Genomic DNA, 71,109 nt, shown 5'->3' with positions numbered 1-71,109 from the left:
AGCCCCTCAATCTATGGCAGCCCCTCATTCCAAGGCAGCCCCTCAAACTAATGCAGGCCCTCAAACGAAGGCAGCCCCTTAAACTAAGCCAGCCCCTCAAACTAATGCAGCCACTCAATCAAAGGCAGCCCCTCTAACTAAGCCAACACCTCAAACTAAGGCATCCCCGCAAACGAAGGCAGACTCTCAAACTAATGCAGCCACTCAATCAAAGGCAGCCATTCAAACTAAGCCAACCACTCAAACTAAGGTAGCACCTCAAACTAAGGCAGCCCCTCAAAGTACTGCAGCCCCTCAAACAAATGCAGCCCCTCAATCTAAGGCAGCCCCTCAAACTAAGGCAGCCCCTCAAACTAAGGCAGCCCCTCAAACTAATGCAGCCCCTCAAACCAAGGCAGCCGCTCAATCTAAGGCAGACGCTCAAACTATGGCAGCCGCTCAAACTAAGGCATCCGCTCAAACGAAGGCAGCCCCTCAAACTCAGGCAGCCTCTCAAATTAAGGCAGCCGCTCAAAGTAAGGCAGCCCCTCAAACTAAGACAGCCGCTCAAACTAATGCAGCCCCTCAAACTTAGGCAGCCCCTCAAACTATGGCAGCACCTCAAACTAATGCAGCCCCTCAAACCAATGCAGTCCCTCAAACTAATGCAGCCCCTCAATCTAAGGCAGCCCCTCAAAATAATGCAGCCACTCAATCAAAGGCAGCCCCTCTAACTAAGCCAACACCTCAAACTAAGGCATCCCCGCAAACGAAGGCAGACTCTCAAACTAATGCAGCCACTCAATCAAAGGCAGCCATTCAAACTAAGCCAACCACTCAAACTAAGGTAGCACCTCAAACTAAGGCAGCCCCTCAAAGTACTGCAGCCCCTCAAACAAATGCAGCCCCTCAATCTAAGGCAGCCCCTCAAACTAAGGCAGCCCCTCAAACTAAGGCAGCCCCTCAAACTAATGCAGCCCATCAAACCAAGGCAGCCGCTCAATCTAAGGCAGACGCTCAAACTATGGCAGCCGCTCAAACTAAGGCATCCGCTCAAACGAAGGCAGCCCCTCAAACTCAGGCAGCCTCTCAAATTAAGGCAGCCGCTCAAAGTAAGGCAGCCCCTCAAACTAAGACAGCCGCTCAAACTAATGCAGCCCCTCAAACTTAGGCAGCCCCTCAAACTATGGCAGCACCTCAAACTAATGCAGCCCCTCAAACCAATGCAGTCCCTCAAACTAATGCAGCCCCTCAATCTAAGGCAGCCCCTCAAAATAATGCAGCCACTCAATCAAAGGCAGACTCTCAAACTAATGCAGCCACTCAATCAAATGCAGCCCCTCAAACTAAGCGAACCCCTCAAACTAAGGCAGCCCATCAAACTAAGGCAGACTCTCAAACTAATGCTGCCCTTTAAAGTAAAGCAGCCCCACAAATTAAGGGAGCGCCTCAACCAAAGGCAACCCCTCAAATTAATGCAGCCGCTCAAACCAAGGGAGTCCCTCAAACTCAGGCAGCCTCTCAAAGTAAGGCAGACCCTCAAACTAAGGCAGCCGCTCAAACTAAGGCAGACTCTCAAACTAAGGCAGCCGCTCAAATTAAGGCAGCCGCTCAAATTAAGGCAGCCCCTCAAACTAAGGCAGACTCTCAAACTAAGCCAACCTCTCAAACTATGTCAGCCGCTCAATCTAAGGCTGCCCCTCAAACTAAGGTAGGCCCTCAAACTGAGGCATCCGCTCAAACTAATGCAGCCGCTCAATCTAAGGCAGTCCCTCAACTAAGGCAGCCGCTCAAACTAAAGAAGCGAATCAAACTAATGCAGCCCCTCAAATTAAGTCAGCCCCTCAAACTGATGCAACCACTCAATCAAAGGCAGACTCTCAAACTAATGCAGCCACTCAGTCAAAGGCAGCCCGTCAAACTAAGCCTACCCCTCAAACTAATGCAGCCGCTCAAACTAAGGCAGCCCCTCAAACTCAGGCATACTCTCAAACTAAGGCAGCCCCTAAAACTAAGGCAGACTGTCAAACCACGGCAGCCTCTCAAAGTAAAGCAGACCCTCAAACTAAGGGAGCGCCTCAACCAAAGGCAGCCCCTCAAACTAATGCAGCCGCTCAAATTAAAGTAGCCCCTCAAACTCAGGCAGCCTCTCAACCAAAGGCAGCCCATCAAACTAATGCAGCCGCTGAAACTAAGGCAGCCACTCAAACTAATGCAGACACTCAAACTAAGGCACCCCCTCAAACTAAGGCAGACTCTCAAACTAAGGCACCCCCTCAAACTAATGCAGACCCTCAATCTAAGGCACCCCCTCAAACGAATGCAGCCCCTCAATCTATGGCAGCCCCTCATTCCAAGGCAGCCCCTCAAACTAATGCAGCCCCTCAAACGAAGGCAGCCCCTTAAACTAAGCCAGCCCCTCAGACTAATGCAGCCACTCAATCAAAGGCAGCCCCTCTAACTAAGCCAACACCTCAAACTAAGGCATCCCCGCAAACGAAGGCAGACTCTCAAACTAATGCAGCCACTCAATCAAAGGCAGCCCCTCAAACTAAGCCAACCACTCAAACTAAGGTAGCACCTCAAACTAAGGCAGCCCCTCAAAGTACTGCAGCCCGTCAAACAAATGCAGCCCCTCAATCTAAGGCAGACCCTTAAACTAAGGCAGCCCCTCAAACTAATGCAGCCCCTCAATCTAAGGCAGCCGCTCAATCTAAGGCAGCCGCTCAAACTATGGCAGCCGCTCAAACTAAGGCATCCGCTCAAACTCAGGCAGCCCCTCAAACTTAGGCAGCCGCTCAAACTCAGGCAGGCCCTCAAACTGAGACAGCCGCTCAAACTAATGCAGCCCCTCAGTCTAAGGCAGCCCCTCAAACTCAGGTAGCCTCTCAAATTAAGGCAGCCGCTCAAACTAAGGCAGCCCCTCAAACTAAGACAGCCGCTCAAACTAATGCAGCCTCTCAAACTAAGGCAGCCGCTCAACTAAGGCAGCCGCTCAAACTAAAGCAGCCCATCAAACTAATGCAGCCCCTCAATCTAAGGCAGCCCCTCAAACTATGGCAGCACCTCAAACTAATGCAGCCCCTCAAACTAATGCAGTCCCTCAAACTAATGCAGCCCCTCAATCTAAGGCAGCCCCTTAAAATAATGCAGCCACTCAATCAAAGGCAGACTCTCAAACTAATGCAGCCACTCAATCAAATGCAGCCCCTCAAACTAAGCGAACCCCTCAAACTAAGGCAGCCCATCAAACTAAGGCAGACTCTCAAACTAATGCTGCCCTTTAAAGTAAAGCAGCCCCACAAACTAAGGGAGCGCCTCAACCAAAGGAAACCCCTCAAATTAATGCAGCCGCTCAAACTAAGGCAGTCCCTCAAACTCAGGCAGCCTCTCAAAGTAAGGCAGACCCTCAAACTAAGGCAGCCGCTCAAACTAAGGCAGACTCTCAAACTAAGGCAGCCGCTCAAATTAAGGCAGCCCGTCAAACTAAGGCAGACTCAAACTGAGCCAACCTCTAAAACTAAGTCAGCCGCTCAATCTAAGGCTGCCCCTCAAACTAAGGTAGCCCCTCAAACTGAGGCATCCGCTCAAACTAATGCAGCCCCTCAATCTAAGGCAGTCCCTCAACTAGGGCAGCCGCTCAAACTAAAGAAGCCCATCAAACTAATGCAGCCCCTCAAACTGATGCAACCACTCAATCAAAGGCAGTCTCTCAAACTAATGCAGCCACTCAATCAAAGGCAGCCCCTCAAACTAATGCAGCCCCTCAAACGAAGGCAGCCCCTTAAACTAAGCCAGCCGCTCAAACTAATGCAGCCACTCAATCAAAGGCAGCCCCTCTAACTAAGCCAACACCTCAAACTAAGGCATCCCCGCAAACGAAGGCAGACTCTCAAACTAATGCAGCCACTCAATCAAAGGCAGCCCCTCAAACTAAGCCAACCACTCAAACTAAGGTAGCACCTCAAACTAAGGCAGCCCCTCAAAGTACTGCAGCCCCTCAAACAAATGCAGCCCCTCAATCTAAGGCAGCCCCTTAAACTAAGGCAGCCCCTCAAACTAATGCAGCCCCTCAAACCAAGGCAGCCGCTCAATCTAAGGCAGCCGCTCAAACTATGGCAGCCGCTCAAACTAAGGCATCCGCTCAAACTCAGGCAGCCCCTCAAACTTAGGCAGCCGCTCAAACTCAGGCAGGCCCTCAAACTGAGACAGCCGCTCAAACTAATGCAGCCCCTCAGTCTAAGGCAGCCCCTCAAACTCAGGCAGCCTCTCAAATTAAGGCAGCCGCTCAAACTAAGGCAGCCCCTCAAACTAAGACAGCCGCTCAAACTAATGCAGCCTCTCAAACTAAGGCAGCCGCTCAACTAAGGCAGCCGCTCAAACTAAAGCAGCCCATCAAACTAATGCAGCCCCTCAATCTAAGGCAGCCCCTCAAACTATGGCAGCACCTCAAACTAATGCAGCCCCTCAAACTAATGCAGTCCCTCAAACTAATGCAGCCCCTCAATCTAAGGCAGGCCCTCAAACTAATGCAGCCACTCAATCAAAGGCAGACTCTCAAACTAATGCAGCCACTCAATCAAATGCAGCCCCTCAAACTAAGCGAACCCCTCAAACTAAGGCAGCCCATCAAACTAAGGCAGACTCTCAAACTAATGCTGCCCTTTAAAGTAAAGCAGCCCCACAAACTAAGGGAGCGCCTCAACCAAAGGAAACCCCTCAAATTAATGCAGCCGCTCAAACTAAGGCAGTCCCTCAAACTCAGGCAGCCTCTCAAAGTAAGGCAGACCCTCAAGCTATGGCAGCCGCTCAAACTAAGGCAGACTCTCAAACTAAGGCAGCCGCTCAAATTAAGGCAGCCCCTCAAACTAAGGCAGACTCAAACTAAGCCAACCTCTAAAACTAAGTCAGCCGCTCAATCTAAGGCTGCCCCTCAAACTAAGGTAGCCCCTCAAACTGAGGCATCCGCTCAAACTAATGCAGCCCCTCAATCTACCGCAGTCCCTCAACTAGGGCAGCCGTTCAAACTAAAGAAGCCCATCAAACTAATGCAGCCCCTCAAACGAAGTCAGCCCCTCAAACTGATGCAACCACTCAATCAAAGGCAGTCTCTCAAACTAATGCAGCCACTCAATCAAAGGCAGCCCCTCAAACTAAGCCTACCCCTCAAACTAATGCAGCCGCTCAAACTAAGGCAGCCCCTCAAACTCAGGCATACTCTCAAACTAAGGCAGCCCCTAAAACTAAGGCAGACTGTCAAACCACGGCAGCCTCTCAAAGTAAAGCAGACCCTCAAACTAAGGGAGCGCATCAACCACAGGCAGCCTCTCAAACTAAGGCAGCCGCTCAAACTAAAGCAGCCTGTCAAACGAAGGCAGCCTCTCAAAGTAAGGCAGACCCTCAAACGATGGCAGCCGCTCAAACTAAGGCAGACACTCAAACAAAGGCAGAACCTCAAACTAATGCAGCCCCTCAATCTAAGGAAGCCTCTCAAACTAAGGCAGCCCCTCCAACTAATGCAGCCCCTCAATCTAAGGCAGCCCCTCAAACAAATGCAGCCCCTCCAACTAAGTCAGCCCCTCAAACTAAGTCCGCCCCTCAAACTAATGCAGCCACTCAATCAAAGGCAGACCCTCAAACTAATGCAGCCGCTCAAACTAAGGGAGCGCCTCAACCAAAGTCAGCCCCTCAAACTAATGCAGCCGCTCAAATTAAGGCAGCCCCTTAAACTAAGGCAGCCCCTCAAACTAATGCAGCCTCTCAAACTAAGGCACGCCCTCAAACTAATTGTGCCCCTCAATCTAAGGCAGCCCCTCAAACTAAGACAGTCGCTCAAACTAATGCAGCCCCTCAAACTAAGGCAGCCGCTCAAATTAAGGCAGCCCCTCAAACTATGGCAGACTGTCAAACGAAGGCAGCCCCTCAAACTTAGGCAGCCTCTCAAACTAAGGCTGCCCCTTAAACTAATGCAGCCCCTCAAACTAATGCAGAACTCTATCTAAGGCAGCCCCTCAAAATAAGGCAGCCCCTCAAACTAATGCAGCCCCTCAAACTAATGCAGCCCCTCAACCTAATGCAGCCCCTCAATCTAAGGCAGCCCTTCAAACTAATGCACCCACTCAAACTAATGCAGACCCTCAAACTAATGCAGCCCCTCAAACTAATGCAGCCCCTCAAACTAAGGCAGCCCCTCAAACTAATGCAGCCACTCAATCAAAGGCAGGCTCTCAAACTAATGCAGCCACTCAATCAAAAGCAGCCCCTCAAACTAAGCCAACCCCTCAAACTAAGGCAGCCCCTCAAACTAAGGCAGACCCTCAAACTGACGCTGCCCCTTAAAGTAAGGCAGCCCTACAAACTAAGGGAGCGCCTCAACCAAAGACAGCCCCTCAAACTAATGCAGCCGCTCAAACTAAGGCAGCCCCTCAAACTCAGGCAGCCTCTCAAACTAAGGCAGCCGCTGAAACTAAGGCAGCCTGTCAAACTAAGGCAGCCGCTCAAACTAAGGCAGACTCTCAAACTAAGGCAACCCCTCAAACTAAGGCAGCCACTCAAACTAAGGCAGACTCTCAAAATAAGGCAGCCTCTCAAACTAAGTCAGCCGCTCAATCTGAGGCAGCCCCTCAAACTAAGGCAGCCGCTCAAACTAATGCAGCCCCTCAAACTAAGGCAGCCCCTCAAACTAAGGCAGCCCCTCAAACTAATGCAGCCCCTCAATCTAAGGCAGCCCATCAAACAAATGCAGCCCCTCAAACAAATGCAGCCCCTCAAACTACGTCAGCCCCTCAAACTAAGTCAGCCCCTCAAACTAAGTCAGCCCCTCAATTAAAGGCAGACTCTCAAACTAATGCAGCCGCTCAAACTAAGCCAGCCCCTCAAACTCAGGCAGCCTCTCAAACTAACGCAGCCGCTGAAACTAGGCAGCCTGTCAAAGTAAGGCAGACCCTCAAACTAAGGGAGCGCCTCAACCAAAGGCAGCCCCTCAAACTCATGCAGCCGCTCAAATTAAGGCAGCCCCTCAAGCTAAGGCAGCCTCAAAAAGTAAGGCAGACCCTCAAACTAAGGCAGCCGCACAATCTAAGGCAGACTCTCAAACTAAGGCAGACTCTCAAACTAAGGGAGCGCCTCAACCAAAGGCAGCCCCTCAAACTAATGCAGCCGCTCAAATTAAGGCAGCCCCTCAAACTAAGGAAGCCTCTAAAAGTAAGGCAGACCCTCAAACTAAGGCAGCCGCTCAAAATAAGGAAGACTCTCAAACTAAGGCAGCCCCTCAAACTAAGGCAGCCGCTCAAACTAATGCACACTCTCAAACTGAGGCAGCCGCTCAAACTAAGCCAGACGCTCAAACTAAGGCAGCCTCTCAAATTAAGGCAGCCGCTCAAACTAAGGCAGCCCCTCAATCTAAGGCAGCCCCTCAAACTAATGCAGCCACTCAATCAAAGGCAGACTCTCAAACTAATGCAGCCACTCAATCAAAAGCAGCCCCTCAAACTAAGCCAACCCCTCAAACTGAGGCAGCCCCTCAAACTAAGGCAGACTCTCAAACTGACGCTGCCCCTTAAAGTAAGGCAGCACTCCAAACTAAGGGAGCGCCTCAACCAAAGGCAGCCCCTCAAACTAATGCAGCCGCTCAAACTAAGGCAGCCCCTCAAACTCAGGCAGCCTCTCAAACTAAGGCAGCCTCTCAAACTAAGGCAGCCTGTCAAACTAAGGCAGCCTCTCAAACTAAGGCAGACTCTCAAACTAAGGCAACCCCTCAAACTAAGGCAGCCACTCAAACTAAGGCAGACTCTCAAACTAAGGCAGCCTCTCAAACTAAGTCAGCCGCTCAATCTGAGGCAGCCCCTCAAACTACGTCAGCCCCTCAAACTAAGTCAGCCCCTCAAACTAAGTCAGCCCCTCAATTAAAGGCAGACTCTCAAACTAATGCAGCCGCTCAAACTAAGCCAGCCCCTCAAACTCAGGCAGCCTCTCAAACTAACGCAGCCGCTGAAACTAAGGCAGCCTGTCAAAGTAAGGCAGACCCTCAAACTAAGGGAGCGCCTCAACCAAAGGCAGCCCCTCAAGCTCATGCAGCCGCTCAAATTAAGGCAGCCCCTCAAGCTAAGGCAGCCTCAAAAAGTAAGGCAGACCCTCAAACTAAGGCAGCCGCACAAACTAAGGCAGACTCTCAAACTAAGGCAGACTCTCAAACTAAGGGAGCGCCTCAACCAAAGGCAGCCCCTCAAACTAATGCAGCCGCTCAAATTAAGGCAGCCCCTCAAACTAAGGAAGCCTCTAAAAGTAAGGCAGACCCTCAAACTAAGGCAGCCGCTCAAAATAAGGAAGACTCTCAAACTAAGGCAGCCCCTCAAACTAAGGCAGCCGCTCAAACTAATGCACACTCTCAAACTGAGGCAGCCGCTCAAACTAAGCCAGACGCTCAAACTAAGGCTGCCTCTCAAATTAAGGCAGCCGCTCAAACTAAGGCAGCCCCTCAATCTAAGGCAGCCCCTCAACCTAATGCAGCCCCTCAATCTAAGGCAGCCCCTCAATCTAAGGCAGCCCCTCAATCTAAGGCAGCCCCTCAAACTAATGCAGCCACTCAATCAAAGGCAGACTCTCAAACTAATGCAGCCACTCAATCAAAAGCAACCCCTCAAACTAAGCCAACCCCTCAAACTAAGGCAGCCCCTCAAACTAAGGCAGACTCTCAAACTGACGCTGCCCCTTAAAGTAAGGCAGCCCTACAAACTAAGGGAGCGCCTCAACCAAAGGCAGCCCCTCAAACTAATGCAGCCGCTCAAACTAAGGCAGCCCCTCAAACTCAGGCAGCCTCCCAAACTTAGGCAGCCGCTGAAACTAAGGCAGCCTGTCAAACTAAGGCAGCCGCTCAAACTAAGGCAGACTCTCAAACTAAGGCAAACCCTCAAACTAAGGCAGCCACTCAAACTAAGGCAGACTCTCAAACTAAGGCAGCCTCTCAAACTAAGTCAGCCGCTCAATCTGAGGCAGCCCCGCAAACTAAGGCAGCCCCTCAAACTAAGGCAGCCGCTCAAACTAATGCAGCCCCTCAATCTAAGGCAGCCCCTCAAACTAAGGCAGCCCCTCAAACTAATGCAACCCCTCAATCTAAGGCAGCCCATCAAACAAATGCAGCCCCTCAAACTACGTCAGCCCCTCAAACTAAGTCAGCCCCTCAAACTAATGCAGCCACTCAATCAAAGGCAGACTCTCAAACTAATGCAGCCGCTCAAACTAAGGCAGCCCCTCAAACTCATGCAGCCTCTCAAACTAACGCAGCCGCTGAAACTAAGGCAGCCTGTCAAAGTAAGCCAGACCCTCAAACTAAGGGAGCGCCTCAACCAAAGGCAGCCCCTCAAACTAATGCAGCCGCTCAAATTAAGGCAGCCCCTCAAGCTAAGGCAGCCTCAAAAAGTAAGGCAGACCCTCAAACTAAGGCAGCCGCTCAAACTAAGGCAGACTCTCAAACTAAGGCAGACTCTCAAACTAAGGGAGCGCCTCAACCAAAGGCAGCCCCTCAACCTAATGCAGCCGCTCAAATTAAGGCAGCCCCTCAAACTAAGGAATCCTCTAAAAGTAAGGCAGACCCTCAAACTAAGGCAGACCCTCAAACTAAGGCAGCCGCTCAAACTAAGGAAGACTCTCAAACTAAGGCAGCCCCTCAAACTAAGGCAGCCCCTCAAACTAAGGCAGCCGCTCAAACTAAGGAAGACTCTCAAACTAAGGCAGCCCCTCAAACTAAGGCAGCCGCTCAAACTATTGCACACTCTCAAACTGAGGCAGCCGCTCAAACTAAGCCAGACGCTCAAACTAAGGCAGCCTCACAAATTAAGGCAGCCGCTCCAACTAAGGCAGCCCCTCAAAGTAAGGCAGCCTCTCAAACTAAGGCACTCCCTCAAACTAATGCAGCCCCTCAATCTAAGGCAGCCCCTCATTCTAAGGCAGCCCCTCAAACTAATGCAGCCCCTCAAACTAAGGCAGCCCCTCTAACTAAGCCAACCCCTCAAACTAAGGCATCCCCTCAAACTAAGGCAGACTCTCAAACTAATGCAGCCACTCAATCTAAGGCAGACCCTCAAACTAAGCTAACCCCTCAAGCTAAGGCAGCCCCTCAAACTGAGGCAGCACCTCAAAATAATGCAGCAACTGAAACTAATGCAGACCCTCAATCTAATGCAGCCCCTCAAACTAATGCAGCCACTCAATCAAAGCAGACTCTCAAACTAATGCAGCGCCTCAACCAAAGGCAGCCCCTCAAACTAATGCAGCCGCTCAAATTAAGGCAGCCCCTCAAACTAAGGCAGCCTCTAAAAGTAAGGCAGACCCTCAAACTAAGGCAGCCGCTCAAACTAAGGCAGACTCTCAAACTAAGGCAGCCCCTCAAACTAAGCTAACCTCTCAAACTAAGGCAGCCCCTCAAACCGAGGCAGCCACTCAAAATAATGCAGCGTCTCAAAATAATGCAGACCCTCAATCGAATGCAGCCCCTCAAACCAATGCAGCCTCTCAATCAAAGGCAGACTCTCAAACTAATGCAGCGCCTCAACCAAAGGCAGCCCCTCAAACTAATGCAGCCGCTCAAATTAAGGCAGCCCCTCAAACTAAGGCAGCCTCTAAAAGTAAGGCAGACCCTCAAACTAAGGCAGCCGCTCAAACTAAGGCAGACTCTCAAACTCAGGCAGCCCCTCAAACTAAGGCAGCCGCTCAAACTAATGCAGACTCTCAAACTAAGGCAGCCGCTCAAACTAAGGCAGCCCCTCAACCTAATGCAGCCCCTCAACCTAATGCAGCCCCTCAATCTGAGGCAGCCCCTCAAACTAATGCAACCCCTCAAACTAATGCAGCCCCTCAATCTAAGGCAGCCCCTCAAACTAATGCAGCCACTCAATCAAAGGCAGACTCTCAAACTAATGCGGCCACTCAATCAAAAGCAGCCCCTCAAACTAAGCCAACCCCTCAAACTAAGGCAGCCCCTCAAATTAAGGGAGACTCAAACTGACGCTGCCCCTTAAAGTAAGGCAGCCCTACAAACTAAGGGAGCGCCTCAACCGAAGGCAGCACCTCAAGCTAATGCAGCCGCTCAAACTAAGGCAGCCCCTCAAACTCAGGCAGCCTCTCAAACTAAGGCAGCCTGTCAAACTAAGGCAGCCTGTCAAACTAAGGCAGCCGCTCAAACTAAGGCAGACTCTCAAACTAAGGCAACCCCTCAAACTAAGGCAACCCCTCAAACTAAGGCAGCCACTCAAACTAAGGCAGACTCTCAAACGAAGGCAGCCTCTCAAACTAATGCAGCCCCTCAATCTAAGGCAGCCCCTCAAACTAAGGCAGCCCCTCAAACTAATGCAGCCGCTCAATCTGAGGCAGCCCATCAAACTAAGGCAGCCCCTCAAACTAAGGCAGCCGCTCAAACTAATGCAGCCCCTCAATCTAAGGCAGCCCCTCAAACTAAGGCAGCCCCTCAAACTAATGCAGCCGCTCAAACTAATGCAGCCCCTCAAACTCAGGCAGCCTCTCAAACTAACGCAGCCGCTGAAACTGAGGCAGCCTGTCAAAGTAAGGCAGACCCTCAAACAAAGGGAGCGCCTCAACCAAAGGCAGCCCCTCAAACTAATGCAGCCGCTCAAATTAAGGCAGCCCCTCAAGCTAAGGCAGCCTCAAAAAGTAAGGCAGACCCTCAAACTAAGGCAGCCGCTCAAACTAAGGCAGACTCTCAAACTGAGGCAGACTCTCAAACTAAGGGAGCGCCACAACCAAAGGCAGCCCCTCAAACTAATGCAGCCGCTCAAATTAAGGCAGCCCCTCAAACAAAGGAAGCCTCTAAACGTAAGGCAGACCCTCAAACTAAGGCAGCCGCTCAAACTAAGGAAGACTCTCAAACTAAGGCAGCCCCTCAAACTCAGGCAGCCGCTCAAACTAATGCACACTCTCAAACTGAGGCAGCCGCTCAAACTAAGCCAGACGCTCAAACTAAGGCAGCCTCTCAAATTAAGGCAGCTGCTCAAACTAAGGCAGCCCCTCAAAGTAAGGCAGCCTCTCAAACTAAGGCACTCCCTCAAACTAATGCAACCCCTCAATCTAAGGCAGCCCCTCATTCTAATGCAACCCCTCAAACTAATGCAGCCCCTCAAACTAAGGCAGCCCCGCTAACTAAGCCAACCCCTCAAACTAAGGCATCCCCTCAAACTAAGGCAGACTCTCAAACTAATGCAGCCACTCAATCTAAGGCAGCCCCTCAAACTAAGCTAACCCCTCAAACTGAGGCAGCCCCTCAAACTGAGGCAGCCCCTCAAAATAATGCAGACCCTCAAACTAATGCAGACCCTCAATCCAATGCAGCCCCTTAAACTAATGCAGCCACTCAATCAAAGGCAGACTCTCAAACTAATGCAGCGCCTCAACCAAAGGCAGCCCCTCAAACTAATGCAGCCGCTCAAATTAAGGCAGCCCCTCAAATTAAGGCAGCCTCTAAAAGTAAGGCAGACCCTCAAACTAAGGCAGCCGCTCAAACTAAGGCAGACTCTCAAACTAAGGCAGCCCCTCAAACTAAGGCAGCCGCTCAAACTAATGCAGACTCTCAAACTAAGGCAGCCGCTCAAACTAAGGCAGCCGCTCAAACTCAGGCAACCTCTCAAATTAGGGCAGCCGATCAAACTAAGGCAGCCGCTCAAACTAATGCAGCCCCTCAATCTGAGGCAGCCCCTCAAACTAAAGCAGCCCCTCAAACTAAGGCAGCCCCACAAACTAATGCAGCCCCTCAATCTAAGGCAGCCCATCAAACAAATGCAGCCCCTCAAACTAAGTCAGCCCCTCAAACTAAGTCAGCCCCTCAAACTAATGCAGCCACTCAATCAAAGGCAGACTCTCAAACTAATGCAGCCGCTCAAACTAAGGCAGCCCCTCAAACTCAGGCAGCCTATCAAACTAACGCAGCCGCTCAAACTAAGGCAGCCGCTCAAACTAAGGCAGCCGCTCAAACTAATGCACACTCTCAAACTGAGGCAGCCGCTCAAACTAAGGCAGCCGCTCAAACTAAGGCAGCCTCTCAAATTAAGGCAGCCGCTCAAACTAAGGCAGCCCCTCAAAGTAAGGCAGCCTCTCAAACTAAGGCACTCCCTCAAACTAATGCAGCCCCTCAATCTAAGGCAGCCCCTCATTCTCATGCAACCCCTCAAACTAATGCAGCCCCTCAAACTAAGGCAGCCCCTCAAACTTAGCCAACCCCTCAAACTAAGGCATCCCCTCAAACTAAGGCATCCCCTCAAACTAAAGCAGACTCTCAAACTAATGCAGCCACTCAATCTAAGGCAGACCCTCAAACTAAGCTAACCCCTCAAACTAAGGCAGCCCCTCAAACTGAGGCAGCCCCTCAAAATAATGCAGCCCCTCAAACTAATGCAGACCCTCAATCGAATGCAGCCCCTCAAACTAATGCAGCCTCTCAATCAAAGGCAGACTCTCAAACTAATGCAGCGCCTCAACCAAAGGCAGCCCCTCAAACTAATGCAGCCGCTCAAATTAAGGCAGCCCCTCAAACTATGGCAGCCTCTAAAAGTAAGGCAGACCCTCAAACTAAGGCAGCCGCTCAAACTAAGGCAGACTCTCAAACTAAGGCAGCCCCTCAAACTAAGGCAGCCGCTCAAACTAATGCAGACTCTCAAACTAAGGCAGCCGCTCAAACTAATGCAGCCCCTCAACCTAATGCAGCCCCTCAACCTAATGCAGCCACTCAATCTAAGGCAGCCTCTCAAACTAATGCACCCACTCAAACTAATGCAGCCCCTCAAACTAATGCAGCCCCTCAATCTAAGGCAGCCCCTCAAACTAATGCAGCCACTCAATCAAAGGCAGACTCTCAAACTAATGCAGCCACTCAATCAAAAGCAGCCCCTCAAACTAAGCCAACCCCTCAAACTAAGGCAGCCCCTCAAACTAAGGCTGACTCTCAAACTGACGCTGCCCCTTAAAGTAAGGCAGCCCTACAAACTAAGGGAGCGCCTCAACCAAAGGCAGCCCCTCAAACTAATGCAGCCGCTCAAACTAAGGCAGCCCCTCAAACTCAGGCAGCCCCTCAAACTAAGGCAGCCTGTCAAACTAAGGCAGCCTGTCAAACTAAGGCAGACTCTCAAACTAAGGCAACCCCTCAAACTAAGGCAGCATCTCAAACTAAGTCAGCCGCTCAATCTGAGGCAGCCCCTCAAACTAAGGCAGCCCCTCAAACTAAGGCAGCCCCTCAAACAAATGCAGCCCCTCAATCTAAGGCAGCCCCTCAAACTAAGGCAGCACCTCAAACTAAGGCAGCCCCTCAAACTAATGCAGCCCCTCAATCTAAGGCAGCCCATCAAACTAATGCAGCCGCTCAAACTAAGGCAGCCCCTCAAACTCAGGCAGCCTCTCAAACTAACGCAGCCGCTGAAACTAAGGCAGCCTGTCAAAGTAAGGCAGACCCTCAAACTAAGGGAGCGCCTCAACCAAAGGCAGCCCCTCAAACTAATGCAGCCGCTCAAATTAAGGCAGCCCCTCAAGCTAAGGCAGCCTCAAAAAGTAAGGCAGACCCTCAAACTAAGGCAGCCGCTCAAACTAAGGCAGACTCTCAAACTGAGGCAGACTCTCAAACTAAGGGAGCGCCTCAACCAAAGGCAGCCCCTCAAACTAATGCAGCCGCTCAAATTAAGGCAGCCCCTCAAACTAAGGAAGCCTCTATAAGTAAGGCAGACCCTCAAACTAAGGCAGCCGCTCAAACTAAGGAAGACTCTCAAACTAAGGCAGCCCCTCAAACTAAGGCAGCCGCTCAAACTAATGCACACTCTCAAACTGAGGCAGCCGCTCAAACTAAGGCAGCCGCTCAAACTAAGGCAGCCTCTCAAATTAAGGCAGCCGCTCAAACTAAGGCAGCCCCTCAAAGTAAGGCAGCCTCTCAAACTAAGGCACTCCCTCAAACTAATGCAGCCCCTCAATCTAAGGCAGCCCCTCATTCTCATGCAACCCCTCAAACTAATGCAGCCCCTCAAACTAAGGCAGCCCCTCAAACTTAGCCAACCCCTCAAACTAAGGCATCCCCTCAAACTAAGGCATCCCCTCAAATTAAGGCAGACTCTCAAACTAATGCAGCCACTCAATCTAAGGCAGCCCCTCAAACTAAGCTAACCCCTCAAACTAAGGCAGCCCCTCAAACTGAGGCAGCCCCTCAAAATAATGCAGACCCTCAAACTAATGCAGACCCTCAATCTAATGCAGCACCTCAAACTAATGCAGCGCCTCAACCAAAGGCAGCCCCTCAAACTAATGTAGCCGCTCAAATTAAGGCAGCCCCTCAAAATAAGGCAGCCTCTAAAAGTAAGTCAGACCCTCAAACTAAGGCAGCCGCTCAAACTAAGGCAGACTCTCAAACTAAGGCAGCCCCTCAAACTAAGGCAGCCGCTCAAACTAATGCAGACTCTCAAACTAAGGCAGCCGCTCAAACTAAGGCAGCCGCTCAAACTAAGGCAGCCGCTCAAACTCAGGCAGCCTCTCAAATTAAGGCAGCCGCTCAAACTAAGGCAGCCGCTCAAACTAATGCAGACCCTCAATCTGAGGCAGCCCCTCAAACTAAGGCAGCCCCTCAAACTCAGGCAGCCTCTCAATCAAAGGCAGACTCTCAAACTAATGCAGCCACTCAATCAAAGACAGACTCTCAAACTAATGCAGCGCCTCAACCAAGGGCAGCCCCTCAAACTAATGCAGCCGCTCAAATTAAGGCAGCCCCTCAAACTAAGGCAGCCTCTAAAAGTAAGGCAGACCCTCAAACTAAGGCAGCCGCTCAAACTAAGGCAGAATCTCAAACTAAGGCAGCCCCTCAAACTAAGGCAGCCCGTCAAACTAAGGCAGCCCCTCAAACTAATGCAGCCCCTCAATCTAAGGCAGCCCCTCAAACTAATGCAGACACTCAAACTAAGGCAGCCGCTCAAACGAAGGACGCCGCTCAAACGAAGGACGCCGCTCAAACTCAGGCAGCCGCTCAAACTAAGGCAGCCGCTCAAACTAAGGCAGCCGCTCAAACTAATGCAGCCCCTCAATCTGAGGCAGACCCTCAAACTAAGGCAGCCCCTCAAACTAAGGCAGCCCCTCAAACTAATGCAGCCCCTCAATCTAAGGCAGCCCATCAAACAAATGCAGCCCCTCAAACTACGTCAGCCCCTCAAACTAAGTCAGCCCCTCAAACTAATGCAGCCACTCAATCAAAGGCAGACTCTCAAACTAATGCAGCCGCTCAAACTAAGGCAGCCCCGCAAACTCAGGCAGCCTCTCAAACTAACGCAGCCGCTCAAACTAAGGCAGCCTGTCAAAGTAAAGCAGACCATCAAACTAAGGGAGCGCCTCAACCAAAGGCGGCCCCTCAAACTAATGCAGCCGCTCAAATTAAGGCAGTCCCTCAAACTAAGGCAGCCTCAAAAAGTAAGGCAGACCCTCAAACTAAGGCAGCCGCTCAAACTAAGGCAGACTCTCAATCTAAGGCAGACTCTCAAACTAAGGGAGCGCCTCAACCAAAGGCAGCCCCTCAAACTAATGCAGCCGCTCAAATTAAGGCAGCCCCTCAAACTAAGGAAGCCTCTAAAAGTAAGGCAGACCCTCAAACTAAGGCAGCCGCTCAAACTAAGGAAGACTCTCAAACTAAGGCAGCCCCTCAAACTAAGGCAGCCCCTCAAACTAATGCACACTCTCAAACTGAGGCAGCCGCTCAAACTAAGCCAGCCGCTCAATCTAAGGCAGCCTCTCAAATTAAGGCAGCCGCTCAAACTAAGGCAGCCCTTCAAAGTAAGGCAGCCTCTCAAACTAAGGCACTCCCTCAAACTAATGCAGCCCCTCAATCTAAGGCAGCCCCTCATTCTAATGCAACCCCTCATTCTAATGCAACCCCTCAAACTAATGCAGCCCCTCAAACTAAGGCAGCCCCTCTAACTTAGCCAACCCCTCAAACTAATGCAGCCACTCGATCAAAGGCAGACTCTCAAACTAATGCAGCGCCTCAACCAAAGGCAGCCCCTCAAACTAATGCAGCCGCTCAAATTAAGGCAGCCCCTCAAACTAAGGCAGCCTCTAAAAGTAAGGCAGACCCTCAAACTAAGGCAGCCGCTCAAACAAAGGCAGACTCTCAAACTAAGGCAGCCCCTCAAACTAAGGCAGCCGCTCAAACTAATGCAGACTCTCAAACTAAGGCAGCCGCTCAAACTAAGGCAGCCGCTCAAACTCAGGCAGCCTCTCAAATTAAGGCAGCCGCTCAAACTAAGACAGCCCCTCAAAGTAAGGCAGCCCCACAAACTAAGGCACTCCCTCAAACTAATGCAGCCCCTCAATCTAAGGCAGCCCCTCATTCTAATGCAACCCCTCAAACTAATGCAGCCCCTCAAACTAAGGCAGCACTTCTAACTAAGCCAACCCCTCGAACTAAGGAATCCCCTCAAACTAAGGCAGACTCTCAAACTAATGCAGCCCCTCAATCTAAGGCAGCCCCTCATAATAATGCTGCCCCTCAAACAAATGCAGTCCCTCAATCTAATGAAGCCCCTCAAACTAATGCAGCCACTCAATCAAAGGCAAGCTCTCAAACTAATGCAGCCACTCAATCAAAGCCAGACCCTCAAACTCAGCCAACCACTCAAACTAAGGCAGCCCCTCAAACTAAGGCAGACTCTCAAACTAATACAGCCCCTTAAAGTAAGGCAGCCCCTCAAACTAAGGGAGCGCCTCAACCAAAGGCAGCCCCTCAAACTAAGGCAGCCCCTCTAATGAAGCCAACCCATCAAACTAAGGCATCCCCTCAAACTAAGGCAGACTCTCAAACTAATGCAGCCCGTCAAACCAAGGCAGCCGCTCAAACTAAGGCAGCCCCTCTACTAAGGCAGCCGCTCAAACTAAGGCAGCCGCTCAAACTAAGGCAGCCCCTCAAACTCAGGCAGCCGCTCAAACTAAGGCAGCCCCTCAAACTGAGACAGCCGCTCAAACTAATGCAGCCCCTCAGTCTAAAGCAGCCCCTCAAACTCAGGCAGCCTCTCAATCTAAGGCAGCCGCTCAAACTAAGACAGCACCTCAAACTAAGACAGTCGCTCAAACTAATGCAGCCCCTCAAACTAAGGCTGCCGCTCAAATTATGGCAGCCCTTCAAACTATGGCACACTCTCAAACGAAGGTAGCCACTCAAACTTAGGCAGCCTCTCAAACTAAGGCTGCCCCTTAAACTAATGCAGCCCCTCAAACTGATGCAGACCCTCAAACTAATGCAGCCCCTCAATCTAATGCAGCCCCTCAAACTAATGCAGCCCCTCAATCTAAGGCAGCCCCTCAATCTAAGGCAGCCCCTCAAACTAATGCAGCCACTCAATGAAAGGCAGACTCTCAAACCAATGCAGCCACTCAATCAAAGGCAGCCCCTCAAACTAAGGCAGCCCCTCAAACTAAGGCAGACTCTCAAACTGACGCTGCCCCTTAAAGTAAGGCAGCCCTACAAACTAAGGGAGCGCCTCAACCAAAGACAGCCCCTCAAACTAATGCAGCCGCTCAAACTAAGGCAGCCCCTCAAACTCAGGCAGCCTCTCAAACTAAGGCAGCCGCTCAAACTAAGGCAGACTCTCAAACTAAGGCAGCCTGTCAAACGAAGGCAGCCGCTCAAACTAAGGCAGACTCTCAAACTAAGGCAACCCCTCAAACTAAGGCAGCCGCTCAAACTAAGGCAGACTCTCAAACTAAGGCAGCCTCTCAAACTAAGTCAGCCGCTCAATCTAAGGCAGCCCCTCAAACTAAGGCAGCCCCTCAAACTAAGGCAGCCCCTCAAACTAATGCAGCCCCTCAATCTAAGGCAGCCCCTCAGCTAAGGCAGCCGCTCAAAATAAAGCAGCCCATCAAACTAATGCAGCCCCTCAAACTAAGGCAGCCGCTCAAACAAAGGCAGCCCCTCAAACTAAGGCAGCCGCTCAAACTAAGTCAGCTCCTCAAACTAATGCAGCCACTCAATCAAAGCCAGACTCTCAAACTAATGCAGCCGCTCAAACTAAGGCAGCCCCTCAAACCCAGGCTGCCTCTCAAACTAAGGCAGCCGCTCAAACTAAGGCAGACTCTCGAACTAAGGCAGACCCTCAAAGTAAGGGAGCGCCTCAACTAAAAGCAGCCCCTCAAACTAATGCAGCCGCTCAAATTAAGGCAGCCCCTCAAACTAAGGCAGCATCTAAAAGTAAGGCAGCCCCTCAAACTAAGGCAGCCGCTCAAACTAATGCAGACTCTCAAACTAAGGCAGCCGCTCAAACTAAGGCAGCCGCTCAAACGAAGGCAGCCTCTGAAATTAAGGCAGCCTCTCAAACTAAGGCAGCCCCTCAAAGTAAGGCAGCCTCTCAAACTAAGGCACTCCCTCAGACTAATGCAGCCCCTCAATCTAAAGCAGCCCCTCATTCTCATGCAACCCCTCAAACTAATGCATCCCCTCAAACTAAGGCAGCCCCTCTAACTAAGCCAACCCCTCAAACTAAGGCATCCCCTCAAACTGAGGCATCCCCTCAAACTGAGGCAGACTCTCAAACTAATGCAGCCACTCAATCTAAGGCAGCCCCTCAAACTAAGCCAACCCCTCAAACTAAGGCAACCCCTCAAACTAAGGCAGCCCCTCAAACTAAGGCAGCCCCTCAAAATAATACGGCCCCTCAAACTAATGCAGACCCTCAATCCAATGCAGCCCCTCAAACTAATACAGCCACTCACTCAAAGGCAGACTCTCAAACTAATGCAGTCACTCAATCTAAGGCTGCCCCTCAAACAAAGCCAACCCCTCAAACTAAGGCAGCCCCTCAAACTAAGGCAGCCCCTCAAAATAATGCGGCCCCTCAAACTAATGCAGACCCTCAATCTAATGCAGCACCTCAAACTAATGCAGCCACTCACTCAAAGGCAGACTCTCAAACTAATGCAGCCCCTCAATCTAAGGCAGCTCCTCATTCTAATGCAACCCCTCAAACTAATGCAGCCCCTCAAACTAAGGCAGCCCCTCAAACTAAGCCAACCCCTCAAACTAAGGAATCCCCTCAAACTAAGGCAGACTCTCAAACTAATGCAGCCACTCAATCTAAGGCAGCCCCTCAAACTAAGCCAACCCCTCAAACTAAGGAAGCCCCTCAAAGTAATGCAGCCCCTCAAACAAATGCAGCCCCTCAATCTAATGCAGCCCCTCAAACTAATGCAGCCACTCAATCAAAGGCAAGCTCTCAAACTAATTAGATTAGATTAGATTAGAGATACAGCACTGAAACAGGCCCTTCGGCCCACCGAGTCTGTGCCGACCATCAACCACCCATTTATACTAATCCTACACTAATCCCATATTCCTACCAAACATCCCCACCTGTCCCTATATTTCCCTACCACCTACCTATACTAGTGACAATTTATAATGGCCAATTTACCTACCAACCTGCAAGTCTTTGGCATGTGGGAGGAAACCGGAGCACCCGGAGAAAACCCACGCAGACACAGGGAGAACTTGCAAACTCCACACAGGCAGTACCCAGAATTGAACCCGGGTCCCTGGAGCTGTGAGGCTGCAGTGCTAACCACTGCACCACTGTGCAGCCACTCAATCAAAGGCAGCCCCTCAAATTCAGCCAACCACTCAAACTAAGACAGCCCCTCAAACTAAGGCAGACTCTCAAACTAATGCAGCCCCTTAAAGTAAGGCAGGCCCTCAATCTAAGGGAGCGCCTCAACCAAAGGCAGCCCCTCAAACTAAGGCAGCCCCTCAAACTAAGGCAGCCCCTCTAACTAAGCCAACCCATCAAACTAAGTCATCCCCTCATACTAAGGCAGCCTCTCAAACTAATGCAGCCACTCAATCTAAGGCAGCCCCTCGAACAAAGCCAACCCCTCAAACTAAGGCATCCCCTCAAACTAAGGCAGACTCTCAAACTAATGCAGCCCCTCAATCTAAGGCAGCCCCTTAATCTAAGACAGCCCCTCAAACTAATGCAGCCCCTCAAACCAAGGCAGCCGCTCAAACTAAGGCAGCCCCTCAAACTAAGGCAGCCGCTCAAACTAAGGCAGCCCCTCAAACTCAGGCAGCCGCTCAAACTAAGGCAGCCCCTCAAACTGAGACAGCCGCTCAAACTAATGCAGCCCCTCAGTCTAAAGCAGCCCCTCAAACTCAGGCAGCCTCTCAATCTAAGGCAGCCGCTCAAACTAAGGCAGCCCCTCAAACTAAGGCAGCCCCTCAAACTAAGGCAGCCGCTCAAATTAATGCAGCCCCTCAAACTATGGCAGTCTCTCAAACGAAGGCAGCCCCTCAAACTTAGGCAGCCTATCAAACTAAGGCTGCCCCTTAAACTAATGCAGCCCCTCAAACCAATGCAGCCCCTCAAACTAATGCAGCCCCTCAAACTAATGCAGCCCCTCAAACTAATGCAGCCCCTCAAACTAATGCAGCCCCTCAAACTAATGCATCCCCACAATCTAAGGCAGCCCCTCAAACTAATGTAGCCACTCAAACTAATGCAGCCCCTCAAACTAATGCAGCCCCTCAATCAAAGGCAGCCCCTCAAACTAATGCACCCCCTCAAACTAATGCAGCCCCTCAAACTAATGCAGCCCCTCAAACTAAGGCAGCCCCTCAAACTAATGCAGCCACTCAATCAAAGGCAGACTCTCAAACTAATGCAGTCACTCAATCAAAGGCAGCCCCTCAAACTAAGGCAGCCCCTCAAACTAAGGCATCCCCTCAAGCTAAGGCAGACTCTCAAACTGACGCTGCCCCTTAAAGTAAGGTAGCCCTACAAACTAAGGGAGCGCCTCAACCAAAGGCAGCCCCTCAAACTAATGCAGCCGCTCAAACTAAGGCAGCCCCTCAAACACAGGCAGCCTCTCAAACTAAGGCAGCCGCTGAAACTAAGGCAGCCTGTCAAACTAAGGCAGCCGCTCAAACTAAGGCAGACTCTCAAACTAAGGCAACCCCTCAAACTAAGGCAACCGCTTAAACTAAGGCAGACTCTCAAAGTAAGGCAGCCTCTCAAACTAAGTCAGCCGCAAAATCCAAGGCAGCCCCTCAAACTAAGGCAGCCCCTCAAACTAAGGCAGCCGCTCAAACTAATGCAGCCCCACAATCTGAGGCAGCCCCTCAACTAAGGCAGCCGCTCAAAATAAAGCAACCCATCAAACTAATGCACCCGTCAATCTAAGGCAGCCCATCAAACAAATGCAGCCCCTCAAACTACGTCAGCCCCTCAAACTACGTCAGCCCCTCAAACTAATGCAGCCACTCAATCAAAGGCAGACTCTCAAACTAATGCTGCCGCTCAAAGTAAGGCAGCCCCTCAAACCCAGGCAGCCTCTCAAACTAACGCAGCCGCTCAAAATAAGGCAGCCTGTCAAAGTAAGGCAGACCCTCAAACTAAGGGAGCGCCTCAACCAAAGGCAGCCCCTCAAACTAATGCAGCCGCTCAAATTAAGTCAGCCCCTCAAACTAAGGCAGCCTCTAAAAGTAAGGCAGACCCTCAAACTAAGGCAACCGATCAAACTAAGGCAGACTCTCAAACTAAGGCAGACCCTCAAACTAAGGGAGCGCCTCAACTAAAAGCAGCCCCTCAAACTAATGCAGCCGCTCAAATTAAGGCAGCCCCTCAAACTAATGCAGCCTCTAAAAGTAAGGCAGACCCTCAAACTAAGGCAGCCGCTCAAACTAAGGCAGACTCTCAAACTAAGGCAGCCCCTCAAACTAAGGCAGCCCCTCAAACTAAGGCAGCCGCTCAAACTAATGCAGACTCTCAAACTAAGGCAGCCGCTCAAACTAAGTCAGCCGCTCAAACTAAGGCAGCCTCTCAAATTAAGGCAGCCGCTCAAACTAAGGCAGCCCCTCAAAGTAAGGCAGCCTCTCAAAATAAGGCACTCCGTCAAAGTAATGCAGCCCCGCAATCTAAGGCAGCCCCTCATTCTAATGCAACCCCTCAAACTACTGCAGCCCCTCAAACTGAGGCAGCCCCTCAAACTAAGGCAGCCCCTCTAACTAAGCCAACCCCTCAAACGAAGGCATCCCCTCAAACTAAGGCAGAATCTCAAACTAATGTAGCCACTCAATCTAAGGCAGCCCCTCAAATTAAGCCAATCCCTCAAACTTAGGCAGCCCCTCAAAATAATGCAGCCCCTCAAATTAATGCAGACCCTCAATCTAATGCAGCCCCTCAAACTAATGCAGCCACTCAATCAAAGGCAGACTCTCAAACTAATGCAGCTACTCAATCACAGGCAGCCCCTCAAACTCAGCCAACACCTCAAACTAAGGCAGCCCCTCAAACTAAGGCAGACTCTCAAACTAATGCAGCCCCTCAATCGAAGGCAGCCCCTCATTCTAATGCAACCCCTCAAACTAATGCAGCCCCTCATACTAAGGCAGCCCCTCTAACTAAGCCAACCACTCAAACTAAGGAATCCCCTCAAACTAATGCAGACCCTCAAACTAATGCAGCCACTCAATCAAAGGCAGCCCCAAAACTAAGGCAGCCCCTCAAACTAAGGCAGACTCTCAAACTAATGCAGCCCCTCAATCGAAGGCAGCCCCTCAAACTAAGGGAGCGCCTCAACCAAAGGCAGCCCCTCAAACTAAGGCAGCCCCTCAAACTAAGGCAGCCCATCAAACTAAGGCATCCCCTCATATTAAGGCAGATTCTCAAACTAATGCAGCCACTCAATCTCAGGCAGCCCCTCAAACAAAGCCAACCCCTCAAACTGGCATCCCCTCATACTAATGCAGCCAATCAATCAAAGGCAGACTCTCAAACTAATGCAGCCACTCAATCAAAATGAGCCCCTCAAACTAAGCCAACCGCTCAAAATAAGGCAGCCCGTCAAACTAAGGCAGACTCTCAAACTGACGCTGCCCCTTAAAGTAAGGCAGCCCTACAAACGAAGGGAGCGCCTCAACCAAAGGCAGCCCCTCAAACTAATGCAGCCGCTCAAACTAAGGCAGCCCCTCAAACTCAGGCAGCCTCTCAAACTAAGGCAGCTTGTCAAACTAAGGCAGCCTGTCAAACTAAGGCAGCCTGTCAAACTGAGGCAGCCGCTCAAACAAAGGCAGACTCTCAAACTAAGGCAACCCCTCAAACTTAGGCAGCCACTCAAACTAAGGCAGCCACTCAAACCAAGGCAGACTCACAAACTAAGGCAGCCTCTCAAACTAAGTCAGCCGCTCAATCTGAGGCAGCCCCTCAATCTGAGGCAGCCCCTCAAACTAAGGCAGCCCCTCAAACTAAGGCAGCCGCTCAAACTATTGCAGCCCCTCAATCTAAGGCAGCCCCTCAAACTAAGGCAGCCCCTCAAACTAAGGCAGCCCCTCAAACTACGTCAGCCCCTCAAACTAAGGCAGCCCCTCAAACTAATGCAGCCACTCAATCAAAGGCAGACTCTCAAACTAATGCAGCCGCTCAAACTAAGGCAGCCCCTCAAACTCAGGCAGCCTCTCAAACTAACGCAGCCGCTGAAACTAAGGCAGCCTGTCAAAGTAAGGCAGACCCTCAAACTAAGGGAGCGCCTCAACCAAAGGCAGCCCCTCAAACTAATGCAGCCGCTCAAATTAAGGCAGCCCCTCAAGCTAAGGCAGCCTCAAAAAGTAAGGCAGACCCTCAAACTAAGGCAGACTCTCAAACTGAGGCAGACTCTCAAACTAAGTGAGCGCCTCAACCAAAGGCAGCCCCTCAAACTAATGCAGCCGCTCCAATTAAGGCAGCCCCTCAAACTAAGGAAGCCTCTATAAGTAAGGCAGACACTCAAACTAAGGCAGCCGCTCAAACTAAGGAAGACTCTCAAACTAAGGCAGCCCCTCAAACTAAGGCAGCCGCTCAAACTAATGCACACTCTCAAACTGAGGCAGCCGCTCAAACTAAGCCAGACGCTCAAACGAAGGCAGCCTCTCCAATTAAGGCAGCCGCTCAAACTAAGGCAGCCCCTCAAAGTAAGGCAGCCTCTCAAACTAAGGCACTCCCTCAAACTAATGCAGCCCCTCAATCTAAGGCAGCCCCTCAATCTAAGGCAGCCCCGCATTCTAATGCAACCCCTCAAACTAATGCAGCCCCTCAAACTAAGGCAGCCCCTCAAACTAAGGCAGCCCCTCTAACTAAGCCAACCCCTCAAACTAAGGCATCCCCTCAAACTAAGGCAGACTCTCAAACTAATGCAGCCACTCAATCTAAGGCAGCCCCTCAAACTAAGCTAACCCCTCAAACTAAGGCAGCCCCTCAAACTGAGGCAGCCCCTCAAAATAATGCAGACCCTCAAACTAATGCAGACCCTCAATCTAATGCAGCACCTCAAACTAATGCAGCCACTCAATCAAAGGCAGACTCTCAAACTAATGCAGCGCCTCAAACAAAGGCAGCCCCTCAAACTAACGCAGCCGCTCAAATTAAGGCAGCCCCTCAAACTAAGGCATCCTCTAAAAGAAAGGCAGACCCTCAAACTAAGGCAGCCGGTCAAACTATGGCAGCCGCTAAAACTAATGCAGCCCCTCAATCTGAGGCAGCCCCTCAAACTAAGGCAGCCCCTCAAACTAAGGCAGCCCCTCAAACTAATGCAGCCCCTCAATCTAAGGCAGCCCATCAAACAAATGCAGCCCCTCAAACTACGTCAGCCCCTCAAACTAAGTCAGCCCCTCAAACTAATGCAGCCACTCAATCAAAGGCAGACTCTCAATCTAATGCAGCCGCTCAAACTAAGGCAGCCCCTCAAACTCAGGCAGCCTCTCAAACTAACGCAGCCGCTCAAACTGAGGCAGCCTGTCAAAGTAAGGCAGACCCTCAAACTAAGGGAGCGCCTCAACCAAAGGCAGCCCCTCAAACTAATGCAGCCGCTCAAATTAAGGCAGCCGCTCAAATTAAGGCAGACCCTCAAACTAAGGCAGCCGGTCAAACTAAGGCAGCCGCTCAAACTAAGGCAGCCGCTCAAACTCAGGCAGCCTCTCAAATTAAGGCAGCCGCTCAAACTAAGGCAGCCGCTAAAACTAATGCAGCCCCTCAATCTGAGGCAGCCCCTCAAACTAAGGCAGCCCCTCAAACTAAGGCAGCCCCTCAAACTAATGCAGCCGCTCAAATTAAGGCAGTCCCTCAAACTAAGGCAGCCTCAAAAGTTAAGGCAGACCCTCAAACTAAGGCAGCCGCTCATACTAAGGCAGACTCTCAAACTAAGGCAGACTCTCAAACTAAGGGAGCGCCTCAACCAAAGGCAGCCCCTCAAACTAATGCAGCCGCTCAAATTAAGGCAGCCCCTCAAACTAAGGAAGCCACTAAAAGTAAGGCAGACCCTCAAACTAAGGCAGCCGCTCAAACTAAGGAAGAGTCTCAAACTAAGGCAGCCCCTCAAACTAAGGCAGCCGCTCAAACTAATGCACACTCTCAAACTGAGGCAGCCGCTCAAACTAAGCCAGCTGCTCAAACTAAGGCAGCCTCTCAAATTAAGGCAGCCGCTCAAACTAAGGCAGCCCCTCAAAGTAAGGCAGCCCCTCAAACTAAGGCACTCCCTCAAACTAATGCAGCCCCTCAATCTAAGGCAGCCCCTCATTCTGATGCAACCCCTCAAACTAATGCAGCCCCTCAAACTAAGGCAGCACTTCTAACTAAGCCAACCCCTCGAACTAATGAATCCCCTCAAACTAAGGCAGACTCTCAAACTAATGCAGCCACTCAATCTAAGGCAGCCCCTCAAACTAAGCTAACCCCTCAAACTAAGGCAGCCCCTCAAACTGAGGCAGCCCCTCAAAATAATGCAGCCCCTCAAACTAATGCAGATCCTCAATCTAATGCAGCCCCTCAAACTAATGCAGCCACTCAATCAAAGGCAGCCTGTCAAACTAATGCAGCGCCTCAACCAAAGGCAGCCCCTCAAACTAATGCAGCCGCTCAAATTAAGGCAGCCCCTCAAACTAAGGCAGCCTCTAAAAGTAAGGCAGACCCTCAAACTAAGGCAGCCGCTCAAACAAAGGCAGACTCTCAAACTAAGGCAGCCCCTCAAACTAAGGCAGCCGCTCAAACTAATGCAGACTCTCAAACTAAGGCAGCCGCTCAAACTAAGGCAGCCGCTCAAACTCAGGCAGCCTCTCAAATTAAGGCAGCCGCTCAAACTAAGACAGCCCCTCAAAGTAAGGCAGCCCCACAAACTAAGGCACTCCCTCAAACTAATGCAGCCCCTCAATCTAAGGCAGCCCCTCATTCTGATGCAACCCCTCAAACTAATGCAGCCCCTCAAACTAAGGCAGCACTTCTAACTAAGCCAACCCCTCGAACTAATGAATCCCCTCAAACTAAGGCAGACTCTCAAACTAATGCAGCCCCTCAATCTAAGGCAGCCCCTCATAATAATGCAGCCCCTCAAACAAATGCAGTCCCTCAATCTAATGAAGCCCCTCAAACTAATGAAGCCACTCAATCAAAGGCAAGCTCTCAAACTAATGCAGCCACTCAATCAAAGCCAGACCCTCAAACTCAGCCAACCACTCAAACTAAGGCAGCCCATCAAACTAAGGCAGACTCTCAAACTAATACAGCCCCTGAAAGTAAGGCATCCCCTCAAACTAAGGGAGCGCCTCAACCAAAGGCAGCCCCTCAAACTAAGGCAGCCCCTCTAACGAAGCCAACCCATCAAACTAAGGCATCCCCTCAAACTAAGGCAGAATCTCAAACTAATGCAGCCCCTCAATCTAAGGCAGCCCCTTAATCTAAGACAACCCCTCAAACTAATGCAGCCCGTCAAACCAAGGCAGCCGCTCAAAATAAGGCAGCCCCTTAAACTAAGGCAGCCGCTCAAACTCAGGCAGCCACTCAAACTCAGTCAGCCGCTCAAACTAAGGCAGCCCCTCAAACTGAGACAGCCCCTCAAACTGAGACAGCCCCTCAGTCTAAAGCAGTCCCTCAAACTCAGGCAGCCTCTCAATCTAAGGCAGCCGCTCAAACTAAGGCAGCCCCTCAAACTAAGACAGTCGCTCAAACTAAGGCTGCCGCTCTAATTAAGGCTGCCGCTCAAATTAACGCAGCCCCTCAAACTGTGGCAGAATCTCAAACGAAGGCAGACACTCAAACTTAGGCAGCCTCTCAAACTAAGGCTGCCCCTTAAACTAATGCAGCCCCTCAAACTAATGCAGAACTCTATCTAAGGCAGCGCCTCAAACTAATGCAGCCCCTCAAACTAATGCAGCCCCTCAAACTAGTGCAGCCCCTCAAACTAGTGCAGCCCCTCAAACTAATGCAGCCCCTCAAACTAATGCAGCCCCTCAATCTAAGGCAGCCCCTCAAACTAATGCAGCCACTCAATGAAAGGCAGACTCTCAAACCAATGCAGCCACTCAATCAAAGGCAGCCCCTCAAACTAAGGCAGCCCCTCAAACTAAGGCAGCCCCTCAAACTGACGCTGCCCCTTAAAGTAAGGCAGCCCTACAAACTAAGGGAGCGCCTCAACAAAAGGCAGCCCCTCAAACTAAGGCAGCCGCTGAAACTAAGGCAGCCTGTCAAACGAAGGCAGCCGCTCAAACTAAGGCAGACTCTCAAACTAAGGCAACCCCTCAAACTAAGGCAGCCGCTCAAACTAAGGCAGACTCTCAAACTAAGGCAGCCTCTCAAACTAAGTCAGCCCCTCAAACTAAGGCAGCCGCTCAAACTAAGGCAGCCCCTCAATCTAAGGCAGCCCCTCAATCTAAGGCAGCCCCACAACTAAGGCAGCCGCTCAAAATAAAGCAGCCCATCAAACTAATGCAGCCCCTCAAACTAAAGCAGCCCCTCAAACTAAGGCAGCCGCTCAAACTAATGCAGCCCCTCAATCCAAGGCAGCCCCTCAACTAACGCAGCCGCTCAAAATAAAGCATCCCATCAAACAAATGCAGCCCCTCAAATTACGTCAGCCCCTCAAACTAAGTCAGCCCCTCAAACTAATGCAGCCACTCAATCAAAGCCAGACTCTCAAACTAATGCAGCCGCTCAAACTAAGGCAGCCCCTCTAACCCAGGTAGCCTCTCAAACTAACGCAGCCGCTCAAACTAAGGCAGCTTGTCAAAGTAAGGCAGACCCTCAAACTAAGGGAGCGCCTCAACCAAAGGGAGCCCTTCAAACTAATGCAGCCGCTCAAATTAAGGCAGCCCCTCAAACTAAGGCAGCCTCTAAAAGTAAGGCAGACCCTCAAATTAAGGCAGCCGCTCAAACTAAGGCAGTTTCTAAAAGTAAGGCAGCCGCTCAAACTAAGGCAGCCGCTCAAACTAATGCAGACTCTCAAACTAAGGCAGCCGCTCAACCTAAGTCAGCCGCTCAAACGAAGGCAGCCTCTGAAATTAAGGCAGCCGCTCAAACTAAGGCAGCCCCTCAAAGTAAGGCAGCCTCTCAAACTAAGGCACTCACTCAAACTAATGCAGCCCCTCAATCTAAAGCAGCCCCTCATTCTAAGCCAACCCCTCAAACTAAGGCATCCCCTCAAACTAAGGCAGACTCTCAAACTAATGCAGCCACTCAATCTAAGGCAGCCCCTCAAACTAAGCCAACCCCTCAAACTAAGGCAGCCCCTCAAACTAAGGCAGCCCCTCAAAATAATGCGGCCCCTCAAAATAATGCAGACCATCAATCTAATGCAGCCCCTCAAACTAATGCAGCCCCTCACTCAAAGGCAGACTCTCAAACTAATGCAGCCACTCCATCTAAGGCAGCCCCTCAAACTAAGCCAACCCCTCAAACTAAGGCAGCCCCTCAAACTGAGGCAGCCCCTCAAAATAATGCGGTCCCTCAAACTAATGCAGACGCTCAATCTAATGCAGCACCTCAAACTAATGCAGCCACTCACTCAAAGGCAGACTCTCAAACTAATGCAGCCCCTCAATCTAAGGCAGCTCCTCATTCTAATGCAACCCCTCAAACTAATGCAGCCCCTCAAACTAAGGCAGCCCCTCAAACTAAGGCAGCCCCTCTAACTAAGCCAACCCCTCAAACTAAGGAAGCCGATCAAAGTAATGCAGCCCCTCAAACAAATGCAGCCCCTCAATCTAATGCAGCCCCTCAAACTAATGCAGCCACTCAATCAAAGGCAAGCTCTCAAACTAAATGCAGCCACTCAATCAAAGGCAGACTCTCAAACTAATGCAGCCCCTTAAAGTAAGGCAGCCCCTCAAACTAAGGGAGCGCCTCAACCAAAGGCAGCCCCTCAAACTAAGGCAGCCCCTCTAACTAAGCCAACCCATCAAACTAAGGCATCCCCTCATACTAAGGCAGACTCTCAAACTAATGCAGCCACTCAATCTAAGGCAGCCCCTCAAACAAAGCCAACCACTCAAACTAAGGCATCCCCTCAAACTTAGGCAGACTGTCAAACTAATGCAGCCCCTCAATCTAAGGCAGCCCCTTAATCTAAGACAGCCCCTCAAACCAAGGCAGCCGCTCAAACTAAGGCAGCCCCTCAAACTAAGGCAGCCGCTCAAACTAAGGCAGCCCCTCAAACTAAGGCAGCCCCTCAAACTCAGGCAGCCGCTCAAACTAAGGCAGCCCCTCAAACTGAGACATCCGCTCAAACTAATGCAGCCCCTCAGTCTAAAGCAGCCCCTCAAACTCAGGCAGCCTCTCAATCTAAGGCAGAAGCTCAAACTAAGGCAGCCCCTCAAACTAAGACAGTGGCTCAAACTAATGCAGCCCCTCAAACTAAGGCAGCCGCTCAAATTAATGCAGACTCTCAAACTAATGCAGCCGCTCAAACTAAGGCAGCCGCTCAAACTAAGGCAGCCCCTCAAACTCAGGCAGCCTATCAAACTAAGGCTGCCCCTTAAACTAATGCAGCCCCTCAAACTAATGCAGAACTCTATCTGAGGCAGCCCCTCAAACTAATGCAGCCCCTCAAACTAATGCAGCCCCTCAAACTAATGCAGCCCCTCAAACTAATGCAGCCCCTCAATCAAAGGCAGCCCTTCAAACTAATGCACCCCCTCAAACTCATGCAGCCCCTCAAACTAATGCAGCCCTTCAATCTAAGGCAGCACCTCAAACTAATGCAGCCACTCAATCAAAGGCAGACTCTCAAACTAATGCAGTCACTCAATCAAAGGCAGCCCCTCAAACTAAGGCAGCCCCTCAAACTAAGGCAGACTCTCAAACTGACGCTGCCCCTTAAAGTAACGCAGCCCTACAAACTAAGGGAGCGCCTCAACCAAAGGCAGCCCCTCAAACTAATGCAGCCGCTCAAACTAAGGCAGCCCCTCAAACTCAGGCAGCCTCTCAAACTAAGGCAGCCACTGAAACTAAGGCAGCCTGTCAAACTAAGGCAGCCGATCAAACTAAGGCAGACTCTCAAACTAAGGCAACCCCTCAAACTAAGGCAACCCCTCAAACTAAGGCAGCCGCTTAAACTAAGGCAGACTCTCAAACTAAGGCAGCCTCTCAAACTAAGGCAGCCTCTCAAGCTAAGGCAGCCGCTCAATCCAAGGCAGCCCCTCAAACTAAGGCAGCCCCTCAAACTAAGGCAGCAGCTCAAACTAATGCAGCCCCTCAATCTGAGGCAGCCCCTCAACTAAGGCAGACCCTCAAAATAAAGCATCCCATCAAACTAATGCACCCGTCAATCTAAGGCAGCCCATCAAACAAATGCAGCCCCTCAAACGACGTCAGCCCCTCAAACTAAGTCAGACCCTCAAACTAATGCAGCCACTCAATCAAAGGCAGACTCTCAAACTAATGCTGCCGCTCAAAGTAAGGCAGCCCCTCAAACCCAGGCAGCCTCTCAAACTAACGCAGCCGCTCAAAATAAGGCAGCCTGTCAAAGTAAGGCAGACCCTCAAACTAACGGAGCGCCTCAACCAAACGCAGCCCATCAAACTAATGCAGCCGCTCAAATTAAGGCAGCCCCTCAAACTAAGGCAGCCTCTAAAAGTAAGGCAGACCCTCAAACTAAGGCAACCGCTCAAACTAAGGCAGACTCTCAAACTAAGGCAGACCCTCAAACTAAGGGAGCGCCTCAACTAAAAGCAACCCCTCAAACTAATGCAGCCGCTCAAATTAAGGCAGCCCCTCAAACTAATGCAGCCTCTAAAAGTAAGGCATACCCTCAAACTAAGGCAGCCGCTCAAACTATGGCAGACTCTCAAATGAAGGCAGCCCCTCAAACTTAGGCAGCCTATCAAACTAAGGCTGCCCCTTAAACTAATGCAGCCCCTCAAACTAATGCAGAACTCTATCTGAGGCAGCCCCTCAAACTAATGCAGCCCCTCAAACTAATGCAGCCCCTCAAACTAATGCAGCACCACAATCTAAGGCAGCCCCTCAAACTAATGTAGCCACTCCAACTAATGCAGCCCCTCAAACTAATGCAGCCCCTCAATCAAAGGCAGCCCTTCAAACTAATGCACCCCCTCAAACTCATGCAGCCCCTCAAACTAATGCAGCCCCTGAATCTAAGGCAGCCCCTCAAACTAATGCAGCCACTCAATCAAAGGCAGACTCTCAAACTAATGCAGTCGCTCAATCAAAGGCAGCCCCTCAAACTAAGGCAGCCCCTCAAACTAAGGCAGACTCTCAAACTAAGGCAGACTCTCAAACTAACACTGCCCCTTAAAGTAAGGCAGCCCTACAAACTAATGGAGCGCCTCAACCAAAGGCAGCCCCTCAAACTAATGCAGCCGCTCTAACTAAGGCAGCCTCTCAAACTAAGGCAGCCGCTCAAACTAAGGCAGACTCTCAAACTAAGGCAACCCCTCAAACTAAGGCAGCCGCTTAAACTAAGGCAGACTCTCAAACTAAGGCAGCCTCTCAAAATAAGGCAGCCTCTCAAACTAAGTCAGCCGCTCAATCCAAGGCAGCCCATCAAACTAAGGCAGCCCCTCAAACTAAGGCAGCCGCTCAAACTAATGCAGCCCCTCAATCTGAGGCAGCCCCTCAACTAAGGCAGCCGCTCAAAATAAAGCATCCCATCAAACTAATGCACCCCTCAATCTAAGGCAGCCCATCAAACAAATGCAGCCCCTCAAACTACGTCAGCCCCTCAAACTAAGTCAGCCCCTCAAACTAATGCAGCCACTCAATCAAAGGCAGACTCTCAAACTAATGCAGCCGCTCAAAGTAAGGCAGCCCCTCAAACCCAGGCAGCCTCTCAAACTAACGCAGCCGCTCAAAATAAGGCAGCCTGTCAAAGTAAGGCAGACCCTCAAACCAAGGGAGCGCCTCAACCAAAGGCAGCCCCTCAAACTAATGCAGCCGCTCAAATTAAGGCAGCCCCTCAAACTAAGGCAGCCTCTAAAAGTAAGGCAGACCCTCAAACTAAGGCAACCGCTCAAACTAAGGCAGACTCTCAAACTAAGGCAGATCCTCAAACTAAGGGAGCGCCTCAACTAAAAGCAGCCCCTCAAACTAATGCAGCCGCTCAAATTAAGGCAGCCCCTCAAACTAATGCAGCCTCTAAAAGTAAGGCAGACCCTCAAACTAAGGCAGCCGCTCAAACTAAGGCAGACTCTCAAACTAAGGCAGCCCCTCAAACTAAGGCAGCCCCTCAAACTAAGGCAGCCGCTCAAACTAATGCAGACTCTCAAACTGAGGCAGCCGCTCAAACTAAGTCAGCCACTCAAACTAAGGCAGCCTCTCAAATTAAGGCAGCCGCTCAAACTAAGGCAGCCCCTCAAAGTAAGGCAGCCTCTCAAAATAAGGCACTCCCTCAAAGTAATGCAGCCCCTCAATCTAAGGCAGCCCCTCATTCTAATGCAACCCCTCAAACTAATGCAGCCCCTCAAACTGAGGCAGCCCCTCAAACTAAGGCAGCCCCTCGAACTAAGCCAACCCCTCAAATGAAGGCATCCCCTCAAACTAAGGCAGACTTTCAAACTAATGTAGCCACTCAATCTAAGGCAGCCCCTCAAATTAAGCCAAACCCTCAAACTAAGGCAGCCCCTCAAAATAATGCAGCCCCTCAAACTAATGCAGACCCTCAATCTAATGCAGCCCCTCAAACTAATGCAGCCACTCAATCAAAGGCAGACTCTCAAACTAATGCAGCCACTCAATCAAAGGCAGCCCCTCAAACTCAGCCAACCGCTCAAACTAAGGCAGCCCCTCAAACTAAGGCAGACCCTCAAACTAATGCAGCCCCTCAATCGAAGGCAGCCCCTCATTCTAATGCAACCCCTCATACTAAGGCAGCCCCTCTAACTAAGCCAACCCCTCAAACTAAGGAATCCCCTCAAACTAAGGCAGACCCTCAAACTAATGCAGCCACTCAATCAAAGGCAGCCCCTCAAACTCAGCCAACCCCTCAAACTAAGGCAGCCCCTCAAACTAAGGCAGTCTCTCAAACTAATGGATCCCCTCAATCGAAGGCAGCCCCTCAAACTAAGGGAGTGCCTCAACCAAAGGCAGCCCCTTAAACTAAGGCAGCCCCTCAAACTAAGGCAGATTCTCAAACTAATGCAGCCACTCAATCTCAGGCAGCCCCTCAAACAAAGCCAACCCCTCAAACTAAGGCATCCCCTCAAACGAAGGCAGTCTCTCAAAGTAATGCAGCCCCTCAATCTAAGTCTGCCCCTGAATCTAAGACAGCCCCTCAAACTAATGCAGCCCCTCAAACCAAGGCAGCCCCTCAAACTAAGGCAGCCGCTCAAACTAAGGCAGCCCCTCAAACTCAGGCAGCCGCTCAAACTAAGGCAGCCCCTCAAACTGAGACAGCCGCTCAAACTAATGCAGCCCCTCAGTCTAAAGCAGCCACTCAAACTCAGGCAGCCTCTCAATCTAAGGCAGCCGCACATACTAAGGCAGCCCCTCAAACTAAGACAGTCGCTCAAACTAATGCAGCCCCTCAAACTAAGGCAGCCGCTCAAATTGAGGCAGCCCCTCAAACAATGGCAGTCTCTCAAACGAAGGCAGCCCCTCAAACTTAGGCAGCCTCTCAAACTAAGGCTGCCCCTCAAAATAATGCAGCCCCTCAAACTAATGCAGAACTCTACCAAAGGCAGCCCCTCAAACTAAGGCAGCCCCTCAAACTAATGCAGCCCCTCAAACTAATGCAGCCCCTCAATCAAAGGCAGCCCCTCAAACTAATGCAGCCACTCAATCAAAGGCAGTCTCTCAAACTAATGCAGCCACTCAATCAAACGCAGCCCCTCAAACTAAGCCAACCCCACAAACTAAGGCAGCCCCTCAAACTAATGCAGACTCTCAAACTGACGCTGCCTCTGAAAGTAAGGCAGCCCTGCAAACTAAGGGAGCGCCTCAACCAAAGGCAGCCCCGCAAACTAATGCAGCCGCTCAAACTAAGGCAGCCCCTCAAACTCAGGAAGCCTCTCAAACTAAGGCAGCCGCTGAAACTAAGGCAGCCGCTGAAACTAAGGCAGCCGCTGAAACTAAGGCAGCCTGTCAAAATAAGGCAGCCGCTCAAACTAAGGCAGACTCTCAAACTAAGGCAACCCCTCAAACTAAGGCAGCCGCTCAAACTAAGGCAGACTCTCAAACTAGGGCAGACTCTCAAACTAAGGCAGCCTCTCAAACTAAGTCAGTCGCTCAAACTAATGCAGCCCCTCAATCGAAGGCAGCCCCTCAACTAAGGCAGCCGCTCAAAATAAAGCATCCCATCAAACTAATGCAGCCCCTCAAACTAAGGCAGCCCCTCAAACTAATGCAGCCCTCAATCTAAGGCAGCCCATCAAACAAATGCAGCCCCTCAAACTACGTCAGCCCCTCAAACTAAGTCAGCCCCTCAAACTAATGCAGCCACTCAATCAAAGGCAGACTCTCTAACTGATGCAGCCGCACAAACGAAGGCAGCCCCTCAAACCCAGGCAGCCTCTCAAACTAACGCAGCCGCTCAAACTAAGGCAGCCTCTAAAAGTAAGGCAGACCCTCAAACTAAGGCAGCCGCTCAATCTAAGGCAGACTCTCAAACTAAGGCAGACCCTCAAACTAAGGGAGCGCCTCAACTAAAAGCAGCCCCTCAAACTAATGCAGCCGCTCAAATTAAGGCAGCCCCTCAAACTAATGCAGCCTCTAAAAGTAAGGCAGACCCTCAAATTAAGGCAGCCGCTCAAACTAAGGCAGACTCTCAAACTAAGGCAGCCCCTCAAACTAAGGCAGCCGCTCAAACTAATGCAGACTCTCAAACTAAGGCAGCCGTCAAACTAAGGCAGCCGCTCAAACTAAGGCAGCCTCTCAAATTAAGGGAACCGCTCAAACTAAGGCAGCCCCTCAAAGTAATGCAACCCCTCAATCTAAGGCAGCCCCTCATTCTAATGCAACCCCTCAAACTAATGCAGCCCCTCAAACTAAGGCAGCCCCTCTAACTAAGCGAACCCCTCAAACGAAGGCATCCCCTCAAACGAAAGCAGACTCTCAAACTAAAGCAACCACTCAATCTAAGGTAGCCCCACAAGCTAAGCCAACCCCTCAAACTGAGGCAGCCCCTCAAAATAAAGCAGCCCCTCAAACTAATGCAGACCCTCAATCTAATGCAGCCCCTCAAACTAATGCAGCCACTCAATCAAAGGCAGACTCTCAAACTAATGCAGCCCCTCAATCAAAGGCAGCCCCTCAAACTCAGCCATCCCCTCAAAGTAAGGCAGCCCCTCAAACTAAGGCAGTCTCTCAAACTAATGCAGCCCCTCAATCGAAGGCAGCCCCTCAATCGAAGGCAGCCCCTCATTCTAATGCAACCCCTCAAACTAATGCAACCCCTCAAACTAATGCAGCCCCTCAAACTAAGGAATCCCCTCAAACTAAGGAATCCCCTCAAACTAACGCAGACTCTCAAACTATTGCAGCCACTCAATCTAAGGCAGCCCGTCAAACTAAGCCAACCCCTCAAACTAAGACAGCGCCTCAAACTAAGGCAGCCCCTCAAACTAAGGCAGCCCCTCAAACTAATGCAGCCCTCAATCTAAGGCAGCCCATCAAACAAATGCAGCCCCTCAAACTACGTCAGCCCCTCAAACTAAGTCAGCCCCTCAAACTAATGCAGCCACTCAATCAAAGGCAGACTCTCTAACTAATGCAGCCGCACAAACGAAGGCAGCCCCTCAAACCCAGGCAGCCTCTCAAACTAACGCAGCCGCTCAAACTAAGGCAGCCTCTAAAAGTAAGGCAGACCCTCAAACTAAGGCAGCCGCTCAAACTAAGGCAGACTCTCAAACTAAGGCAGACCCTCAAACTAAGGGAGCGCCTCAACTAAAAGCAGCCCCTCAAACTAATGCAGCCGCTCAAATTAAGGCAGCCCCTCAAACTAATGCAGCCTCTAAAAGTAAGGCAGACCCTCAAATTAAGGCAGCCGCTCAAGCTAAGGCAGACTCTCAAACTAAGGCAGCCCCTCAAACTAAGGCAGCCGCTCAAACTAATGCAGACTCTCAAACTAAGGCAGCCGTCAAACTAAGGCAGCCGCTCAAACTAAGGCAGCCTCACAAATTAAGGGAGACGCTCAAACTAAGGCAGCCCCTCAAAGTAAGGCAGCCCCTCAAAGTAAGGCAGCCTCTCAAACTAAGGCACTCCCTCAAAGTAATGCAGCCCCTCAATCTAAGGCAGCCCCTCATTCTAATGCAACCCCTCAAACTAATGCAGCACCTCAACCTAAGGCAGCCACTCTAACTAAGCCAACCCCTCAAACGAAGGCATCCCCTCAAACTAAAGCAGACTCTCAAACTAATGCAGCCACTCAATCAAAGGCAGCCCCACAAACTAAGCCAACCCCTCAAACTAAGGCAGCCCCTCAAAATAATGCAGCCCCTCAAACTAATGCAGACCCTCAATCTAATGCAGCCCCTCAAACTAATGCAGCCACTCAATCAAAGGCAGACTCTCAAACTAATGCAGCCCCTCAATCAAAGGCAGCCCCTCAAACTCAGCCAACCCCTCAAAGTAAGGCAGCAGCTCAAACTAAGGCAGACTCTCAAACTAATGCAGCCCCTCAATCGAAGGCAGCCCCTCATTCTAATGCAACCCCTCAAACTAATGCAGCCCCTCAAACTAAGGCAGCCCCTCAAACTAAGCCAACCTCTCAAACTAAGGAATCCCCTCAAGCTAAGGCAGACTCTCAAACTAATGCAGCCACTCAATCTAAGGCAGCCCCTCAAACTAAGCCAACCCCTCAAACTAAGACAGCCCCTCAAACTAAGGCAGCCCCTCAAAATAATACAGCCACTCAAACAAACGCAGACCCTCAATCAAAGGCAAGCTCTCAAACTAATGCAGACACTGAATCAAAGGCAGCCCCTCAAACTCAGCCAACCACTCAAACTAAGGCAGCCCCTCAAACTAAGGCAGACTCTCAAACTAATGCAGCCCCTTAAAGTAAGGCAGCCCCTCAAACTAAGGGAGCGCCTCAACCAAAGGCAGCCCCTCAAACTAAGGCAGCCCCTCTAACTAAGCCAACCCCTCAAACTAAGGAATCCCCTCAAACTAAGGCAGACTCTCAAACTAATGCAGCCACTCAATCTACGGCAGCCCCTCAAACGAAGCCAACCCCTCAAACTAAGACAGCCCCTCAAACTCAGGCAGCCCCTCAAAATAATGCAGCCCCTCAAACAAATGCAGACCCTCAATCTAATGCAGCCCCTCAAACTAATGCAGCCACTCAATCAAAGGCAAGCTCTCAAACTAATGCAGCCACTCAATCAAAGGCAGCCCCTCAAACTCAGCCAACCACTCAAACTAAGGCAGCCCCTCAAACTATGGCAGACTCTCAAACTAATGCAGCCCCTTAAAGTAAGGCAGCCTCTCAAACTAAGGGAGCGCCTCAACCAAAGGCAGCCCCTCAAACTAAGGCAGCCCCTCTAACTAAGCCAACCCATCAAACTAAGGCATCCCCTCATATTAAGGCAGACTCTCAAACTAATGCAGCCCCTCAAACAAAGCCAACCCCTCAAACTAAGGCATCCCCTCAAACTAAGGTAGACTCTCAAACTAATGCAGCCCCTCAATCTAAGACAGCCCCTCAAACTAATGCAGACCCTCAAACCAAGGCAGCCGCTCAAATTAAGGCAGCCCCTCAAACTAAGGCAGCCCCTCAAACTAAGGCAGCCGCTCAAACTCAGGCAGCCGCTCAAACTAAGGCATCCCCTCAAACTGAGACAGCCCCTCAAAATGAGACAGCCGCTCAAACTAATGCAGCCCCTCAGTCTAAAGCAGCCCCTCAAACTCAGGCAGCCTCTCAATCTAAGGCAGCCGCTCAAACTAAGGCAGCCCCTCAAACTAAGACAGTCGCTCAAACTAATGCAGCCCCTCAAACTAAGGCAGCCGCTCAAATTAAGGCAGCCCCTCAAACTATGGCAGACTCTCAAACGAAGGCAGCCCCTTAAACTTAGGCAGCCTCTCAAACTAAGGCTGCCCCTTAAACTAATGCAGCCCCTCAAACTAATGCAGAACTCTACCTGAGGCAGCCCCTCAAACTAAGGCAGCCCCTCAAACTAAGGCAGACTCTCACACTGACGCTGCCCCTTAAAGTAAGGCAGCCCTACAAACTAAGGGAGCGCCTCAACAAAAGGCAGCCCCTCAAACTAATGCAGCCGCTCAAACTAAGGCAGCCCCTCAAACTCAGGCAGCCTCTCAAACTGAGGCAGCCGCTGAAACTAAGGCAGCCTGTCAAACCAAGGCAGCCGCTCAAACTAAGGAAGACTCTCAAACTAAGGCAACCCCTCAAACTAAGGCAGCCGCTCAAACTAAGGCAGGCTCTCAAACTAAGGCAGCCTCTCAAACTAAGTCAGCCGCTCAATCTAAGGCAGCCCCTTAAACTAAGGCAGACCCTCAAACTAAGGCAGACCCTCAAACTAAGGCAGCCCCTCAATCTGAGGCAGCCCCTCAACTAAGGCAGCCGCTCAAAATAAAGCATCCCATCAAACTAATGCAGCCCCTCAAACTAAGGCAGCCCCTCAAACTAAGGCAGGCCTCAATCTAAGGCAGCCCATCAAACAAATGCAGCCCCTGAAACTACGTCAGCCCCTCAAACTAAGTCAGCCCCTCAAACTAAGTCAGCCCCTCAAACTAATGCAGCCACTCAATCAAAGGCAGACTCTCAAACTAATGCAGCCGCTCAACCTAAGGCAGCCCCTCAAACCCAGGCAGCATCTCAAACTAACGCAGCCGGTCAAAATAATGCAGCCTGTCTAAGTAAGGCAGACCCTCAAACTAAGGGAGCGCCTCAACAAAACGCAGCCCCTCAAACCAATGCAGCCGCTCAAATTAAGGCAGCCCCTCAAACTAAGGCAACCTCTAAAAGTAAGGCAGACCCTCAAACTAAGGCAGCCGCTCAAACTAATGCAGCCCCTCAAACTAATGCAGCCCCTCAATCTAAGGCAGCCCCTCAAACTAATGTACCCACTCAAACCAATGCAGCCCCTCAAACTAATGCAGCCCCTCAATCTAAGGCAGCCCCTCAAACTAATGCAGCCACTCAATCAAAGGCAGACTCTCAAACTAATGCAGCCACTCAATCAAAGGCAGCCCCTCAAACTAAGGCAGCCCCTCAAACTAAGGCAGACTCTCAAACTGACGCTGCCCCTTAAAGTAAGGCAGCCCTACAAACTAAGGGAGCGCCTCAACAAAAGGCAGCCCCTCAAACTAATGCAGCCGCTCAAACTAAGGCAGCCCCTCAAACTCAGGCAGCCTCTCAAACTAAGGCAGCCGCTGAAACTAAGGCAGCCTGTCAATCCAAGGCAGCCGCTCAAACTAAGGAAGACTCTCAAACTAAGGCAACCCCTCAAACTAAGGCAGCCGCTCAAACTAAGGCAGGCTCTCAAACTAAGGCAGCCTCTCAAACTAAGTCAGCCGCTCAATCTAAGGCAGCCCCTTAAACTAAGGCAGACCCTCAATCTAAGGCAGCCCCTCAAACTAATGTACCCACTCAAACCAATGCAGCCCCTCAAACTAATGCAGCCCCTCAATCTAAGGCAGCCCCTCAAACTAATGCAGCCACTCAATCAAAGGCAGACTCTCCAACTAATGCAGCCACTCAATCAAAGGCAGCCCCTCAAACTAAGGCAGCCCCTCAAACTAAGTAAGCCTGTCAAACTAAGGCAGCTTCTCAAAGTAAGGCAGACACTCAAACTAGTGGAGCGCCTCAACCAAAGGCAGCCCCTCAAACTAATGCAGCCGCTCAAATTAAGGCGGCCCCTCAAACTAATGCAGCCTCTCAAACTAAGGCTTCCTGTCAAACTAAGGCAGCCTCCAAAAGTAAGGCAGAACCTCAAACTAAGGCAGCCGCTCAAACTAAGGCAGACTCTCAAACTAAGGCAGCCCCTCAAAGTAAGGCAGCCGCTCAAACTAAGGCAGACTCTCAAACTAAGGCAGCCACTCAAATTAAGGCAGCCCTCAAACTAATGCAGCCCCTCAATGTAAGGCAGCCCCTCAAAATAATGCAGCCACTCAATCAAAGGCAGACTCTCAAACTAATGCAGCAACTCAATCAAAGGCAGCCCCTCAAACTAGGCCAACCACTCAAACTAAGGCAGCCCCTCAAACTAAGGCAGCCCCTCAGACTATTGCACCCCCTCAAACTAATGCAGCCCCTGAAACTAAGGGAGCGCCTCAACCAAAGGCAGCCGCTCAAACTAAGCCAACCACTCAAACTAAGGCAGCCCCACAAACTAAGGGAGCGCCTCAACCAAAGGCAGCCCCTCAAACTAATGCAGCCGCTCAAACTAAGGCAGCCCCTCAAACTCAGGCAGCATCTCAAAGTAAGGCAGACTCTCAAACTATTGCAGCCCTTTAAAGTAAAGCAGCCCCACAAACTAAGGGAGCCCCTCAACCAAAGGCAGACAGTCAAACTAAGGCAGCCGCTCAAACTAAGGCGGACTCTCAAACTGAGCCAACCTCTCAAACTCAGTCAGCCGCTCAATCTAAGGCAGCCCCTCAAACTAAGGCAGCCCCTCAAACTAAGGCAGCCGCTCAAACTAATGCAGTCCCTCAATCTAAGTCAGCCCCTCAACGAAGGCAGCCGCTCAAACTAAAGCAGCTCATCAAACTAATGCAGCCCCTCAATCTAAGGCAGCCCCTCAATCTAAGGCAGCCCCTCAAACTAATGCAGCCACTCAATCAAAGGCATACTCTCAAACTAATGCAGCCACTCAATCAAAGGCAGCCCCTCAAACTAAGCCTACCCCTCAAACTAATGCAGCCGCTCAAACTAAGGCAGCCCCTCAAACTCAGGCAGCCGCTCAAACTAAGGCAGCCCCTCAAACTCAGGCAGCCTCTCAAAGTAAGGCCGACCCTCAAACTAAGGCAGCCCCTCAAACTCAGGCAGCCTCTCAAACTAAGGCAACCCCTCAAACTAAGGCAGCCTGTCAAACTAAGGCAGCCTCTCAAAGTAAGGCAGACCCTCAATCTAAGGGAGCCCCTGAAACAAAGGCAGCCCCTCAAACTAATGCAGCCGCTCAAACTAAGGCAGCCCCTCAAACTCAGGCAGCCTCTGAAGCTAAGGCAGCCCCTCAACTAAGGCAGCCGCTCAAACTAAAGCAGCCCATCAAACTAATGCAGCCCCTCAACCAAAGGCAGCTCCTCAAACTAATGCAGCCGCTCAAATTAAGGCGGCCCCTCAAACTAATGCAGCCTCTCAAACTAAGGCTTCCTGTCAAACTAAGGCAGCCTCCAAAAGTAAGGCAGACTCTCAAACTAAGGCAGCCCCTCAAAGTAAGGCAGCCGCTCAAACTAAGGCAGACTCTCAAACTAAGGCAGCCGCACAAACTAAGGCAGCCGCTCAAACTAAGGCAGCCTCTCAAATTAAGGCAGCCCCTCAAACTAAGGCAGCCCCTCAAACTAAGGCAGCCTCTCAAACTAAGGCACCCCCTCAAACTAATGCAGCCCCTCAATCTATGGCAGCCCCTCAAACTAAGCCAACCCCTCAAACAAAGGCAGCCCCTCAAACTAAGGCAGCCCCTCAAAATAATGCAGCCCATCAACTAATGCAGACCCTCAATCTAATGCAGCCCCTCAAACTATTGCAGCCACTCAATCAAAGGCAGTCTCTCAAACAAATGCAGCCACTCAATCAAAGGCAGCCCCTCAAACTAAGCCAACTCCTCAAACTAAGGCAGCCCCTCAATCTTAGGCAGCCCCTCAAACTAAGGCAGCCCCTCAAACTAAGGCAGCCTCTCAAAGTAAGGCAGATGCTCAAACTAAGGCAGCCGCTCAAACTAAGGCAGACTCTCAAACTAAGGCAGACCCTCAAACTAAGGCAGCCTCTCAAACTAAGGCAGCCTCTCAAACTCAGTCAGCCGCTCAATCTAAGACAGCCCCTCAAACTAAGGCAGCCCATCAAACTAAGGCAGCCGCTCAAACTAAATCAGCCCATCAAACTAATGCAGCCCCTCAATCTAAGGCAGCCCCTCAAACTAAGGCAGCCCCTCAAACTAAGGCAGCGCCTCAATCTCAGGCAGCACCTCAAATTAAGGCAGCCCCTCAAACTACGGCTTCCTCTCAAACTAAAGCAGCCCCTCAAACTTAGGCAGCCTCTCAAACTATGGCAGCCCCTCAAACTAATGCAGCCCCTCAAACTAATGCAGAACTCTATCTAAGGCAGCCCCTCAAACTAAGGCATCCCCTCAAAGTAATGCCGCCCCTCAAACTAATGCAGCCCCTCAAACTAATGCAGCCCCTCAATCTAAGGCAGCCCCTCAAACTAATGCACCCCCTCAAACTAATGCAGCCCCTCAAACTAATGCAGCCCCTCAATCTAAGGCAGCCCCTCAAAATAATGCAGCCCCTCAAAATAATGCAGCCACTCAAACTAAAGCAGCCCATCAACCTAATGCAGCCACTCAATCAAAGGCAGCCCCTCAAACTAAGCCAACCCCTCAAACTAAGGCAGACTCTCAAACTAAGGCAGCCCCTCAATCTAAGGCAGCCCCTCAAACTAAGGCAGCCCCTCAAACTAAGCCAACCCCTCAAACAAAGGCAGCCACTCAAACTAAGGAGGCCCCTCAAAATAATGCAGCCCATCAACTAATGCAGACCCTCAATCTAATGCAGCCCCTGAAACTATTGCAGCCACTCAATCAAAGGCAGTCTCTCAAACTAATGCAGCCACTCAATCAAAGGCAGCCCCTCAAACTAAGCCAACTCCTGAAACTAAGGCAGCCCCTCAAACTAAGGCAGCCTCTCAAACTAATGCAGCCCCTCAATCTTAGGCAGCCCCTCAAACTAAGGCAGCCCCTCAAACTAAGGCAGCCCCTCAAACTAATGCAGTCCCTCAAACTAATGCAGCCCCTCAATCTAAGGCAGCCCCTCAAACAAATGCAGTACTCAATCAAAGGCAGACTCTCAAACTAATGCAGCCACTCAATCAAAGGCAGCCCCTCAAACTAAGCCAACCGCTCAAACTAAGGCAGCCTCTCAAACTCAGTCAGCCGCTCAATCTAAGACAGCCTCTCAAACTAAGGCAGCCCCTCAAACTAAGGCAGCCGCTCAAACTAAAGCAGCCCATCAACCTAATGCAGCCCCTCAATCTAAGGCAGCCCCTCAATCTAAGGCAGCCCCTCAAACTAAGGCAGCCCCTCAAACTAAGGCAGCGCCTCAATCTCAGGCAGCACCTCAAATTAAGGCAGGCCCTCAAACTATGGCTGACTCTCAAACTAAAGCAGCCCCTCAAACTTCGGCAGCCTCTCAAACTATGGCAGCCCCTCAAACTAATGCAGCCCCTCAAACTAATGCAGAACTCTATCTAAGGCAGCCCCTCAAACTAAGGCATCCCCTCAAGGTAATGCAGCCCCTCAAACTAATGCAGCCCCTCAAACTAATGCAGCCCCTCAAACTAATGCAGCCCCTCAATCTAAGGCAGCCCCTCAATCTAAGGCAGCCCCTCAAACTAATGCACCCCCTCAAACTAATGCAGCCCCTCAAACTAATGCAGCCCCTCAATCTAAGGCAGCCCCTCAATCTAAGGCAGCCCCTCAAAATAATGCAGCCCCTCAAAATAATGCAGCCACTCAATCAAAGGCAGACTCTCAAACTAATGCAGCCACTCAATCAAAGGCAGCCCCTCAAACTAAGCCAACCCCTCAAACTAAGGCAGACTCTCAAACTAAGGCAGCCCCTCAATCTAAGGCAGCCCCTCAATCTAAGGCAGCCCCTCAAACTAAGCCAACCCCTCAAATAAAGGCAGCCCCTCAAACTAAGTCAGCCCCTCAAACTAATGCAGTACTCAATCAAAGGCAGACTCTCAAACTAATGCAGCCACTCAATCAAAGTCAGCCCCTCAAACTAAGCCAACCCCTCAAACTAAGGCTGCCCTTCAAACTAAGGCAGACTCTCAAACTAATGCAGACCCTTAAAGTAAGGCAGCCCCTCAAACTAAGGGAGCCCCTCAACCAAAGGCAGCCGTTCAAACTAATGCAGCCACTCAAACTAAGGCAGCCCTTCAAAAAAAGGCAGCCTCTCAAACTAAGGCAGCCGCTCAAACTAAGGCAGCCTGTTAAAACCAAGGCAGCCTGTCAAACTAAGGCAGCCTCTCAAAGTAAGGCAGACGCTCAAACTAAGGCAGCCGCTCAAACTGAGGCAGACTCTCAAACTAAGGCAGCACCTCAAACTAAGGCAGCCTCTCAAACTCAGTCAGCCGCTCAATCTAAGGCAGCCGCTCAAACTGATGCAGCCCCTCAATCTAAGGCAGCCCCTCACCTCAGGCAGCCGCTCAAACTAAAGCAGCCCATCAAACTAATGCAGCCCCTCAATCTAAGGCAGCACCTCAAACTAAGGCAGCCCCTCAAACTAAGGCAGCGCCTCAATCTCAGGCAGCACCTCAAATTAAGGCAGCCCCTCAAACTATGGAAGACTCTCAAACTAGAGCAGCCCCTCAAACTTAGGCAGCCTCTCAAACTATGGCAGCCACTCAAACTAATGCAGCCCCTCAAACTAATGCAGAACTCTGTTGAAGGCAGCCCCTCAAACTCATGTCTTACCAACTTAATAGAATTCTTTGAGGAAGTGACAAAGTTGATTGATGACGGAAGGGCTGTCGATATCATATACATGGACTTCAGTAAGGCGTTTGATAAGGTTCCCCATGGCAGACTGATGGAGAAAGTGAAGGCGCTTGGGGTCCAAGGTGTACTAGCTAGATGGATAAAGAACTGGCTGGGCAACAGGAGACAGAGAGTAGCAGTAGAAGGGAGTTTCTCAAAATGGAGACGTGTGACCAGTGGTGTTCCACAGGGATCCGTGCTGGGACCACTGTTGTTTGTGATATACATTAATGATTTGGAGGAAAGTATAGGTGGACTGATTAGCAAATTTGCAGACGACACTAAGATTGGTGGAGTAGCAGATAGTGAAGGGGACTGTCAGAGAATACAGCAGAATATAGATAGATTGGAGAGTTGGGCAGAGAAATGGCAGATGGAGTTCAATCAGGGCAAATGCGAGGTGATGCATTTTGGAAGATACAATTCAAGAGTGAACTATACAGTAAATGGAAAAGTTCTGGGGAAAATTGATGTCCAGAGAGATTTGGGTGTTCAGGTCCACTGTTCCCTGAAGGTGGCAACGCAGGTAAATAGAGTGGTCAAGAAGGCATACGGCATGCTTTCCTTCATCGGTCGGGGCATTGAGTACAAGAGTTGGCAGGTCATGTTACAGTTGTATAGGACTTTGGTTCGGCCACATTTGGAATACTGCGTACAGTTCTGGTCGCCACATTATCAAAAGGATGTGGATGCTTTGGAAAGGGTGCAGAGGAGGTTCACCAGGATGTTGCCTGGTATGGAGGGCGCTAGCTATGAAGAGAGGTTGAGTAGATTAGGATTATTTTCATTAGAAAGACGGAGGTTGAGGGGGGACCTGATTGAGGTGTACAAAATCATGAGAGGTATAGACAGGGTGGATAGCAAGAAGCTTTTTCCCAGAGTGGGGGTTTCAATTACTAGAGGACACGAGTTCAAAGTGAAAGGGGAAAAGTTTACAAAGAAACAAAAAGAACAAAGATAATTACAGCACAGGAACAGGCCCTTCGGCCCTCCAAGCCTGAGCCGATCCAGATCCTCTCTCTAAACATGTCGCCTATTTTCTAAGGTTCTGCATCTCCTTTCTTCCTGCCCATTCATGTATCTGTCTAGATACATCTTAAAAGACTCCATCTTGCCCGCATCTACCACCTCCGCTGGCAATGCGTTCCAGGTGCCCACCACCCTCTGCGTAAAGAACTTTCCACGCATATCCCCCCTAAACTTTTCCCCTTTCACTTTGAACTCGTGTCCTCTAGTAATTGAAACACCAACTCTGGGAAAAAGCCTCTTGCTATCCACCCTGTCTATACCTCTCATGATTTTGTACACCTCAATCAGGTCCCCCCTCAACCTCCGTCTTTCTAATGGAAATAATCCTAATCTGCTCAACCTCTCTTCATAGCTAGCGCCCTCCATACCAGGCAACATCCTGGTGAACCTCCTCTGCACCCTCTCCAAAGCATCCACATCCTTTTGATAATGTGGCGACCAGAACTGTACGCAGTATTCCAAATGTGGCCGAACCAAAGTCCTAAACAACTGTAACATGACCTGCCAACTCTTGTACTCAATGCCCCGTCCGATGAAGGAAAGCATGCCGTATGCCTTCTTGACCACTCTATTTACCTGCGTTGCCACCTTCAGGGAACAGTGGACCTGAACACCCAAATCTCTCTGGACATCAATTTTCCCCAGGACTTTTCCATTTACTGTATAGTTCACTCTTGAATTGGATCTTCCAAAATGCATCACCTGGCATTTGCCCTGATTGAACTCCATCTGCCATTTCTCTGCCCAACTCTCCAATCTATCTATATTCTGCTGTATTCTCTGACAGTCCCCTTCACTATCTGCTACTCCACCAATCTTAGTGTCGTCTGCAAATTTGCTAATCAGTCCACCTATACTTTCCTCCAAATCATTAATGTATATCACAAACAACAGTGGTCCCAGCACGGATCCCTGTGGAACACCACTGGTCACACGCGTCCATTTTGAGAAACTCCCTTCTACTGCTACTCTCTGTCTCCTGTTGCCCAGCCAGTTCTTTATCCATCTAGCTAGTACACCTTGGACCCCAAGCGCCTTCACTTTCTCCATCAGCCTGCCATGGGGATCCTTATCAAACGCCTTACTGAAGTCCATGTATATGACATCGACAGCCCTTCCCTCATCAATCAACTTTGTCACTTCCTCAAAGAATTCTATTAAGTTGGTAAGACATGACCTTCCCTGCACAAAACCATGTTGCCTGTCACTGATGAGCCCATTTTCTTCCAAATGGGAATAGATCCTATCCCTCAGTATCTTCTCCAGCAGCTTCCCTACCACTGACGTCAGGCTCACCGGTCTATAATTACCTGGATTATCCCTGCTACCCTTCTTAAACAAGGGGACAACATTAGCAATTCTCCAGTCCTCCGGGACCTCACCCGTGTTTAAGGATGCTGCAAAGATATCTGTTAAGGCCCCAGCTATTTCCTCTCTCGCTTCCCTCAGTAACCTGGGATAGATCCCATCCGGACCTGGGGACTTGTCCACCTTAATGCCCTTTAGAATACCCAACACTTCCTCCCTCCTTATGCCGACTTGACCGAGAGTAATCAAACATCTGTTCCTAACCTCAACATCCGTCATGTCCCTCTCCTTGGTGAATACCGATGCAAAGTACTCGTTTAGAATCTCACCCATTTTCTCTGAGTCCAAGCATAACATTCCTCCTTTGTCCTTTAGTGGGCCAATCCTTTCTCTAGTTACCCTCTTTCTCCTTATATATGAATAAAAGGCTTTGGGATTTTCCTTAACCCTGTTTGCTAAAGATATTTCATGACCCCTTTTAGCCCTCTTAATTCCTCGTTTCAGATTGGTCCTACATTCCCGATATTCTTTCAAAGCTTCGTCTTTCATCAGCCGCCTAGACCTTATGTATGCTTCCTTTTTCCTCTTAGCTAGTCTCACAATTTCACCCGTCATGCATGGTTCCCTAATCTTGCCATTTCTATCCCTCATTTTCACAGGAACATGTCTCTCCTGCACGCTAATCAACCTCTCTTTAAAAGCCTCCCACATATCACATGTGGATTTACCTTCAAACAGCTGCTCCCAATCTACATTTCCCAGCTCCTGCCGAATTTTGGTGTAGTTGGCCTTCCCCCAATTTGGCACTCTCCCTTTTGGACCACTCTCGTCTTTGTCCATGAGTATTTTAAAGCTTACGGAATTGTGATCACTATTCCCAAAGTAGTCCCCTACTGAAACTTCAACAACCTGGCCGGGCTCATTCCCCAACACCAGGTCCAGTATGGCCCCTTCCCGAGTTGGACTATTTACATACTGCTCTAGAAAACCCTCCTGGATGCTCCTTACAAATTCTGCTCCATCTGGACCTCTAACACTAAGCGAATCCCAGTCAATGTTGGGAAAATTAAAATCTCCTATCACCACCACCCTGTTGCTCCTACATCTTTCCATAATCTGTTTACATATTTGTACCTCTATCTCACGCTCGCTGTTGGGAGGCCTGTAGTACAGCCCCAACATTGTTACCGCACCCTTCCTATTTCTGAGTTCTGTCCATATTGCCTCACTGCTCGAGTCCTCCATAGTGCCCTCCTTCAGCACAGCTGTGATATCCTCTTTGACCAGTAATGCAACTCCTCCACCCCTTTTACCTCCCATTCTATCCCGCCTGAAGCATCGATATCCTGGGATATTTAGTTGCCAATCATGCCCTTCCCTCAACCAAGTCACAGTAATAGCAATAACATCATACTCCCAGGTACTAATCCAAGCCCTAAGTTCATCTGCCTTACCTACTACACCTCTTGCATTAAAACAAATGCACCTCAGACCACCAGTCCCTTTATATTCATCATCTGCTCCCTGCCTGCTCTTCCCCTTAGTCACACTGACTTCATTATCTAGTTCCTTACAGGCTTTTGTTACTACCTCCTTACTGTCAACTGACCTCAATTGGTTCCCATCCCCCTGCCACATTAGTTTAAACCCTCCCCAACAGCGTTAGCAAAAGCACCTCCAAGGACATTGGTTCCAGTCCGGCCCAGGTGTAGACCGTCCAATTTGTAATAGTCCCACCTCCCCCAGAACCGGTCCCAATGTCCCAAAAATCTGAACCCCTCCTTCCTGCACCATCTCTCAAGCCACGCATTCATCCTGACTATTCTTTCATTTTTACTCTGACTATCACGTGGCACTGGTAGTAATCCTGAGATTACTACCTTTGAGGTCCTACTTTTTAACTTGGCTCCTAACTCCCTAAACTCTGCATGTAGGACCTCATCCCGTTTTTTACCTATATCATTAGTGCCTATGTGCACAATGACAACTGGCTGTTCACCCTCCCCCTTTAGAATGTTCTGCAGCCGATCTGAGACGTCCCTGACCCGTGCACCTGGGAGGCAACATACCATTCGGGAGCCTCGTTTTCGACCACAGAACCGCCTATCTACTCCCCTTACAATCGAATCCCCTACGACTATAGCCCTTCCACGCTTTTTCCCGCCCTTCGGAACAGCAGAGCCAGCCACGGTGCCATGGACCTGGCTACTGCTGCCTTCCCCTGGTGAGCCATCTCCCTCAACAGTATCCAAAATGGTATACTTGTTTTGGAGGGAGATGACCGCAGGGGACTCCTGCGCTGCCTTCCTGCTCTTTCTCTGCCTTTTGGTCACCCATTCCCTTTCTCCCTCAGCAATCCTAATCTGCGGTGTGACCAATTCACTAAACGTGCTATCCACGACCTCCTCAGCATCGCGCATGCTCCAAAGTGAGTCCATCCGCAGCTCGAGAGCCGTCATGCGGTCTAACAAGAGCTGCAGCTGGACACACTTCCTGCACGTGAAGGAGTCAGGGTCATCAGCCATGTCCCTGAGCTCCCACATTGAGCAAGATGAGCATGATACGGGTCTGAGATCTCCTGCCATTTTTAATCTTAAGTTTAAATATAGTTAAATGAAAAAGGAACGAAAAGTTTTTACCAATCACAATAAAACCAGAGAAATCGAAAAAGCCTTACCTTATAAACACCCCACCGAGTCCTTTTTTTTGGTTAGAGGAGGAGGGCGGGTGGGAGACACTACAAGTGTGGTGTCTCGGGTTCAGAAACCGCCCAAATATATAGTGTTTTACTTACCCAGCAGCCCCCTGGCCTCCGCCGAAAAACAAAAGGAAATTAAATTTACTTTCAAACTGACTTTCCCAGCTGCTCACCCGCTCACACGCTGCTCCCGAAAAAGCTGCTGCACTGAAAGGGGGGATATGCGTGGAAAGTTCTTTACGCAGAGGGTGGTGGGAACCTGGAATGCATTGCCAGCGGAGGTGGTAGATGCGGGCACGATGGAGTCTTTTAAGATGTATCTAGACAGATACATGAATGGGCAGGAAGAAAAGAGATACAGAAGCTGAGAAAATAGGCGACATGTTTAGAGAGAGGATCTGGATCGGCGCAGGCTTGGAGGGCCGAAGGGCCTGTTCCTGTGCTGTAATTATCTTTGTTCTTGTTCTTTGTTAAGGCATCCCCACAAAGTAATGCCGCCCCTCAAACTAATGCAGCCCCTCACACTAATGCAGCCCCTCAATCTAAGGCAGCCCCTCAAACTAAGCCAACCCCTCAAACAAAGGCAGCCCCTCAAACTAAGGCAGCCCCTCAAAATAATGCAGCCCATCAACTAATGCAGACCCTCAATCTAATGCAGCCCCTCAAACTATTGCAGCCACTCAATCAAAGGCAGTCTCTCAAACTAATGCAGCCACTCAATCAAAGGCAGCCCCTCAAACTAAGCCAACTCCTCAAACTAAGGCAGACCCTCAAACTAAGGCAGCCTCTCAATCTTAGGCAGCCCCTCAAACTAAGGCAGCCCCTCAAACTAATGCAGCCCCTCAATCTAAGGCAGCCCCTCAAACTAAGGCAGCCTCTCAAAGTAAGGCAGACGCTCAAACTAAGGCAGCCGCTCAAACGAAGTCAGACTCTCAAACTAAGGCAGCCCCTCAAACTAAGGCAGCCTCTCAAACTAATGCAGCCACTCAATCAAAGGCAGCCCCTCAAACTAAGCCAACTCCTCAAACTAAGGCAGCCCCTCAAACTATGGCAGCCCCTCAAACTAATGCAGCGCCTCAAACTAATGCAGAACTCTATCTAAGGCAGCCCCTCAAACTAAGGCATCCCCTCAAAGTAATGCAGCCCCTCAATCTAATGCAGCCCCTCAAACTAATGCAGCCCCTCAATCTAAGGCAGCCCCTCAAACTAATGCACCCCCTCAAACTAATGCAGCCTCTCAATCTAATGCAGCCCCTCAATCTAAGGCAGCCCCTCAAAATAATGCAGCCGCTCAATCAAAGGCAGACTCTCAAACTAATGCAGCCACTCAATGAAAGGCAGCCCCTCAAACTAAGCCAACTCCTCAAACTAAGGCAGCCCGTCAAACTAAGGCAGACTCTCAAACTAATGCAGCCCCTGAAAGTAAAGCAGACCCACAAACTAAGGGAGCGCCTCCACCAAAGGCAGCCCCTCAAACTAATGCAGCAGCTCAAACTAAGGCAGCCCCTCAAACTCAGGCAGCCTCTCAAAGTAAGGCAGCCGCTCAAACTAAGGAAGCCTCTCAAACTAAGGCAGCCCCTCAAACTAAGGCACACCCCTCAAACTAAGGCAGCCGCTCAAACAAAGGCAGCCGCTCAAACTAATGCAGCCCCTCAATCTGAGGCAGCCGCTCAATCTGAGGCAGCCGCTCAAACTAATGCAGCCCCTCAAACTAAGGCAGCCGCTCAAACTAAGGCAGCCCCTCAAACTAAGGCAGCCTCTCAAACTAATGCAGCCCCTTAAAGTAAGGCAGCCCCTCAAACTAAGGGAGCGCCTCAACCACATGCAGCCCCTAAAACTAATGCAGCCGCTCAAACTAAGGCAGCCCCTCAAACTCAGGCAGCCTCAAAAACTAAGGCAGCCGCTCAAACTAAGGCAGCCTGTCAAACTAAGGCAGCCTGTCAAGCTAAGGCAGCCTCTCAAAGTAAGGCAGCCCCTCAAACTAAGGCAGGCTGTCAAACTCAGGCAGCCTCTCAAACTAAGGCAGCTGCTCAAACTAAGGCAGCCTGTCAAACTAAGGCGGCCTCTCAAACTAAAGCAGCCGCTCGAACTAAGGCAGACTCTCAAACTAAGGCAGCCCCTCAAACTAAGGCAGCCGCTCAAAGTAAGGCAGACTCTCAAACTAAGGCAGCCTCTCAAACTATGTCAGCCACTCAAACTAAGGCAGACTCTCAAACTAAGGCAGACCCTAATTCTAAGGCAGCCCCTCAAACTGAGGCAGCAACTCAAACTAAGGCAGCCTCTCAAACTAAGGCAGCCTCTCAAACTAAGGCAGCCCCTCAAACTAAGGCAGCCGCTCAAACTAAGGAAGCCCCTCAAACTTATGCAGCCGCTCAAACTAACGCAGCCGCTCAAACTAATGCAGCCCCTCAAACTAATGCAGCCCCTCAATCAATGGCAGCCCATCATTCTAAGGCAGCCCCTCAAACTAATGCATCCCCTCAAACGAAGGCAGCCGCTTAAACTAAGCCAGCCCCTCAAACTAATGTAGCCACTCAATCAAATGCAGCCACTCTAACTGAGCCAATATCTCAAACTAAGGCATCCCCTCAAACGAAGGCAGACACTCAAACCAATGCAGTTACTCAATCAAAGGCAGCCCCTCAAACTAAGCCATCCACTCAAACGAAGGCATCCCCTCAAACTAATGCAGCCCCTCAAACCAAGGCAGCCCCTCAAACGAAGCGATCCCCTCAAACTAAGGCAGCCCGTCAAACTAAGGCAGCCGCTCAAATTAAGGCAGCTCCTCAAACTGAGACAGCCGCTCAAACTAATGCAGCCCCTCAAACGAAGGCAGCCCCTTAAACTAAGCCAGCCCCTCAAACTAATGCAGCCACTCAATCAAAGGCAGCCCCTCTAACAAGCCAACACCTCAAACTGAGGCATCCCCTCAAACTAAGGCAGACTCTCAAACCAATGCAGCCACTCAATCAAAAGCAGCCACTCAAACTAAGCCAACCACTCAAACTACGGCAGCACCTCAAACTAAGGCAGCCCCTCAAATTAATGCAGCCCCTCAAACAAATGCAGCCCCTCAATCTAAGGCAGCCCGTTAAACTAAGGCAGCCCCTCAAACTAATGCAGCCCCTCAAACAAAGGCAGCCGCTCAAACTAAGGCAGCCCCTCAAACTATGGCAGCCGCTCAAGCTAAGTCTTCCGCTCAACTAAGGCAGCCCCTCAAACTAAGGCAGCCGCTCAAACTAAGGCAGCCTCTAAAACTGAGACAGCCGCTCAAACTAATGCAGCCCATGAATCTAAGGCAGCCGCTCAAACTCAGGCAGCCTCTCAAACTAAGGCAGCCGCTCAAACTGAGGCAGCCCCTCAAACTAAGACAGCCGCTCAAACTAAAGCAGCCCCTCAAACTAAGGCAGCCGCTCAAATTAAGGCAGCCCCTCAAACTATGGCAGACTCTCAAACTAAAGCAGCCCCTCATACTTAGGCAGCCTCTCAAACTATGGCAGCCCCTCAAACTAATGCAGCCCCTCAAACTAATGCAGAACTCTATCCAAGGCAGCCCCTCAAAGTAATGCAGCCCCTCAAACTAATGCAGCCCCTCAAACTAATGCAGCCCCTCAATCTAAGGCAGCACCTCAAACTATTGCAACCCCTCAAACTAATGCAGCCCTCAAATTAATGCAGCCCCTCAATCTAAGGCAGCCCCTCAAAATAATGCAGCCACTCAATCAAAGGCAGACTCTCAAACAAATGCATCAACTCAATCTAAGGCAGCCCCTCAAACTAAGCCAACCACTCAAACTAAGGCAGCCCCTCAAACGAAGGAAGCCCCTCAAACTATTGCACCCCCTCAAAGTAATGCAGCCTCTCAAACTAAGGGAGCGCCTCAACCAAAGACAGCCCCTCAAACTAAGCCTACCACTCAAACTAAGGCAGCCCCACAAACTAAGGGAGCGCCTCAACCAAAGGCAGCCCCTCAAACTAATGCAGCCGCTCAAACTAAGGCAGCCCCTCAAACTCAGGCAGCTTCTCAAAGTAAGGCAGAATCTCAAACTATTGCAGCCCCTTAAAGTAAAGCAGCCCCACAAACTAAGGGAGCCCCTCAACCAAAGGCAGACAGTCAAACTAAGGCAGCCTCTCAAACTAAGGCAGGCCCTCAAACTAAGGCAGCCGCTCAAACTAAGGCGGACTCTCAAACTAAGCCAACCTCTCAAACTAAGTCAGCCGCTCAATCTAAGGCAGCCCCTGAAACTAAGGCAGCCCCTCAAACTAAGGCAGCCGCTCAAACTAATGCAGTCCCTCAATCTAAGTCAGCCCCTCAACGAAGGCAGCCGCTCAAACTAAAGCAGCTCATCAAACTAATGCAGCCCCTCAATCTAAGGCAGCCCCTCAATCTAAGGCAGCCCCTCAAACTAATGCAGCCACTCAATCAAAGGCAGACTCTCAAACTAATGCAGCCACTCAATCAAAGGCAGCCCCTCAAACTAAGCCTACCCCTCAAACTAATGCAGCCGCTCAAACTAAGGCAGCCCCTCAAACTCAGGCAGCCGCTCATACTAAGGCAGCCCCTCAAACTCAGGCAGCCTCTCAAAGTAAGGCAGACCCTCAAACTAAGGCAGCCCCTCAAACTCAGGCAGCCTCTCAAACTAAGGCATCCCCTCAAACTAATGCAGCCCCTCAAACTAAGGCAGCCGCTCAAACTAAGGCAGCCCCTCAAACTAAGGCAGCCTCTCAAACTAATGCAGCCCCTTAAAGTAAGGCAGCCCCTCAAACTAAGGGAGCGCCTCAACCACATGCAGCCCCTAAAACTAATGCAGCCGCTCAAACTAAGGCAGCCCCTCAAACTCAGGCAGCCTCAAAAACTAAGGCAGCCGCTCAAACTAAGGCAGCCTGTCAAACTAAGGCAGCCTGTCAAGCTAAGGCAGCCTCTCAAAGTAAGGCAGCCCCTCAAACTAAGGCAGGCTGTCAAACTCAGGCAGCCTCTCAAACTAAGGCAGCTGCTCAAACTAAGGCAGCCTGTCAAACTAAGGCGGCCTCTCAAACTAAAGCAGCCGCTCGAACTAAGGCAGACTCTCAAACTAAGGCAGCCCCTCAAACTAAGGCAGCCGCTCAAAGTAAGGCAGACTCTCAAACTAAGGCAGCCTCTCAAACTATGTCAGCCACTCAAACTAAGGCAGACTCTCAAACTAAGGCAGACCCTAATTCTAAGGCAGCCCCTCAAACTGAGGCAGCAACTCAAACTAAGGCAGCCTCTCAAACTAAGGCAGCCTCTCAAACTAAGGCAGCCCCTCAAACTAAGGCAGCCGCTCAAACTAAGGAAGCCCCTCAAACTTATGCAGCCGCTCAAACTAACGCAGCCGCTCAAACTAATGCAGCCCCTCAAACTAATGCAGCCCCTCAATCAATGGCAGCCCATCATTCTAAGGCAGCCCCTCAAACTAATGCATCCCCTCAAACGAAGGCAGCCGCTTAAACTAAGCCAGCCCCTCAAACTAATGTAGCCACTCAATCAAATGCAGCCACTCTAACTGAGCCAATATCTCAAACTAAGGCATCCCCTCAAACGAAGGCAGACACTCAAACCAATGCAGTTACTCAATCAAAGGCAGCCCCTCAAACTAAGCCATCCACTCAAACGAAGGCATCCCCTCAAACTAATGCAGCCCCTCAAACCAAGGCAGCCCCTCAAACGAAGCGATCCCCTCAAACTAAGGCAGCCCGTCAAACTAAGGCAGCCGCTCAAATTAAGGCAGCTCCTCAAACTGAGACAGCCGCTCAAACTAATGCAGCCCCTCAAACGAAGGCAGCCCCTTAAACTAAGCCAGCCCCTCAAACTAATGCAGCCACTCAATCAAAGGCAGCCCCTCTAACAAGCCAACACCTCAAACTGAGGCATCCCCTCAAACTAAGGCAGACTCTCAAACCAATGCAGCCACTCAATCAAAAGCAGCCACTCAAACTAAGCCAACCACTCAAACTACGGCAGCACCTCAAACTAAGGCAGCCCCTCAAATTAATGCAGCCCCTCAAACAAATGCAGCCCCTCAATCTAAGGCAGCCCGTTAAACTAAGGCAGCCCCTCAAACTAATGCAGCCCCTCAAACAAAGGCAGCCGCTCAAACTAAGGCAGCCCCTCAAACTATGGCAGCCGCTCAAGCTAAGTCTTCCGCTCAACTAAGGCAGCCCCTCAAACTAAGGCAGCCGCTCAAACTAAGGCAGCCTCTAAAACTGAGACAGCCGCTCAAACTAATGCAGCCCATGAATCTAAGGCAGCCGCTCAAACTCAGGCAGCCTCTCAAACTAAGGCAGCCGCTCAAACTGAGGCAGCCCCTCAAACTAAGACAGCCGCTCAAACTAAAGCAGCCCCTCAAACTAAGGCAGCCGCTCAAATTAAGGCAGCCCCTCAAACTATGGCAGACTCTCAAACTAAAGCAGCCCCTCATACTTAGGCAGCCTCTCAAACTATGGCAGCCCCTCAAACTAATGCAGCCCCTCAAACTAATGCAGAACTCTATCCAAGGCAGCCCCTCAAAGTAATGCAGCCCCTCAAACTAATGCAGCCCCTCAAACTAATGCAGCCCCTCAATCTAAGGCAGCACCTCAAACTATTGCAACCCCTCAAACTAATGCAGCCCTCAAATTAATGCAGCCCCTCAATCTAAGGCAGCCCCTCAAAATAATGCAGCCACTCAATCAAAGGCAGACTCTCAAACAAATGCATCAACTCAATCTAAGGCAGCCCCTCAAACTAAGCCAACCACTCAAACTAAGGCAGCCCCTCAAACGAAGGAAGCCCCTCAAACTATTGCACCCCCTCAAAGTAATGCAGCCTCTCAAACTAAGGGAGCGCCTCAACCAAAGACAGCCCCTCAAACTAAGCCTACCACTCAAACTAAGGCAGCCCCACAAACTAAGGGAGCGCCTCAACCAAAGGCAGCCCCTCAAACTAATGCAGCCGCTCAAACTAAGGCAGCCCCTCAAACTCAGGCAGCTTCTCAAAGTAAGGCAGAATCTCAAACTATTGCAGCCCCTTAAAGTAAAGCAGCCCCACAAACTAAGGGAGCCCCTCAACCAAAGGCAGACAGTCAAACTAAGGCAGCCTCTCAAACTAAGGCAGGCCCTCAAACTAAGGCAGCCGCTCAAACTAAGGCGGACTCTCAAACTAAGCCAACCTCTCAAACTAAGTCAGCCGCTCAATCTAAGGCAGCCCCTGAAACTAAGGCAGCCCCTCAAACTAAGGCAGCCGCTCAAACTAATGCAGTCCCTCAATCTAAGTCAGCCCCTCAACGAAGGCAGCCGCTCAAACTAAAGCAGCTCATCAAACTAATGCAGCCCCTCAATCTAAGGCAGCCCCTCAATCTAAGGCAGCCCCTCAAACTAATGCAGCCACTCAATCAAAGGCAGCCCCTCAAACTAAGCCTACCCCTCAAACTAATGCAGCCGCTCAAACTAAGGCAGCCCCTCAAACTCAGGCAGCCGCTCATACTAAGGCAGCCCCTCAAACTCAGGCAGCCTCTCAAAGTAAGGCAGACCCTCAAACTAAGGCAGCCCCTCAAACTCAGGCAGCCTCTCAAACTAAGGCATCCCCTCAAACTAAGGCAGCCTGTCAAACTAAGGCAGCCTCTCAAAGTAAGGCAGACCCTCAATCTAAGGGAGCCCCTGAAACAAAGGCAGCACCTCAAACTAATGCAGCCGTTCAAATTAAGGCAGCCCCTCAAACTAATGCAGCCGCTCAAACTAAGGCAGCCCCTCAAACTCAGGCAGCCTCTGAAGCTAAGGCAGCCCCTCAACTGAGGCAGCCGCTCAAACTAAAGCAGCCCATCAAACTAATGCAGCCCCTCAAACGAAGCCTACCCCTCAAACTAATGCAGCCGCACAAACTAATGCAGCCCCTCAAACTCAGGCAGCCTCTCAAACTAAGGCAGCCGCTCAAACTAAGTAAGCCTGTCAAACTAAGGCAGCTTCTCAAAGTAAGGCAGACACTCAAACCAGTGGAGCGCCTCAACCAAAGGCAGCCCCTCAAACTAATGCAGCCGCTCAAATTAAGGCGGCCCTCAAACTAATGCAGCCTCTCAAACTAAGGCTTCCTCTCAAACTAAGGCAGCCGCACAAACTAAGGCAGCCGCTCAAACTAAGGCAGCCTCTCAAATTAAGGCAGCCGCTCAAACTAAGGCAGCCCCTCAAACTAAGGCAGCCTCTCAAACTAAGGCACCCCCTCAAACTAATGCAGCCCCTCAATCTAAGGCAGCCCCTCAAACTAAGCCAACCCCTCAAACAAAGGCAGCCCCTCAAACTAAGGCAGCCCCTCAAAATAATGCAGCCCATCAACTAATGCAGACTCTCAATCTAATGCAGTCCCTCAAACTATTGCAGCCACTCAATCAAAGGCAGTCTCTCAAACTAATGCAGCCACTCAATCAAAGGCAGCCCCTCAAACTAAGCCAACTCCTCAAACTAAGGCAGCCCCTCAATCCTAGGCAGCCCCTCAAACTAAGGCAGCCTCTCAAACTAAGGCACCCCCTCAAACTAATGCAGCCCCTCAATCTAAGGCAGCCGCTCAAACTAAGGCAGACTCTCAAATTAAGGCAGCCCCTCAAACTAAGGCAGCCTCTCAAACTCAGACAGCCGCTCAATCTAAGGCAGCCCCTCAAACTAAGGCAGCCCCTCAAACTAAGGCAGCCGCCAAACTGATGCAGCCCCTCAATCTAAGGCAGCCACTCAACTAAGGCAGCCGCTCAAACTAAAGCAGCCCATCAAACTAATGCAGCCCCTCAATCTAAGGCAGCCCCTCAAACTAAGGCAGCCCCTCAAACTAAGGCAGCCCCTCAAACTAAGGCAGCGCCTCAATCTCAGGCAGCACCTCAAATTAAGGCAGCCCCTCAAACTATGGCAGACTCTCAAACTAAAGCAGCCCCTCAAACTTAGGCAGCCTCTCAAACTATGGCAGCCCCTCAAACTAATGCAGCCCCTCAAACTAATGCAGAACTCTATCTAAGGCAGCCCCTCAATCTAAGGCATCCCCTCAACGTAATGCAGCCCCTCAAACGAATGCAGCCCCTCAAACTAATGCAGCCCCTCAATCTAAGGCAGCCCCTCAAACTAATGCACCCCCTCAAACTAATGCAGCCACTCAAACTAATGCAGCCCCTCAATCTAAGGCAGCCCCTCAAAATAATGCTGCCCCTCAAAATAATGCAGCCACTCAATCAAAGGCAGACTCTCAAACTAATGCAGCCACTCAATCAAAGGCAGCCCCTCAAACTAAGCCAACCCCTCAAACTAAGGCAGACTCTCAAACTAAGGCAGCCCCTCAATCTAAGGCAGCCCCTCAAACTAAGCCAACCCCTCAAACAAAGGCAGCCCCTCAAACTAAGGAGGCCCCTCAAAATAATGCAGCCCATCAACTAATGCAGACCCTCAATCTAATGCAGCCCCTGAAACTATTGCAGCCATTCAATCAAAGGCAGTATCTCAAACTAATGCAGCCACTCAATCAAAGGCAGCCCCTCAAACTAAGCCAACTCCTCAAACTAAGGCAGCCCCTCAAACTAAGCCAACTCCTCAAACTAAGGCAGCCCCTCAAACTAAGGCAGCCCCTCAAACTAATGCAGTACTCAATCAAAGGCAGACTCTCAAACTAATGCAGCCACTCAATCAAAGGCAGCCCCTCAAACTAAGCCAACCCCTCAAACTAAGGCTGCCCTTCAAACTAAGGCAGACTCTCAAACTAATGCAGCCCCTTAAAGTAAGGCAGCCCCTCAAACTAAGGGAGCCCCTCAACCAAAGCCAGCCGTTCAAACTAATGCAGCCACTCAAACTAAGGCAGCCCTTCAAACACAGGCAGCCTCTCAAACTAAGGCAGTCGCTCAAACTAAGGCAGCCTGTCAAACTAAGGCAGCCTCTCAAAGTAAGGCAGACGCTCAAACTAAGGCAGCCGCTCAAACTAAAGCAGCCCCTCAAACTAAGGCAGCGCCTCAATCTCAGGCAGCACCTCAAATTAAGGCAGCCCCTCAATCTATGGAACACTCTCAAACTAGAGCAGCCCCTCAAACTTAGGCAGCCTCTCAAACTATGGCAGCCCCTCAAACTAATGCAGCCCCTCAAACTAATGCAGAACTCTATCGAAGGCAGCCCCTCAAACTCATGTCTTACCAACTTACTGGAATTCTTTGAGGAAGTGACAAAGTTGATTGATGACGGAAGGGCTGTCGATGTCATATACATGGACTTCAGTAAGGCGTTTGATAAGGTTCCCCATGGCAGACTGATGGAGAAAGTGAAGGCGCTTGGGGTCCAAGGTGTACTAGCTATATGGATAAAGAACTGGCTGGGCAACAGGAGACAGAGAGTAGCAGTAGAAGGGAGTTTCTCAAAATGGAGACGTGTGACCAGTGGTGTTCCACAGGGATCCGTGCTGGGACCACTGTTGTTTGTTATATACATTAATGATTTGGAGGAAAGTATAGGTGGACTGATTAGCAAATTTGCAGACGACACTAAGATTGGTGGAGTAGCAGATAGTGAAGGGGACTGTCTGAGAATACAGCAGAATATAGATAGATTGGAGAGTTGGGCAGAGAAATGGCAGATGGAGTTCAATCAGGGCAAATGCGAGGTGATGCATTTTGGAAGATCCAATTCAAGAGTGAACTATACAGTAAATGGAAAAGTCCTGGGGAAAATTGATGTCCAGAGAGATTTGCGTGTTCAGGTCCACTGTTCCATGAAGGTGGCAACGCAGGTAAATAGTGTGGTCAAGAAGGCATACGGCATGCTTTCCTTCATCGGTCGGGGCATTGAGTACAAGAGTTGGCAGGTCATGTTACAGTTGTATAGGACTTTGGTTCGGCCACATTTGGAATACTGCGTACAGTTCTGGTCGCCACATTATCAAAAGGATGTGGATGCTTTGGAAAGGGTGCAGAGGAGGTTCACCAGGATGTTGCCTGGTATGGAGGGCGCTAGCTATGAAGAGAGGTTGAGTAGATTAGGATTATTTTCATTAGAAAGACGGAGGTTGAGGGGGGACCTGATTGAGGTGTACAAAATCATGAGAGGTATAGACAGGGTGGATAGCAAGAAGCTTTTTCCCAGAGTGGGGGTTTCAATTACGAGAGGACACGAGTTCAAAGTGAAAGGGGAAAAGTTTAGGGGGGATATGCGTGGAAAGTTCTTTACGCAGAGGGTGGTGGGCACCTGGAACGCATTGCCAGCGGAGGTGGTAGATGCGGGCACGATGGAGTCTTTTAAGATGTATCTAGACAGATACATGAATGGGCAGGAAGAAAAGAGATACAGAAGCTTAGAAAATAGGCGACATGTTTAGAGAGAGGATCTGGATCGGCGCAGGCTTGGAGGGCCGAAGGGCCTGTTCCTGTGCTGTAATTATCTTTGTTCTTGTTCTTTGTTAAGGCATCCCCACAAAGTAATGCAGCCCCTCAAACTAATGCAGCCCCTCAAACTAATGCAGCCCCTCAAACTAATGCAGCCCCTCAATCTAAGGCAGCCCCTCAAACTAAGCCAACCCCTCAAACAAAGGCAGCCCCTCAAACTAAGGCAGCCCCTCAAAATAATGCAGCCCATCAACTAATGCAGACCCTCAATCTAATGCGGCCCCTCAAACTATTGCAGCCACTCAATCAAAGGCAGTCTCTCAAACTAATGCAGCCACTCAATCAAAGGCAGCCCCTCAAACTAAGCCAACTCATCAAACTAAGGCAGACCCTCAAACTAAGGCAGCCTCTCAATCTAATGCAGCCCCTCAATCTTAGGCAGCCCCTCAAACTAAGGCAGCCCCTCAAACTAATGCAGCCCCTCAATCTAAGGCAGCCCCTCAAACTAAGGCAGCCTCTCAAAGTAAGGCAGCCGCTCAAACTAAGTCAGACTCTCAAACTAAGGCAGCCCCTCAAACTAAGGCAGCCTCTCAAACTAATGCAGCCACTCAATGAAAGGCAGCCCCTCAAACTAAGCCAACTCCTCAAACTAAGGCAGCCCCTCAAACTAAGGCAGCCTCTCAAACTAATGCAGCCCCTAAATCTTAGGCAGCCCCTCAAACTAAGGCAGCCCCTCAAACTAATGCAGCCCCTCAATCTAAGGCAGCCCCTCAAACAAATGCAGCCCCTCAAACTAAGTCAGCCCCTCAAACTAAGTCAGCCCCTCAAACTAATGCAGTCCTCAATCAAAGGCAGACTCTCAAACTAATGCAGCCACTCAATCAAAGGCAGCCCCTCAAACTAAGCCAACCCCTCAAACTCAGGCTGCCCTTCAAACTGAGGCGGACTCTCAAACTAATGCAGCCCCTTAAAGTAAGTCAGCCCCTCAAACTAAGCCAACCCCTCAAACAAAGTCAGCCCCTCAAACTAAGGCAGCCCCTCAAAATAATGCAGCCCATCAACTAATGCAGACCCTCCATCTAATGCAGCTCCTCAAACTATTGCAGCCACTCAATCAATGGCAGTTTCTCAAACTAATGCAGCCACTCAATCAAAGGCAGCCCCTCAAACTAAGCCAACTCCTCAAACTAAGGCAGCCCCTCAAACTAAGGCAGCCTCTCAAACTAATGCAGCCCCTGAATCTTAGGCAGCCCCTCAAACTAAGGCAGCCCCTCAAACTAATGCAGCCCCTCAAACTAAGGCAGACCCTCAAACAAATGCAGCCCCTCAAACTAAGTCAGCCCCTCAAACTAATGCAGTACTCAATCAAAGGCAGACTCTCAAACTAATGCAGCCACTCAATCAAAGGCAGCCCCTCAAACTAAGCCAACCCCTCAAACTAAGGCTGCCCTTCAAACTAAGGCAGACTCTCAACCTAATGCAGCCCCTTCAAGTAAGGCAGCCCCTCAAACTAAGGGAGACCCTCAACCAAAGGCAGCCGTTCAAACTAATGCAGCCACTCAAACTAAGGCAGCCCTTCAAACACAGGCAGCCTCTCAAACTAAGGCAGCCGCTCAAACTAAGGCAGCCTGTCAAACTAAGGCAGCCTGTCAAACTAAGGCAGACGCTCAAAGTAAGGCAGCCGCTCAAACTAAGGCAGCCGCTCAAACTGAGGCAGACTCTCAAACTAAGGCAGCCCCTCAAACTAAGGCAGCCCCTCAAACTAAGGCAGCCGCTCAAACTGATGCAGTAAGGCAGCCCCTCAACTCAGGCAGCCGCTCAAACTAAAGCAGCGCCTCAATCTCAGGCAGCACCTCAAATTAAGGCAGCCCCTCAAACTATGGCAGACTCTCAAACTAGAGCAGCCCCTCAAACTTAGGCAGCCTCTCAATCTGTGGCAGCCCCTCAAACTAATGCAGCCCCTCAAACTAATGCAGCCCTTCAAACTAATGCAGCCCCTCAATCTAAGGCAGGCCCTTAAACTAATGCACCCCCTCAAAATAATGCAGCCACTCAATCAAAGGCAGACTCTCAAACTAATGCAGCCACTCAATCATCGGCAGCCCCTCAAACTTAGCCAACCCCTCAAACTAAGGCAGACTCTCAAACTAAGGCAGCCCCTCAAAGTAAGGCAGCCGCTCAAACTAAGGCAGACTCTCAAACTAAGGCACCCGCTCAAACTAAGGCAGCCGCTCAAACTAAGGCAGACTCTCAAACTAAGGCAGCCCCACAAAGTAAGGCAGCCGCTCAAACTAAGGCAGACTCTCAAACTAAGGCAGCCGCACAAACTAAGGCAGCCGCTCAAACTAAGGCAGCCTCTCAAATTAAGGCAGCCGCTCAAACTAAGGCAGCCCCTCAAACTAAGGCAGCCTCTCAAACTAAGGCACCCCCTCAAACTAATGCAGCCCCTCAATATAAGGAAGACCCTCAAACTAAGCCAACCCCTCAAACAAAGGCAGCCCCTCAAACTAAGGAAGCCCCTCAAAATAATGCAGCCCATCAACTAATGCAGACCCTCAATCTAATGCAGCCCCTCAAACTATTGCAGCCACTCAATCAAAGGCGGTCTCTCAAACTAATGCAGCCACTCAATCAAAGGCAGCCCCTCAAACTAAGCCAACTCCTCAAACTAAGGCAGCCCCTCAAACTAAGGCAGCCTCTCAAACTAATGCAGCCCCTCAATCTAAGGCAGCCCCTCAAACTAAGGCAGCCTCTCAAAGTAAGGCAGACGCTCAAACTAAGGCAGCCTCTCAAACTCAGTCAGCCGCTCAATCTAAGGCAGCCCCTCAAACTAAGGCAGCCCCTCAAACTAAGGCAGCCGCTCAAACTGATGCAGCCCCTCAATCTAAGGCAGCCACTCAACTAAGGCAGCCGCTCAAACTAAAGCAGCCCATCAAACTAATGCAGCCCATCAATCTCAGGCAGCCCCTCAAACTAAGGCAGCCCCTCAAACTAAGGCAGCGCCTCAATCTCAGGCAGCACCTCAAATTAAGGCAGCCCCTCAAACTATGGCAGACTCTCAAACTAAAGCAGCCCCTCAAACTTAGGCAGCCTCTCAAACTATGGCAGCCCCTCAAACTAATGCAGCCCCTCAAACTAATGCAGAACTCTATCTAAGGCAGCCCCTCAAACTAAGGCATCCCCTCAAAGTAATGCAGCCCCTCAAACTAATGCAGCCCCTCAATCTAAAGCAGCCCCTCAAAGTAATGCACCCCCTCAAACTAATGCAGCCCCTCAAACTAATGCAGCCCCTCAATCTAAGGCAGCCCCTCAAAATAATGCAGCCCCTCAAAATAATGCAGCCACTCAATCAAAGGCAGACTCTCAAACTAATGCAGCCACTCAATCAAAGGCAGCCCCTCAAACTAAGCCAACCCCTCAAACTAAGGCAGACTCTCAAACTAAGGCAGCCCCTCAATCTAAGGCAGCCCCTCAAACTAAGCCAACCCCTCAAACAAAGGCAGCCCCTCAAACTAAGGCAGCCCCTCAAATTAATGCAGACCCTCAATCTAATGCAGCCCCTCGAACTATTGCAGCCACTCAATCAAAGGCAGTCTCTCAAACTAATGCAGCCACTCAATCAAAGGCAGCCCCTCAAACTAAGCCAACTCCTCAAACTAAGGCAGCCCCTCAAACTAAGGCAGCCTCTCAAACTAATGCAGCAACTCAATCTTCGGCAGCCCCTCAAACTAAGGCAGCCCCTCAAACTAATGCAGCCCCTGAATCTAAGGCAGCCCCTCAAACTAAGTCAGCCCCTCAAACTAAGTCAGCCCCTCAAACTAAGTCAGCCCCTCAAACTAATGCAGTACTCAATCAAAGGCAGACTCTCAAACTAAGGCAGCCAATCAATCAAAGGCAGCCCCTCAAACTAAGCCAACCCCTCAAACTAAGGCTGCCCTTCAAACTAAGGCAGACTCTCAAACTAATGCAGCCCCTTAAAGTAAGGCAGTCCCTCAAACTAAGGGAGACCCTCAACCATAGGCAGCCGTTCAAACTAATGCAGACACTCAAACTAAGGCAGCCCTTCAAACACAGGCAGCCTCTCAAACGAAGGCAGCCGCTAAAACTAAGGCAGCCTGTCAAACTAAGGCAGCCTCTCAAAGTACGGCAGACGCTCAAACTAAGGCAGCCGCTCAAACTAAGGCAGACTCTCAAACTAAGGCAGCCCCTCAAACTAAGGCAGCCTCTCAAACTCAGTCAGCCGGTCAAACTAATGCAGCCCCTCAATCTAAGGCAGCCCCTCAACTAAGGCAGCCGCTCAAACGAAGGCAGCCGCTCAAACTAATGCAGCCCCTCAATCTAAGGCAGCCCCTCAACTAAGGCAGCCGCTCAAACTAAAGCAGCCCATCAAACTAATGCAGCCCCTCAATCTAAGGCAGCCCCTCAAACTAAGGCAGCCCCTCAAACTAAGGCAGCGCCTCAATCTCAGGCAGCACCTCAAATTAAGGCAGCCCCTCAAACTATGGCAGACTCTCAAACTAAAGCAGCCCCTCAAACTTAGGCAGCCACTCAAACTATGGCAGCCCCTCAAACTATGGCAGCCCCTCAAACTAATGCAGCCCCTCAATTAAGCCAACCCCTCAAACAAAGGCAGCCACTCAAACTAAGGCAGCCCCTCAAAATAATGCAGCCCATCAACTAATGCAGACCCTCAATCTAATGCAGCCCCTCAAACTAATGCAGCCACTCAATCAAAGGCAGTCTCTCAAACTAATGCAGCCACTCAATCAAAGGCAGCCCCTCAAACTAAGCCAACCCCTCAAACTAAGGCAGCCCCTCAAACTAAGGCAGCCCCTCAAGCTAATGCAGCCCCTCAATTTAAGGCAGCCCCTCAAACTAAGGCAGCCCCTCAAACTAATGCAGCCCCTCTATGTAAGGCAGCCCCTCAAACAAATGCAGCCCCTCAAACTAAGTCAGCCCCTCAAAATAATGCAGCCACTCAATCAAAGGCAGACTCTCAAACTAATGCAGCCACTCAATCAAAGGCCGCCCCTCAAACTAAGCCTGCCCCTCAAACTAATGCAGCCCATCAATCTCAGGCAGCCCCTCAAACTAAGGCAGCCCCTCAAACTAAGGCAGCGCCTCAATCTCAGGCAGCACCTCAAATTAAGGCAGCCTCTCAAACTATGGCAGACTCTCAAACTAAAGCAGCCCCTCAAACTTAGGCAGCCTCTCAAACTATGGCAGCCCCTCAAACTAATGCAGCCCCTTAAACTAATGCAGAACTCTATCTAAGGCAGCCCCTCAAACTAATGAATCCCCTCAATGTAATGCAGTCCCTCAAACTAATGCAGCCCCTCAAACGAATGCTGCCCCTCAAACGAATGCTGCCCCTCAATCTAAGGTAGCCCCTCAATCTAATGCACCCCCTCAAACTAATGCAGCCCCTCAAACTTATGCAGCCCCTCAATCTAAGGCAGCCCCTCAAAATAATGCAGCCACTCAATCAAAGGCAGACTCTCAAACTAATGCAGCCACTCAATCAAAGGCAGCCCCTCAAACTAAGCCAACCCCTCAAACTAAGGCAGCCCCTCAAACTAAGGCAGACTCTCAAACTATTGCAGCCCCTTAAAGTAAAGCAGCCCCACAAACTAAGGGAGCGCCTCAACCAAAGGCAGCCCATCAAACTAATGCAGCCGCTCAAACTAAGGCAGCCCCTCAAACTCAGGCAGCGTCTCAAAGTAAGGCAGGCCCTCAAGCTAAGGCAGCCGCTCAAACTAAGGCAGACTCTCAAATTACGGCAGGCCCTCAAACTAAGGCAGCCGCTCAAACTAAGGCGGACTCTCACACTAAGCCAACCTCTCAAACTAAGTCAGCCGCTCAATCTAAGGCAGCCCCTCAAACTAAGGCAGCCCCTCAAACTAAGCCAACCCCTCAAACTAATGCAGCCCCTCAAACTTATGCAGCCCCTCAATCTAAGGCAGCCCCTCAAAATAATGCAGCCACTCAATCAAAGGCAGACTCTCAAACTAATGCAGCCACTCAATCAAAGGCAGCCCCTCAAACTAAGCCAACCCCTCAAACTAAGGCAGCCCCTCAAACTAAGGCAGACTCTCAAACTATTGCAGCCCCTTAGAGTAAAGCAGCCCCACAAACTAAGGGAGCGCCTCAACCAAAGGCAGCCCATCAAACTAATGCAGCCGCTCAAACTAAGGCAGCCCCTCAAACTCAGGCAGCGTCTCAAAGTAAGGCAGGCCCTCAAGCTAAGGCAGCCGCTCAAACTGAGGCAGACTCTCAAATTACGGCAGGCCCTCAAACTAAGGCAGCCGCTCAAACTAAGGCGGACTCTCACACTAAGCCAACCTCTCAAACTAAGTCAGCCCCTCAATCTAAGGCTGCCCCTCAAACAAATGCAGCCCCTCAAACTAAGACAGCCCCTCAAACTAAGTCTGCCCATCAAACTAATGCAGCCCCTCAATCTAACGCAGCCCCTCAAACTAACGCAGCCCATCAAACTAATGCAGCCACTCAATCTAAGGCAGCCCCTCAAACTAAGGCAGCCCTTCAAACTAATGCAGCCGGTCAATCTAAGGCTGCACCTCAAACAAATGCAGCCCCTCAAACTAAGTCAGCCCCTCAAACTAAGTCTGCCCCTCAAACTAATGCAGCCACTCAATCAAAGGCAGACTCTCAAACTAATGCAGCCACTCAATCAAAGGCAGCCCCTCAAACTAAGCCTACCCCTCAAACAAATGCAGCCGCTCAAACTAAGGCAGCCCCTCAAACTCAGACAGCCTCTCAAACTAAGGCAGCCCCTCAAACTAAGGGAGCCTGTCAATCTAAGGCAGCCTCTCAAAGTAAGGCAGACCCTCAAACTAACGGAGCCCCTCAACCAAAGGCAGCCCCTCAAACTAATGCAGCCGCTCAAACTAAGGCAGCCCCTCAAACTCAGGCAGCCTCTCAAACTAAGGCAGCCGCTCAACCTAAGGCAGACCCTCAAACGAAGGCAGCCGCTCAAACTAAGGCAGACTCTCAAACTAAGGCAGCCCCTCAAACTAAGGCAGCCGCTCAAACTAAGGCAGACTCTCAAACTAAGGCAGCCTCTCAAACTAATGCAGCCCCTCAATCGAAGGCAGCCCCACAAACTAAGGCAGCCCCTCAAACTAATGCAGCCCCTCAATCGAAGGCAGCCCCTCAAACAAATGCACCCCCTCATTCTAAGTCAGCCCCTCAAACTAATGCAGCCCCACAAACTAAGGCAGCCCCTTAAACTAAGCCAGCCGCTCAATCTAATGCAGCCACTTAATCAAAGGCAGCCCCTCTAACTAGGCCAACACCTCAAACTAAGGCCTCCCCTCAAACTAAGGCAGACTCTCAAACTAATGCAGCCACTCAATCAAAGGCAGCCCCTAAAACTAAGCCAACCGCTCAAACTAAGGCAGCCTCTCAAAGTAAAGCAGCCCCTCAAACAAATGCAGCCCCTCAATCTAAGGCAGCCCCTTAAACTAAGGCAGCCCCTCAAACTAATGCAGCCCCTCAAACCAAGGCAGCCGCTCAAACTAAGGCAGCCCATCAAACTATGTGTGCCGCTCAAACTAAGGCATCCGCTCAAACTCAGGCAGCCCCTCAAACTAAGGCAGCCGCTCAAACTAAGGCAGCCCTTCAAACTGAGACAGCCGCTCAAACTAATGCAGCCCCTCAGTCCAAGGCGGCCCCTCAAACTCAGGCAGCCTCTCAAACTAAGGCAGCCACTCAAACTGAGGCAGCCCCTCAAACTAAGACAGCCGCTCAAACTAATGCAGCCCCTCAATGGACAAAGACGAGACTGGTCCTAAAGGAAGAGTGCTAAATTGGGGGAAGGCCAACTGGACCAAAATTCGGCAGGAGCTGGGGAATGTAGATTGAGAGCAGCTGTTTGAAGGTAAATCCACATGTGATATGTGGGAGGCTTTTAAAGAGAGGTTGATTAGCGTGCAGGAGAGACATGTTCCTGTGAAAATGAGGGATAGAAATGGCAAGATTAGGGAACCATGGATGACAGGTGAAATTGTGAGACAAGCTAAGAATAAAAGGAAGCATACATAAGGTCTAGGCGGCTGATGAAAGACGAAGCTTTGAAAGAATATCGGGAATGTAGGACCAATCTGAAACGACGAATCAAGAGGGCTAAAAGGGGTCATGAAATATCTTTAGCAAACAGGGTTAAAGAAAATCCCAAAGCCTTTTATTCATATATAAGGAGAAAGAGGGTAACTAGAGAAAGGATTGGCCCACTAAAGGACAAAGGAGGAATGTTATGCTTGGACTCAGAGAAAATGGGTGAGATTCTAAACGAGTACTTTGCATCGGTATTCACCGAGGAGAGGGACATGACGGATGTTGAGGTTAGGAACAGATGTTTGATTGCACTCGGTCAAGTCGGCATAAGGAGGGAGGAAGTGTTGGGTATTCTAAAGGGCATTAAGGTGGACAGGTCCCCAGGTCCGGATGGGATCTATCCCAGGTTGCTGAGGGAAGCGAGAGAGGAAATAGCTGGGGCCTTAACAGATATCTTTGCAGCATCCTTAAACACGGGTGAGGTCCCGGAGGACTGGAGAATTGCTAATGTTGTCCCCTTGTTTAAGAAGGGTAGCAGGGATAATCCAGGTAATTATAGACCGGTGAGCCTGACGTCAGTGGTAGGGAAGCTGCTGGAGAAGATACTGAGGGATAGGATCTATTCCCATTTGGAAGAAAATGGGCTTATCAGTGATAGGCAACATGGTTTTGTGCAGGGAAGGTCATGTCTTACCAACTTAATAGAATTCTTTGAGGAAGTGACAAAGTTGATTGATGAGGGAAGGGCTGTCGATGTCATATACATGGACTTCAGTAAG

This window comes from Heterodontus francisci, unplaced genomic scaffold (genome assembly GCF_036365525.1).
Source record: "Heterodontus francisci isolate sHetFra1 unplaced genomic scaffold, sHetFra1.hap1 HAP1_SCAFFOLD_56, whole genome shotgun sequence".
NCBI lineage: Eukaryota > Metazoa > Chordata > Chondrichthyes > Heterodontiformes > Heterodontidae > Heterodontus > Heterodontus francisci.
The sequence above is the reverse complement of the archived record's forward strand: the minus strand, read 5'-3'. Positions refer to the sequence as shown.